The following is a 72,089-nucleotide window of genomic DNA, read 5'->3' as shown; positions in this document are numbered from 1 at the left end:
ACAAATTTTGGGGCTATAAAAGAGATCCATACCCAATTGTTTCAACAATTCTAAGATTTTGATCTTTCTTAGAAGTTTTTCTCATTTGAGAGTCCCTGGTGCTGCATTAATTATACCATGTACTAGTCTAAGATTTGCTATTACTTTTAATTATCACCTAGCATAATACTAGGTGAGAGTTTGACCCATCAATGAAGAAATAGGCCAGCCAGAACTAGGTGCCTTGTTTGTCGTCATAAGTCAACTACCGCAGTGGGATGGTAGGCTGCAAAGGAAGATGAACCCCCACAATAACAACCAGTGAGGTGACTTAAAAACTAAAGAGGGGGTCGAAACACAAGATAGGGATTCTGCTTCACCCTCTCCATCTCCTGGCCCTTGGGGAATTGCTAGCCCAGATTAGAATGATTCTATCTTCCTCTTAATCTATTCACTTTTGCTGTTTCTATATCTCCTCATTCAATCCATCACTCACTCCATTGTCATCTTCATCCTCATTCATCAAATTACTTAGAACCAACTGAGAATCATCCCATATCAATACACAAGCAAGTTGCTCATTAATAGTGTAACATCAGTTCAGTAGCCCACCAGTACAAAACACGGATGAGTAAAAATGTTCTGAGCATGATCATAGGATGATAAACTAACCCATTCATAAAGATCTCTAATGGACTCTTGATCTTACACCACAGTGGAATAGAAAACATTAAAGTTGCTCTACTAGGATTGGTTATGCATCTAAATTCTCATAAAGCACCTATTAGAATGACTTGCAATTCTATTTGTCCAGTAAAATAACAAAGATGGCATCCTTGTCATGTAGAAAGGAGATCTTTTCTCTTTCCCTTAGTGCACAATGAGAAAAGACACTTGTAGGCACACACACAAAAAATGTGAATATAAATTAACTAATAAATCTTCCTAGTAGCCTTAATCACGAGGAGCAAAAGAGGAAAACTCCCCAAGCATGGAAATAGGGAAAGAAACATGTACAAATATCATCTCAAATCCCTCTGCATGATGGGCTCAAGTAAGTGACAACATGGAAGATAAACCAATAACGCTCTGCAACTTACAGTGTCTAGGGAAAATTCCAGATTTACCTCGTTACCCTCTACATGCATAAAGGTTCTAGCTGGTTGAACCAAAGGCCAAGGTTGCAATTGAGAAAACAGCTTCAAAATTGCTCTTGGCAAGGAACTCCAAAAATGAATAATATGTACCAGACGCTTCTAAAATCTTGCATGATCAACTTCTAGATCTGATATAAAAGATGGACCCAGTCAAGGCATCAACTATAAACTTCTAAACCCATTTGTTATGCTTTATCAGATAGTTATTTGTATAAAAAATCACAGTTAAAAATTTGTAATCTAGTCATGATAGTTCCACAGTAATTCAAAAACAACACTATCAATATATGTTTACACACATGCACACATATACAAATACACATAATAGAAGCACAGATATATACATACCCATACATATATAACATTATAATGTCCAAACAACCAAACAATTACCAAGTTTAAAATAGACCTAGGTTGTTAAAAAGTGCTTCAAACATGATAAGATAGCAAAATTTATAAATCAGCTCAAAACGCAGTCCACCATACTCGCTGTTGTGTAATATCATGCCTCTATTAACTAAAACATAACAGTAGATGTACATGAAATCACAACATTAACCTGCTCATTCAATTAATTCATAGATCTAGAAGCAAATTGTGAAAGAACAAGCCTAGCTTAGAAGACACCCACCAAAACAAGATCTAGGAAGGAACTATTTTTGCAGTGCCTTCCAAACCAATTGCAAAGTTTCGTGATTCGAATCATCTACACATCCAAATTCACATAACTTACTATCAATTATTAAATCAAGGTTAGCCCGTTCATTAGTATCAATACTCTTGCTAGTATTTACAAGATCTTAAGGTGTATGCAGGTGATATGCAATTGTTTCACTCCATACCACATGGAATGTAAACGCACATTTGGTGCATCCGCATTTCATATTCTTTTTTAAAAGACGTAGCATTAATTATACTGAATAGTATTATATCAAGCATTGAAAAAAACATGAGCTTGCATTATACTATATAATATATCAAATTAAGCAACTATCAAATAATTAATGTAAACAAGATTTGCATATATCAGTAAATAATTAAATTAATCATCATAAACAATCCATTTTTTTCATATAGATAATTTGCATGAGAATTTAAATAATACATATAACCCAAGACACGTAACATCTAACAATGCATACAAATCAATAATCACAATGTGTATATACTAAAAGAAATTATGATGACCTAAGCAATACAATGAATATGCTTTCTGTTTGTATTTTGGCAAAATTGATTTAATTAACTCAATAACAACTTGGGTATGATTCAGCTATGTCAAGTTACGATTGTTTATTATGTCACAGTATGCGACTGGAATGCAATTGCTCCAGTAAATGGTGTAGCCAAAAAAGCATCAGCATCTTGTTGAAACAGATAGTGTCTTGTGTCTTCATGTCAAATTGCCAATCTTTCCTTAGTCAAAAGTCATCGGCAACAATTGTTTTGATCAATCAACTTCCAACCAAAGTATTCAACAATACAGCACGTGTATGGCTATCTCCAAATTATCAATTGTTGCCTACATTCAGATGGGAGTATTTTGTGCTCATTCACGACTGCCAACACATATAACCTGAAGCCATTTCAAACTGGTGTGTAATTCTTAGCTTCTCTTTGACACAAAAAAAAAGGTGACCATTGTTATTCTTGCAAAGACGAATGATAATTTTTAGAAATATTATTTTCTTTAGAGATACTACTAATTTCTCTTAATACTCCAGTGGTTAAATATTCTCCTCTACCTTTTCTTCACCAAACTCAGATCTCTCAGATTTTTCACCATGCATTCTTCAATCACCATCACCTCTTTGTAGATCCATTTGTTTGATAAAACCACAAAAACTATTTGTCCTTGTTGACCAAAATAGCCCTAGCAGACCTGACCACATCCAGATTCAAAATACACAGTACAGAAATGCATATATCTGCAAGTAATACAAGAAAAGACACGGAGGACGTTTTAAAATGTCTATAATGAAAACTACTAAAAAAAAATCAAATAACAATTGCTGAAGCCCAATACTAAGCACTAAATGCTGTGCACTATAATAAAATGCAATTTTTTCCTCATAGAATCAGCTATATTGTAGCCTTCAAATTCACTTAGCAGGGATAACTGATATAACATGCTTTATAGTACCAAAAGCAGCGACAGAGATAATCAAAGATATAGTTGCGATAAGAAAGAAGCAGAAATGACTCAAGCATTAACAATTTACCTGAACCAGCAATTTACAAGCGATAGATCCAAAGAACCGTCAGTTATTGATTTATTTGGGCTATTGTAATTTGTTTCAAGTTGCTCCATATTGTCTATGAGACTATGGGGAAGAAAATGGTTATCCCTATCAGCACCTAATGACTGTGTTGATAACTTCTGAATGCATTGATTGTTGTCATCCATTCCAGTAGCATGTTGATTATAGAATCCTTCATCCAGCTGATTAGTCTCATAAACATTCTGACAAGCCTGAAAATCTGAAAAGGTAGGGATAACACCTGCATTTTTTGACACCATAAGGTCATGAGAGATGGGATCTAAATCATCTCCTCGCTTAAAGTCTTTCTGTGCTATGGGTAAAGACCAGCTGGAAGATCCACCTAAAATTCCCAAATCAAACTGAACTGATGGAGTTCCCCACATCTGCCATGTACCCTGTGACTCATCCAAATTTGAAGCATTTGAATCCAGTGATGCAGATGGAATTTTGCCAAAACAAGCATGCTTCTCTTCTAAAACACGCACTTTGGAGAGAGGAGACTCAATTGGAGAAGGCTTGGCTATGTTTCCAGGAGCACATGAATTCTTTAAGACTAGTGTCTTATCATTAGAAAGAAAGTTGTCTCCTAGATCCAATGAAAAGTTATCAAGTGCCTTAGAAACTGGCCCGAGTAAGGATATTGGATCCGGAACATAACATGAATCTTCATCTTTGGATTCTTCCCCTATTGATTTTATCCCAGGGTTTCTAGAAGTATAAAAAGATTCATCTAACAATGATGAGACTGAACTGCTACTAAAGGATTCAGAGGCTGCAGTACATGTATTAGAAGATTTGTCATTCAAAGTAAGTAAGGTTTGGGCAACTAAGTGTGAACTCTGCGCTTCTAGTTGGCCAACCCCATTGTGAAAGCTAGATATAGTTTCACCAGGTCTAGGATCAGAAGTGACAGGCGCTGAACTGGTGAATAATTGCTGCCATGATTTTGTTGGATTCATTTGTTGTTTCTGGGTAAATGAAGATAGCTGAAAAATGTGGAGAAAAAAAACAAGGGGTAACATCATTTTCTGTTAAAAAAAATGGACAAAGTAAGTAAAGAACAATAAAAGAAAAATATTAAATGCATCACAACTCACAGGATGGTGAATATTGGCCCGCTGACCACCATCATCCCAATTTGAAGAAGCCTTCACCAATTTATCTCCTGCTACTTGACAAACTCTTTGATTTTCAGAAACATGATCAGTTGTAATTGGATCCTGAGGATTTCTTCCAAAAAATGAAGCACCTCTAAAACCTCGATATGACGATAAAAGATTGCCTGTCATATAAGCAAAGTATCTAGGCTTATTTGTGGACTTGTTTCCATGAGAAGTTCCCATAGTATATGATTTGGGAACCTCTATTGTACTTTTTGCTGTATCAACTCTTTCGTTATCATTTTTGTTGTCTGATTCAAGCTTACTCACACTTTTCCTACTAATCTTTTCAATATCCTCCATGTTAGAAGAATTATTTTTGTTAGAATCCTTATCTCTATCCTTCCTTCTCTCTTTCCTTCCTTTCTCTGTTGTTTTCCCTTCGAAACTTTCGCCCTCTCTATCAGAGCTGTTGTCATGCCCTCTCTCAATTTTAAGCATCTCATCACGTATTCTTCTCCTTTCTTCCACTAATCTTGTAACCTCCTCCCTTTGCTTTCTCTCTTCCTCTTCCAACATCTCTTTTTCCAACTTTGCCCGCCGTTTCTCTTCAGTTTTCCTCTTTGCTTTCTCCCTTTTCTCCTGCAGGTTTCCTTCATTGTCCTCATTCTTACATGAACCTCTGCAATCAGAATTGAAATCATCTTCCCTAGAACTATCTCTTAAAATTCTTCTGCAGATCCACCTCAAGCTAGGCAAAAAACAAAAAAGTAGTTTGCGAGCTAAACACACCAAACCTGAACAAGATATCTCCAGGGAACAACGATCATGATTTACCCAGCAGGATGGAATAGGGTTAAGACAGCTCTTCTTTCCCTCCGCTGACAAATTCTGACTATGCAGCCATCCAGTCTTTCCTGCTAACTCATTTATCACCGAGCTCCCAACTGACTCAGGAAGGTCCAAAGCAGGCCTCTTAGAAACAAGGCCACAATAGGAGCACATGAAACGTCCTCCACCAGGGTTCTGCTCTCTGTATGGCATGCGACAATTGCGGCAGCAGCGGGTGGCAATCTTCCGGAGCTTCTCCATTTCAATAGCACGCGTCCGCTGGTGCTCCTGAAGGCGAGCCGAGCGGCACAACCGCCATCGCGACAACCAGGGCATCAAGACCTCATACCAGAAGAGTGTCACGAAGAGGACCAGCACGCAAGCGACCTGGGGTGAAGTGATTTCAAACTGCAACACCGGAGGTAGTAACGGCGACATGGCCCAGACTAGGAGGAGCGGAATCAACAACCAAGGCAGCAGGGTCGCAACCCTCCGCGAACACCTCTTGACCACACAAAGGATGCACATTATCCCAAAACCAAACGTAAACCACACAAGTCGATCACTCAAGCATCAAAACCAAATCCTCTCCACTAGGTCGCTTCCCCAGCTCGCACAAAACAATTCCTTCCAAAAAAACGCGCTTGCAAGAATCCAACAACAGCCGAAGTGAGAAGAAGAGAATAAAACAACCCTTAACCTCGGAATCGAGAATCACAGAGACGCGTAATCAGCACGGAACTTCAACCCAAAAAACGATCGAGTGGGAGCTTCAACGTTTGATCTACACCCTGAAATTACAAGAAGGAATCGGGGGCACTAAAGTTCGCCGGTGGAGGAAACCCTAATTTTGAGGCCGGCCCGTCGCGCATAATCGTGTGGAACCCTTACCCCACAACACACTGTTCGCTTTAAACGTTACCCGCCTTGGTAAGCACGGCGATCCGTGGGTCCCACAACAATTGAATTCACAGACTGGGTCGGAGAATGGGTGCGAAGCAATTAACATTAAAAAAAAACAGGAGAAACGCCGTGAGAACAACCGCATACACCACGCAATGAGAAGGAACTAACTCGTGCAATTTCGGATCGATGCCATGGTACCAACATAATTAAAATGTACAATTCGCATCTCGCACGGCGATGAATCGAGACGTGGAGCGGAGATCAACAGATGTCCGGGATATCGGATTGGACGGTGGATATTGATTAGCATTTGGATCCGTTAGGCAAGAGTTGAAATTTAAGATCACTAAAGACTTTAATATTGGACTTTTAATTTTTATTTATTTATTTAAAATGAAAACTACCAATCGAACCGTTCGTCAATAACTGATAATCTTGACTAAATCTCATTCCACTATTAATTGTTTTATCTTGACATTAGAAGTGAAAATGAAAGACGAGAAATTGAGAGAAAATGTATTTAAAAAATTAGTTTAGTGCGTGTGAAAATTTTATTTTTTTGTATTTTAAAAAAATAGCATAATCTTAATTTAACCAAACTATTTTATTTTTACCCTATTATCTATTTTTTTTATTTTTTTATAATTTAGATATTTAATTATTTAAACCAATCAATCAATATAATGTATGATCGATCTAATCCTTTAAAATTTTTTATTGATTATCAAAATAAAAAAATTGTAATCACATTGTGCACTACTATTACACAGTGTCTTAGGGAGAGGTAATTTTTTATTAAGAGGCATACTATAAAATTTTCTCTTTATTCATGTCAATCTAATTAGTTGTTCTAATCGTTATGATCAATAAGGTCAGAGCCAAAGGAGGGCGATGGCGACGGTCATTCTCCTTTAATTTATAAGTATAAGAAGTGTATAAAAATAAGAGGTCAAAGAGAGGTGAATGAGAAGTAACAATATGATCACCTCCCCTCAATATAAACATATACATTTCGTCTCTTTAATATAAAATTCTTGGCTCTGTCCTTGATGATCAACATTAATTCAAACATCCAATATTTTCACTGAATCAAAATCTAAAGCATATATAGTCAATAACAACAACATCCATCTTTTTTTAAGGAAAAAATGAAGCATAGTGAAAACAACAACATCGATCCATAAAGATAGTTCAAACAACAACATTGATTAATTCAAACATTTAATTTTAAAAAAAATAAAAAATAAAGCATAGTCGAAAACAACAACAATAATTACTACTACTATAACAATAATAATAACAACATATAAAGATATTAGATACAATAGAGATGGATGGAGCCCGTGTGGGTCTCATACGACCTCCCATCATTATCCAATACATTAGGCTAGATGAGATCTCAATCTGAAACTGAGTTGAGTCGGATCCATTAAGTCACCCTATAAAACCAAATTCATGAACATGTCACGATGCACTACTTAAATAGGTAGGACTAACATGATTCCATGATCGACGATTGATGATCGATGAATTTGGAGCAATCGGTGGAGGTGCTGATGGGGTACAAAATATTGGTTCCTTTTGATATGATCAATAAGAGGGGATGAATTATCATGAAAATAAAATTAAATTTTTCTTGTCCTTTTCAAACTAAATTAAAGAAACATTTACTTGTAAAAGAAATAATTAAAATTAATTAATTAATAAAAGAAAGAGACACAAAATTTATTTAGTGTACAATCAGAAGATTACTAATCTAAAACTATGAAAAATTCATTAGAATTCTTTTTCGGGAGCAGTAGTCTTTTACAATGTTGACAGCTCACAATCAAAGTAGTAAAACATAAAAGTAATTCGAGTACAAGTGTTGTTCTCTACTACTGAGACCAGAGCTCTATTTATAGCATATTGGTCATATATGACCGTTTGGTGACGTAGCAGCTCCGGGTGCCTAAGCATGGATAAAACTTTATCCACATCACAATGATTTTTAACGGCTCGCAATGGATCAACCTTATCTGATATGGGCGCCCGAACCGCTCCGAGCGCCCGGACCGTGTCGATGCGGCCCGTTCAAAGTCCCGTCAAGGGAGGCGCCCCCAAGCTACCCCAGGGGGTCCGGGCGCTCGGAGCATCCTGGCACCTAGAGCAATCAACCTCTATTGACTACTTGTTTCTCCTCCGTTTCGGGTCTGTTTGCTTGGGTGATTTCGTCCATCTAGAATATGGCTCACCCGAATATATTTCCCGGCCTTCTCCTCGAGCAATCTTCTGATCTGACTTCTCGTCCCTCAGAAATTCCTTGTTGTCCGCTAACGTACTCTTCCGTAGCATCCCGTCCCTTGGATGCACCGAGCTCGTTGACTCTCTTCCGTGTCATCCTTCTTGCTAGCTGTGGCTTTTGCTTGACTTCTTGTGCTCTTAAGTTTCTACACATTTAGACATAAGGCATCAAACATATATGATCCGGTGATGAAGAAGAGGGTCCGGCCGTATAGTGGTCAACAACACGTGGAAATCAGAGTCAAGAGGGGCAGCCCAATGTTCTTACCGAGCGGGGGAAGTCACCTCGCCGATCGGCCGTGATAGCGCCCTGCCGGTGCGAAGACAGCTCGATCGCAGGGCAGATTTCCGATGCTCAGGGGTTCCCATATGAAAGAGTCGATTCGCCGAGCGGCATGCCCGCTCGACCGAGCTACTTAACAACTAAGGCTGTATGCCCGTCCGAGTATGCGACCGAGCAGCTCACCCGCTCGGCCTAGTAACAGACGAGAGAGAAGAGGACAAAATGGACAGCTGGTGATATCCTTCTCGAGACATGCGCCGCCGACAGACAGCATGGTCGGCGATCAGACCGGACAGAAGATCGTATGGTGGAAGTTTTCACAGTCATGTCGGAGATATGCTCGGATGGTTGCGGTATGACGTCAGACACACTTTTCTGACATGTCCATTTTGAGGTATGCTTTGAGGAGCGTGCACGCCTCGGGAAGCGTGCACGCCCCCCCGGATCCTATATAAGGATCCCTAGACTTCAACGGAGGTATGCGCGATTCTCCACTGTAGCTACAGTCTCGTTACTCTGCTTCCACTTTATTCCGTCGGTGCCTGACTTGAGCATCGGAGGGTCGTCGCTGGGAACCCCTTCCCGGCTCGGCTTTGTTGTAGGTTCACCGGAGGTCCACGTCATCTGGGAGGTCATCTGAAGATAGCAGCGAGTGCCACGTCCCCAGCGCCCGTCGACTCGACTCTCGGACAGGATCAATTTGGCGCCGTTTGTGGGAACACACCTGAATCCGAGCCGAAAAGATGGAGGAAGCTGGACGTTCACACACCGTGACGCTCTCTCCCGAAGAACTCGACGCGCTCATCCAGGCGTGAGCGGCAAAGATAGTGGAGTAGCAGCAAAAAGCGTTAGCCGAATGGATGGCGCAGCAGGCGACCTCGGCATCGGGCGGCCGAGCGGCCCAAGAAGATCGACCTGAGCAATACTCCACTTGGGCACAGAATAAAGGTCAGACTGGCATACCAGGAGACGTGCCACCCGCCCCTATTCTGTTCCATCGAGCCCTGTTCTAGACACCGTCCGAATTAGCTCAAGCCAACCAAGGGTCATCTGATGAAGCCCCCGCCCGGGATGTTAAGAAGGGCAAGGCACCTCAGGCTGAGTCATCTCCCGAGCGGATTAACCACCAATTTTCCGAAGCAATCTTGCAGGACCCGCTCCCGAGGCACTACGCCCCACTCGCGATCGGGGAGTACAGCGGCGCAACCGACCCGGACGACTATCTCGATAAGTTCGACAATGCCGCTACTCTCCACCAATACACCGACGGAGTTAAATGCAGGGTCTTCCTCACCACCCCTGTCCGGCTCCGCACAACACTGGTTCCAAAGGATGCCGGACGGATCAATTCGGAGTTTCAAGGAATTCTGAGTGGCATTCCTCCACCACTTTGCCAGCAGCCGACGCTACCAGAAGACCAACGTCAGCTTATTTTCTATGAAACAAGGGCCGAGAGAGAGCCTTCGAGCCTACATCCAACGTTTCAACCAGGTGGCCATGAATATCCCTACGGTTTCATCCGAGACAATGATGCATGCCTTCACTCAGGGCTTAGTCGATGGGGATTTCTTCCGCTCGCTCATCCGAAAGCCGCCCTGCGACTACGACCACATGCTGAAGAAGGCAAACGAATATATCAACGTGGAAGAAGCTCAGGCGGCCAGGAGGAAAGAAGCCCTTCTCGAGCTTTCAGCCCTGGCCGAGTGGAGGCCGCTGGCCAGCCATCAACCGCCAAAAGGACCCCGCGTTGAGGGAATGCGCCCTCAGCAGGAAACGAGACCACACGCTGTCCAACATGTGGCAGCCGATCGGCCCAAGCAAAAAGGAAAGGTATAGACTCCCATGTTTTATTCACTTCACCAGTCGGCAACCCACAACACCCGCGATTGTTGTAGTCTCGACCTGATTGCTCACCTAGCACCGAGAAGCTATCGACGCCGATCACCTTCGCCTGATCGATGTCGTCGACATAGAGTACCGGGCGGCGGGTGGCTAGGGAGTCCCCCGAACGGCAACATCAGCATCAGCCTAGGGTCAATCCCCGAGTCTCACAGGAGCGAGTGAGACCGTCCGTCCGGGAGGAAGAAAATAGGGGCAACACTGCTCGGGGTGAGATTAGCATCATTGCTGGTGGACCAACAAGTGATGACTTAAACCGGGCTAGAAAGTCACACGCTCGGCAGCTAAGGATCCATGCAGCAGGCTGCGGTCAGGAGCAAGCACAGGGCCTTGAGATCAGCTTCAGGCCCAGAGACGTTGAAGGAGTTGAAGTACCACATGACAACGCACTCATCATCTGGGTGGTAATAGCAAACTATGTTATTCACCGCATATTCATTGATACAGATAGCTCGGTCAATATTATTTTTAAGAAGACATTCGATCAACTGCAAATTTACCGAGCCGAGTTGCTGCCTATGACAACCCCACTATACAGATTTACTAGCAATGAGGTTCTGCTGGTCGGGCAAACCAGGTTGGCTATCTCACTCAGAGAGGAGCCGCTGCGGAGGACGTGGACCACAAACTTTATTGTGGTCGATGCCCCCTCCGCCTACAATGTGATACTGGGGTGACCGGCTCTCAACGAGTTCCGGGCAGTCGTCTCAACCTTCTGTCAAAAGATCAAATTTCCTATCGAGGACAATGTGGGAGAAGTCTGCGGCGATCAGCTAGCCGCCCGACGATGTTATGTGGAGATGATTCAAGCTGAATCGAGGTCCGCTCGGAAAGCGCCGCGCCTTGAGGTAAACTCCATAACTGAAAAGCCTCCGTCCTTAGTTTATGAAGAAAAGGAAGAGGTGCAGATCCAGGATGGCAGACCGGGAGCCACCACGTTCATCGCTACTGCATCCGACGACTATTCCGAGGACTTTCGATACGGCTGGTAGACCGATAATGACACATGAACACTCCCATTTTGATCCTTAAGTGTTGGTAACGAATTTTGTTTGTGTACTTAATTTCTGCAAATGGACAAGTGCAGTGTGTTGCACTTATTCTAATCTTTTTATACTCGATTCCCTTTTCTGGAGGTACCAGAAAAGGTTTTTAGTGAATTACCCATCGGTAGGTCTGTGAGACCAGGGTCTTGGAATAGGAGTCGCCGAAGGCTCTGAACCAAGTAAATCGGCTGTGTTTTCTTGTGGTTTTTGTTTTCATTTTCTTATCTATTTTTCACTGCATTCACACTCATAATTTTAAAAATGAGAAAACAAGTTTTTGAAAATCACGTGATTCACCCCTCCCCCTCTCACGTGTGTATCGATCCAGCACGCAGCAGAAAACTAAGAAAGAAAACGAACACAATAAAACACGGTCGGTTTTACTTGGTTTGGAGCCTTCGGCGACTCCTACTCTAAGACCCAAGTCCCGTGGACCTGTTGATGGGTAATTGATAACCATAATTTTGTTATATTGTTTTAATTCATAATGGATATTTTTCATGATCTTTTCATAGTTTAATTTCACATTTTACCTCATATTTTATAATTGCATATGATTTTGGACCTAATTGCCAATTATCCTATTTTCATGGTATTTGATGCTAATATTTTATTCTTATTTTGTAGGCATTAAAAAGGGTCATGGACCCGATCAAATCAGACCACATTTGGGCTCAAATCAAGGGCTAAATGAGGCGATCAAACCTTGGAGCATTATGGACCGTCCATTGATGATTGGAGAGATCTGAGTCATCCGTCAAGCATCTAGTCCATCCGACTTAATGAGGACCATATTTCGTCCGTTGATGAAGATCCAGAGGTTTTGATCCAGATCTGAAGACATCACAGTCGTTGATCAAGCCCGAGCAATCTAGACCGTCTAATTTAATCTGAGGAGATTTAAATCTGTTGAGAAGCTACAGTGTTGCTCGGGCTCGGCTTCCTCGCGATTTTATGCTACAGTTCATCTTCTTCATTTCCGCGACGCCGAGTTCCCGTTCTCCATTCCAGATCCGAGAGTTAGCAGTCTTCATCGGCGGCGGTTCCTGAGCTCCGACGATCATCGTCCGAGGTCACAGAAGCGGCAGGGGCGTTCTCCAGTCTGCGAAGTTGGGGTTCTGTTCATTTTGCAATCCGGATGCTGGGGTGTTCTCCGATCCACGATTTCCATCATCACCAGAGCTAGATGGGTGTTCTCTGAGGCTTCGATCACACTCGCGTTCTCCATTCCATCAGCAACTCCGGGATCGATCTGATCAATCGATTGAAGTTTGCAAATCTCCATATTCCAGCTCTGTTTCTTCGTGCAATGTGGATTCCACTCGGGTGTGAGCTGTATGAGCGTTCTCTGAAGCTTTGATCATCTAGTTGGATTAGTTGATAGCTCAAGATTCAAAGCCATTTGCCGAAGGGCGTTCTCAACGGCAAATCTGTAGTGACAGTAGGTTGAAGAAGGTTTGCGGCAAGGATCTGTTGTTTGTGGAACGTTTAGGGGTTTACTTGTCTTGCAATTAGTTTGAATTCTTATGAACATGCTCAGATCACCAAATATGATTTATTAGCGTGGCAATTTCATCTTTGTTTCGGTTTAGTTTGCAATTCAGTACTGTTCTCTGTTTGTTTGCTTGAATCTCTGATTTCTTTCTAAATTTTGCAATCTGGAACTTGTTTAGCTACTAACAAAGTTTGCAATCTGATTTTGATACTTAGCATTTGTCATCTAATTTCTTTGAACCATAGCAATCTGAGTTTAGTCTAACTTCTGGATTAGTTATTTAACCAGTTTGTGTTTTGAATTAGATGTTCTTATTATCAAGAGTTTGTTTTGTGTTAGTTACTTATCCGTAGCATAAGTCATGACTGTGATTTAGTTTGCATGATGGATGTTTAATTTGCACTCTTGAATGTTGCCTCTGTTCAACTTTATTTTGTTGGAGCTCTTGAGTTTGGTTACTTCTATGAGTGTGGATTGAAGATGTGGAAATTGACTCATTTGATTCAATGAAGCATTATAATCAGAATTTAATTGTAATAAGCTTAATGAGATGCAAGAGAATGATGTTTAGATGATATTTACCTTCTTTCAATTCTATTCTTGATTTTAACGGATGAATTCAAATTGTTATGTGAATCAAATGGAATTGATATACGAATCTTGTTGATGTAATAATTTGATTGGAACTAATTCTAGAATACTCACACATTCACTAGTATACTTTGGAAAAATACGACTTGGGACTCCATACTACATCTTTTATATTTACTTTTGAAATGTTCCAATTTTAATTAATTTGATGCACCACGTGACATGCAATATGGATGACACCAAATTTTGGCGCCGTTACCAGGGAATTAACGAGTAATGTGTGCTTATTTTTAGATTGAACATTGATTGGTTTATTTTGTTAGCATGTTGATTGATTTGATTGCTTATTTCTCTTTTGTATTTTCATGTTGATTTAATTCTGAATTTTTGAGTGCTTTAAATGTTCATATTTTCATGTGTTTGAAACTTTTAATGCTCCTGAATCTTCTAACATTGATTTTTAGTGTTGTAGTGAAGAACAGGAGATTTCTTTAGTATGGATCCATATTTTCAGAATTTTAGAGGTGGAATGGAGAGTTATCAGTGTTTTCAACCTGAGTATCAGTTTTACCCAAACATGGATCAACAAAATAGGTATGAGTCATTTTCAAATGGTTTTAATGCTAATTGGGTGGATAGTTCATGTTTCAGGTATGAAGGTGCACAAGGATCATTTATTGAGCCATATCCAGCTTACCAGAGTTCATATGGGTTCCAAGAAGTTTCAACAAATTTTATGCCACAACCTTTTCAACAAAATGAACTTCAGATGGATGAGTCAACATGGAAACTCAGAGAGATTATACAACAAATGAGTGAGCATCAAGAGTAGCAAATCTCAAGGATACAGAACCTACAGTTACAGTTAGACCAAATTGCATCATCCATCAGTCAGCTGCAAGCACAAAACTCCAGTGGAGAGATGGAAAGTAGCGATTCTGTCAGGCCTGACCCTACTCCCATTACTTCACATGATTTTTCTAGTATTTTTTGTGATAATGATGTAATTATGCAAATTTCTGATCCTAATGATTTTATTGTTGAAGATGTTGTTAGTGAATCAGGTTCTGAATATGTTGTTGAAGATGATTTAAGTGTAGGGAGGAATGCTTACTGGAAGCATTACCTCAAGAATCACCAAGGATTGAAGATGTAAGTGTAAGGACTTGTGCTATAGAGCCAAGCACCCAAGAATCACTACATGAGGATGTACAGTCACTAGAACCAGAGCTTGAGCATTCATGTGATGAAAAGGAGGTAACAATCACCACTCCAGGTACCTATCAAGATGACAAGGTGAGTATTGTTTGTGATTTTTCAGAAAATTTCATAGAGGTATCATTCATTGATTTCATTAGGTGTGATTCATTTCTTGATAAATTTTATACCCACACTAATATTCTCCTATTTTCTTTTTACCCCACATGCGTGTGGGAGTTGTTTTCCTTTATTGATGTTGTATGAGAGTACAAGCTTCCGGAGTGGATGCTTGAACTGAACCGCCTCCATCCTCCAGAAAAGGTTTTCAAAGGAAAAATGAAGAATAAAAAGAATTTTAGTAGAACAACAATTACTCCATTTTCGGCGTGGATTCTTTTGCTAAATCTTCTTCGACCGCCGGAATTAAAGGGGAGTTGGTTCTAATTTTGTTCTTTTGCATTTTAATTCATGCTTTGTTAATAAATTCTTTATACGTTTCTTAGCTTCATACTTTGCATTTTGTTTTCACATTTGCTTCCATACTTTGCATTTAGTTGGTATACATAGCGTGCCATTTTTAATAAAATTCTCCATGGAAGTTTCTAGTAATATTTTTAAGATGGTAAAAGCTTCTTAAATTTTATCATCAATTTTAGGTCATTTAACATGATTGGATGTTTTTCTTGCATGATATCGGTTAGTTTGGTGGTGGATGCCAATTTGATCAATTGAGCATGATTACATAAAAATACCTAGAGAGGACCACTTTAAGCCTAAACGCTATTATATTTTTGTGTGATATGCACTCATAGCAATTGAAACTCTAGAACTTGCTTAGTTTCTTTTCAAAGTCATAATAGCATATGGATGCATGGAAAGGAAGAATAATTTTCATTGAACTCTTTTCTTTTGTCTATTTCAAATTCCAATTCATTTTCCCCATAATTTTCTCAAAACATTTTTCCTCTAGCATTTTAACCTTTGATTACCTTTGCTTGGTCCATTTCATTGAGGGTTTTGGTTGACTATCTTGATGAGTTAGATTATTTGATGATGGCCAATATTTTAAGTGTGGGGGAGGATTGGATACATTTGAAGATGTTGAAGGTTTTGGATGGCTTCATGAGAATTGACTTTTGATTTTCGAGCATGACATGGAGTGAGTCTGTCTTGCAAATTTCTAATTCTGAAACTTAATTTCTGAAATGTACAAGAAATTTGCAAATGCCACAGCATGTTGCAATTCAAAGGTTGCTAATTGGTATGGTTATTAAACCTTGTTCTGGTTCATTATTTATGCAATATGATTGCAAGCATTAAAGATGGTCAAATAACCAATGCTTACTGCAGAGAATTCAATCAGATTTCTATATTACTGTAGAGAAAAAAAAAAGAATCAGTAAATGCATTGATTAGAGAGGAAGTTCAGTGGTAAGAAGAATGTATGTCTTGTGCCAATAATTGATACATTTGTTGTGTGAGTAGAAATGTTATCAACAGCTTTGGAATTCTGCAGAAATTGAAGTGCAGGGCTGAAAAGTTTGTATCAGTTTTGTATTAAAAATTAGAATACAATTTCCAATGAGTGGAAACTTAGTTGGATTTAAGAATTTGCTAAATATAAATGGTATGCTTGTCTTTCATGACATTTGCAGAACAAGAAAGGATGATTTCAGAATTCATTCTCGACACAAGTAAATGCTAGAACAATGAGTTTTTATAGCCACTGGAATGTCGTTTAAATGGGTTAGAATTTGGAATTCAATTGGTGGTAATTATTTCATCAACGAGGCACTTGAATGGAGAATCGTTTACTTTGAAAAGTTGAAGAAAAGGGCAGCTATTGGTACTTTAAAGCAGTGAGGTAAAATGCTAGAAACAGAATTCAGAATGGAGAATTGTATCAAGTTTGTATCAATTTTCTATCACCACTTCCCAAAATAGTGAGGAAACATAGAGAGGCTCTTGCTTTCACAGTGACAAATGGTGCTTAAATGCTTATCATGTTTTTACAAACTGTGTTAAACAGCATGTTGAAATTATCAAAATGTTGAAAGAGAGATCTAGGAAATTGAAATGTTTGAGGCTGTAAGGAATTAAAATGTTGTTATTACACTTGGAAAACATCTTGATGAAATCAAAATGTTGGGTATTTGTGGAGCTGGAAACTGAATATTCAGTTTCTGAGTTTTCAGAAACTAATTCTAAATTCTTATTGCAACCCTCAAGCAAAGCTGAAAAGAGTGCTAGCTGCCAAAACTAAAGAGACCAAAAGAGTAATCTATTGAAAAACACAAGGGAAGGGACTGTTGGATTGTTCAGCAGTGAAGAACTTGCAATGATGAAATTGTTCTCCATGACACAAGCTGAATTATCACCTTGTACAGATTCTGAAATTTAAGCCAGGGAGTGTGATTTCAGAAACCGTTTGAGTTTCTAAATTCAATGCTTTGTTATCATGTGCTAAATATTATATACATCTTCTTAGTTGGTGAAAGGGTTTGAGTAAGTTTTTATTTGATCAGTGTCAAGTGAGGTGTGGCAGCTGAAATAACAGAAACTGATAGAGAAACAGAAACTCCAGAAATGCAGATTTTGCAGAATAATGAGGAAATTCTGTGCAAAATTGGGAAGAGGTTTGAGATGAGCAAAAGCTGCTGGAATACTGGAGAATCTTCAAATATGCATTGTAAAGGGTCTATAGAGACAAGATGAAGAAATATTGAAATTTCTTATGGTTAGGCAGAGACATGTTGATACAAAGTCCAAAATTGAAGCAGAAACTAAAATCTGTATTTTTATGCACAAAGTGGAGTTCAAAGTTATTTGTCTATGAATAATTCAAAATCTAGCTGTTATTTGAGTAGTGATTAATGAACATCTCCAGAGATAGAAGATTTTTAGACAAGAAATTTGATACCAAACAGGGTAACAAAACTGGAAACTGAAGATTGAATTAAATCTGCAGTTTTGGTATTGGACTGTAATTGAAGCAGAAGAAAGTTTAAGTTCAAGCTGAATTTTTGTGTCATTGCAGTAGAAGAGGTTAAGTCTTACTGCAGGTCAAGTTCAGAAGAGGATGTTAAGAGGAAAGAAGTGTGCATTTGCAAAAGGAGCTGAATTCTGGTTTAAATGCAGATCAGTTTTGTGCCAAATGGTAGTTTGCTTATTTGAGCCAAGCTTTCTTGCTATTCAAATTTGAAATGAATGAAATTAAAGCCATCTTGGTTCAATATTAAATGTGTTATCTTCCAAGGTTTACTAGCTAGGAAATTTGGCTAAAAAGTATTGAAATAGAATCTGCAAACTAAAGACAGAATCATGTTACCACTATGTGGATGTGAACTGAATTGTTGCTGTGATAATTAGGAAGTCTGTTGTGATGGCAATCGAAAATGTTGTTTGGATTTGAAATCACACAAAATGATTATTTTTAGCTAACTTAAGGAGGAGTGTTAATTGCAAATGAAGAAAAGATAATGAACTCCATTCGAAGCTGAAAGTTGTATAAACAGAAATGCTTCATGAAAATTTGTTGAAATCTGTTCACTTACAGAATCTATGCTACTCTTTTGAATTGATCTCTGATCCAAATAAATTAAATAGTCTTGTATGATGCAGGAAAATTTAGTATTTCAGCCTTCTATAGCCTTGTTCAATGATACTCATTCAAGTTACAAAATTGTTGCTAGGATTTGTTTCTTCAATATGTCATGTGAAAAATTCTGTTGCAAGTTCTGAACAGCAAGAGTTCAATTGTACCATTGAAATTGAATGCATCATTTCACCTACATATGGCAGATTCGAGTTTCTAATGTTGACTGAATTAAATTCCAAAAACTAGTGATTGGATCAATGACCCAACTGGACTTCTACCCGTTGTCCGGTCCCGCAGACCCAACCGGTCTTCCTGCCAGATATCTTATCGGCCCATTGACCTATCTGGACTTAGCACCAACTATCCGGTTATGCGGACGTAGTTGAAGTTCTGCCTGATGTCGGGTCCTTCAGACCATCAATTCCTGCACACTTGGTAAAGTAATCAGATCACAAAAACATCTAACTTAAGTCACTTGTCATTCATCAAAACTTGGGTTAGGCTATTAGTACAAACTGCACCAACAACTTCTTACTTCTTCCATGTAGACACCTCTTGATAAACTTGAAAGTGCAGCAACACTTCTCTCTAAGTCTCCAAGAATCTAGTGTGAAGTCATGTGAGCTCAGTGAAGAGAGTCAAGGAAGCGATATCTAAAATAGCATGCAAGAACCCTTTTATCAGGTTCACAACAACTAGTTTTTCAAATATAATCGATTACACATGCCTAATAGACTAGCCTAATTGATTAGGCATGTTTCTATTTGCGCGAGAACGTCACATAATCGATTAAGCTTCAGAGCTTAATCACTTACCAAATATCCTGTTTCTCATAGAATGAAGCTTAATCGATTACAATAATCGATTAAGCCCTGCTGAATCGCTTATGGTAAGTGATTCAACTCCCTTCTGTTTCTCACGTCAAACACCTTAATCAATTGACGTAATTGATTAAGAATATCATAATCGATTACCTTAATAGATTACGACCCTTTGTTTTTTAAACAGAGAGTTCCTTAAACGATTAAGCAAACTGCTTGATCACTTAACACACTGTGTAATCGATTAACCTAATCAATTACCAAACCCTAACTTCCAAACCTAAGTCTAGGGTTCCTAGCTTGCCCAACATCTGATCAATCGTGACCTATTGGGGCTTCACATTGCCTAACATCCCGTCACTCTTGACCTGCTAGGACTTCTTCACCAAGTGTCCAGTCAATCCTTTGACCTACTTATACTTTTCTTCTCGTGTCAAATGTTCGGTCAATCCTTTGATTCACTTGGACTTTCAAACACCAGGTGTTAGGTCAACCTTGACCGACCTAGATTTTTATCTGCTTGTCTTCACTTACCAAGACTTCCTCACTATCTAGCTTCACTCACTAGGGCTTTTCACCTGGCTTCACTCACCAGGATTTTCATCAGCCTAGCTTCACTCACTAGGGCTTTCACCTGGCTTCACTCATCAGGATTTTCCAACTGCCTAGCTTCACTCACTAGGACTTTCCAGACCAAGTGTCTGATCAACACTGATCCACATAGATTTTCTTCTTCTGCAAAACTTCCCATTGGTTTTACCCTTGCCTAACCTCCAGTTAGGACTTCTCAATCAAGCATCAGTTAACCTTAGCATACTAGACTTTTCTTCACATCAAATTAGTCAAACCTTGAATAGAAGAGAATTACACTAACAATCTCCCCAAATGGATAATTGCACATACAATCTTCATACATTGTCAACATCAAAACTTAAACATCACCACTCAAGCTTGAGCCAACTCAAGCTTAGTCAAATCGGTCAACCTTGACCTATGAAAATTGCACCAACAAACTCCTCCTTTTTGATGTTTGACAATACGTTTAAGTTAGGCTAATCCTATAGGCACAACTTCTTCATGTCAAAGCATGAATGGGGGTTTCTTTCATTCTCCCCCTTAAACCAAGGGTTTCACAGTTTTCCCCTGTGAATATGGAGAATTTCCTAACTTAAATCCTACATTCTCTCCCTTTTGTCACACATTAAAAACTCTTCTCCTTAAAAGTTATCTCCATGTTGTTCACAACCTTGGTTGTTGCTCATAACACCATAATGAAGGTCTCATACCCTTCATTGTACCCAAATGCTCAACCGAAAGCATACATAACAATGAAGGTTTACAACCTTCTATTATTTCGAAAAACATCTAAGTCGTATCTTTAAAGAGTAGCTCCCCCTCAAAATATGCTCTAAACTTCTGTCATTGCACCAACAATGACTTGGAGATTCTAAACCTTTTAAGAAACCCAAAATTTAAAGTTTTGAGGTCCAAAATTTAAAGTTTTGAGGTTCAAAATTTAACTTTGAAACTAAATTTCATCCTAAACTTTAACTTAGTCTTTTTTAACCAATCCTTTCTTATTTCAATAAGGAAACTACCCTTAAATGTTCAAAAGTGAATTTCTTAGAATTAAAGATGGTTAACATGACTAATATGGCTTGATCAACTTAAATAAACTTATTTTAGTTGAAATCAGGGTATTAAGCGCTTAAACAAAGCTCTTAATCACATAAGACCAGCCGTAATCGATTAAAGTTGGGATTTAATTGATTATCGAGTGGTAATCAATTGATGTAATCGATTAAGATCTTCAATCGATTACATTAATCGATTCTGTGAGCCACTGTGCTCACAGAAATTCACTGAATTGATTACCTAATCGATTCATATGGGGTAATTGATTGCTCTAATCGATTACCATTTCTGATTTATGAAAGTCAATTCTATCTAAATTTCAAAAATACCCCCAAAATTTTTATAAAATTTTAAAAATAATGAAAATTCATGTAGACATTATATAAGACATAATTTATCAAGGAAAATAGTTTTCTAAGAAAATACATCTTATTTTTAAAAATTGACACAAAGTTAGAAACTTTTGAAAACTTCAATGTTTCTTCCAAGTTTGTGTCTAACTATACAATGGTAATTTCTATCAAAAGATAGCCTTCACTAAGATTTTCCAAAGTATATTTAAAATCTTTTTCAAAACCAAATTTCCAGCCACGACCTTTGGGCTAAATGCACAAGACTTGTACATTTACTTTACTCATGATTGGATGGCACATAACTGTGTTTTGATGAAACCAAAACTCAAAAAGATGCACTAAATCAACATCTTGAGTTTTGTTCATCCTTCTAACATCTCACTTACATCTAATATGCACTAAAACACATACACGTCAACTTATAATCTTTGTGAGATGTATATCTTGGTTTTGCCTTAAACTAAGGGATCATGCATTTCTATCTAGATATTTTAAATTTGATTACCCAACTAGGATGTCACTTGTTGATTAATACCATTGTCCTTAATTACAAGGAATTAAAATAATGCATGATGATTTATGATATACATCAAAATGAGTATTTTCAAAAGAAAATTTACTATAGCAACATGATGTATGTATGACATTGCATGGTATTTTTGTTTTTCATAACAAATATGAATGTAAAATATGATGTCATGGCATATTAAGAGTAAACAAAGCATGTCACTTTAGCATAAATAATATACCTAGATTATCCATCTAAATATTCCTAATTAATTACTAATCAAAAAATAATCCTAAGTTACCCTTTTTCTTCCAAGAAAATGTCAAAATCCAACTTGACTTATCTTTGACTTTTTTTATTTGTGCTAATTTTAATTAAGTCTAATTCCTAAAATTTTGGCACATTTTACTCTTCCAAAGAGTAAACATAAAATCCTTCTCATTTTCAAGGAGTACAACTACCTTGAAAATATCCTCCAAGTGTCAGCTTCTTCAAGGTTATGCTAACTATCCTTCCAACTGGAGTTGACACTCTCTAGACTCATCTAAGATGTAGAGAACACATTCTTAGGAACTCAAATCCTATTGGTACTCCTTGGGTGTGCTAGGTACTCACTAGGGATAACTTCCCTAGTAACCTTCCTAATGACCTTCCTAGGCTTTTTAGAAGGCTTGGTCATACTTGACTCCTCCAAGTCAACTCTGGATATCTTTCCTTATGACCTTTTTAGTGATTTTCTTGGACTTCTTAGAAGTCTTAGTCACATTGGTCTTCTCAAGGTTGCTTCTATGAATGGCCTCCCTTGAAACCTTGACTTGACTCTTGGACATAGGGTTAGTTTCATAGTTATATGAAACTTTATGATAAGAAGAGACATCCTTCTTGACTTTAGGTTTGTACCCCAAATATCTTCTACCATTGGATGATTCTTGCCTATTTTGACCTAGGTTTTGTCCATTTGACCCGTTTAAAACATTCTTCATTCTTTTAGGGGTCTTTTCTAATTTATCAAGTCTTGACATCAAAACTTGATTTTCTTTCCATAAGTCCTCAAATTTTTATTTTTCCTTAAACCCCTGAGTTTTCTTTTTCTTAAGCTATCTAAAGTCATTAGAGTTATTGCCTAATTTATCATCTACCTTCCTAGCCTTAGGTACGGTAGTTTTAGCATGATACACTATATGGTTTTCTTTAACTCTATCATGCTTCCTATTTTCATGATAAATAATATTAAGATGATATAAATTTGAACTAGCTTTTTATCATGAGTTAAAGGAATTGCTTCAATAAATGATACCTTGGGTTTGCTCTTGAGAGTTCTCTCTTGATTTGAGCTTCCTCCTTTAAGCTCGATCGATTTCTTTCCTTTTGGACATTGACTCTAATAATATCCTCTTTAATTGCAAAAGAAGCACACAATGTGCTCTTTGCCTTTGCGTACCACCGGACCAACCTTATTTGGCTTCTCCTTAGCCTTGCGTGCCACTTGACCCTTCCTCTTGGTCAACTTAGGACACTTACTCTTATAATGCCCATGTTCCCTACACTCAAAGCCAATAATATAACTTTTATTATTACCAATTGAATTTGCTATATCTTTGCTTGTAGGGGTGACACATGATTCTTCATTTGATTTTTCTTGAATTTTGGAGGTGGCATCATCTGCCCCTTCATTTGACCCGGAGGTAGAAGCCTCTTCTTGATTCGATGTCAACAAATGACACTCCCCCTCAATCTTAAAGGTGGAGGCCTCTTCATCCTCATGCACATGAAATAAAGAGTATACTCTTTTCTTGCCTTTATCGTTGCACTCCATTGAGGATGGACTTTCTTCTTCTTCTTCCGATGTTGAGTACCTCTTAACTTCAAAGTCCTATTCTTCTTGATCCAATGAGTTGCCCTCTTTGGATTCTTCTTGATTTGGTGTAGTGGAAGGTTCTTTATGAATCTTTGCCAATTTACTCTAAAGTTCCTTGGCATCTTTGTAATCCCCAATCTTGCATATAATTTTACTTGGAAATAAATTAACTAAAATTTTGGTTACCTTATCATTTGTCTCGCATCTTTGCATTTGCTCCTTGTTCCAATTACTTTTCTTGAAAATTTTACCTTTGCAATCCTTTGGAGCTTCAAATCCCTCCATTAGAGTAAGCCATTACTCTACCTCCATCATGAAGAAATTCTCGATCCTTGATTTCCAAAGATCGAAGCTTGACGGTATAAATGGTGGAGGTGCCCTTATGTCATATCTGAGTTCATCTCAAAAATCCATCTTAAAGTTGAGCTCTTTAGATGAAGTCTTTAACTTTGTTCACTTTAGGGCTTCAACTTCTTCTTTTTCCTCTAGCAAGTTGCCCTTTTCGGCGATGAGTCCGATGAAGAGCAGCCTCGCTCTGATACCACTTGTTGGGTCACTTTGGAGCTAGAGGGGGTGAATATCTTCTCACGCTTTGTCAATGACGATGTGCAACGGATAAACTAAACGCAAAGCTCCCCAATGATAACAATATAGATTTACTTGGTATCCACCTCAAACGAGGTGACTAATCTAAGGATCCAACCCTCTCATACATCTACTATGTAAACCCTCCTCGGAAATAATCTGGAGGTGGAGAAGCCTCATACATGTTGTGCCCAAAGGAAGTTGATGTGCGTATATCTTATGATCAATTATACATTCACTTACTTTATTCACGTATATTCTATGCATGTTCACCTCTCTTAGCATATATTCAACATAAATACTCTTTTGTTCGGAGATATGCTCTTTGTGTGTTTTCTTGTTGACAGGACGTGATTTGGAGTAAAAATGGAGCTTAAATGAAATCTAGAGCTTCCAAAGTATCACGGGCATGCGAAAACTAAGTTTCTTCTAAGTTCTGGTCGTGTGGAGACCATGCACGGCTGTGTGAAGGCCGTGTTAATGTCACACGGCCGTGTGAAGGCTGTGTAGAATTTTTAGCACTATAGACCAAAAGTAAAATGACCATAACTATCTGCTCAGTTGGAGTTATGAGTCGTTCCAGATATCAAAATGTAGATAACTTCAAGATTTACAACTCTTATGAAGACTTCAACCAGATAAAACCAATTCTTGAAGGTCTAAAGTTCGTTTCTATGAGACACGGCCTTGGCACACGGCCGTGTCAAATCCTGCACTGCACATGAAGAGTAAAACAGGCATAACTTTGTCGTCCATTGGGCTATTATTTATACCAAATTGTAGCTAACTTCAAGACCTACAACTTTGATGAAGAGCCCAACTCAAGAATACCACGTTAAGATATGATAAAATGGCCTACAAATTCACACACCCTTGATACACGGCCATGCGGTGTATCCAGAGCAGAAGGAAGACACAACCGTGTGGATTCGCACAGTCGTGCCACTTATCCAAAAGGGAGGAAAGGCATGACTTTGTCAACTCGCACGGTCGTGCCACTTGACCAGTGCAGAAGATAGACATGGTCGTGCCACTTAACCAGTGCAGAAGATAGACATGGTCGTGTCAACTCGCACGCTCATGCCACTTAACCAGTGCAGAAGATAGGCATGGCCGTGCGGATCTCACACGGCCGTGACACGGGCCGTGTGGCGCCCGTACCTTTCCCTATAAATGTTAGAGTGTATACTAAAAGCCTAGATTTTGTAAACATTTATTTTGAAATAAAGAATCACATTGGTCAAAAATGTCTACATTTATATGATAAGTGTATTTATTCAATTAATTTATATTGTAGATAACATTGTGTGTGATGTCACACACAGAAGCTCATGTTATCGGTTCTTTATAGATTATAAACAATAGCTCATGACTAAGATAGATAGGAACAAACCATTGGAATAGTCATAATGTAATTTGGTATTAGTTTATCTTAACTATAAAATTACACTAGTACACTCTGAGTGTATTGAGCAGGACCATTTAAGGTAAGTTCTTTTTATGCTGACTTAATAAAAGAACAAGACCTTAGTTATTATGGAAGTGTGTGCTCTTAATCCTAATATAATAACAAGCACATATATTTAGTATTCATTTCTTTAACTTATCAAAGGGTGAGATTTAGCCTGATAAATCAATAGGCCCGATAAGTTGAGAAATGATATTGCTTCTAGTGTGTGTTATTAATTATAGAAGGAAACTGTGTCCTAGGAATCTAGGTTGATAATGTCCCCAAGAGGAGCTCATAAGGATTGTCATGTTAAACCCTGCAGGTGGACTTAGTCCGACATGACGATAAGGATGAGTGATACTACTCTTGGACTAAGATATTAATTAAAAAGAGTTGTCAGTAACTCATTTAATTAGTGAACATTCGACATTTTAAACACAAGGAGGCTAACACACTCATAATAAGAAGGAACCCAAAATGTAATTTGGGATTGGTGCAGTAGTTCAATAATAATTTTTTAATGGTATGAATTATTATTGATGAAATTTAGTTGGGTGTTCGGGGTGAACACGGGAAGTTTAATTTCATCGGAAGACCAAAACCAATTCCTCCTCTTGGTCCCTATCGTAACCTCTTGTATATAGAGAATTATATCCACCGCATATTCACTTCTTACCCACCCTTAAGTGGCCGACCAAGCTAGCTTGGAGCCCAAGCTAGGGCCGACTAAAGCCAAGAGTCGAGCTAATTTAAGGTGGCCAGCCAAAGCTTGGATCCCAAGCTTAGGTGGTCGGCCACTAGAAAATAAAAGGGAATTTATTTAAAATCTTTTCTTATGTGGATATCATGGCTTTAAAAGAGAGAGTTTAAAATTTAAATCTTTCCTTTTGTAGCTTTCTACAAAAGATTAAGTGAAAGATTTGATATCTTTCCTTATTTGTAGTTAAAAGGAAGATTTTAATTATTAATAAAACTTTCTTTTTTTTGTAACCATGTTCATGATTTAAAAGAGAGTTTTAAAATTAAATATTTCCTTTTATAAGTTTTTACAAAAGATTAAGAAAAGATTTGATATCTTTCCTTATTTGTAGATTAAAATGATGATTTTAATTTTAGAGAACACTCTCCTTTTTTGAAATCATCCACATGTTTTAATAGAGAGATTTTAATTTATAAAATTTCCTTTTATAACCAACCATGAAGGGAAAAATTATTAGAGAAATTTTATTAAAAATTTCCGGAAACAAATTAGGAAGTTTTAATTCTTATGTTAAAACTTTCCTTGCTTGGAGCTATGAGGTGGCCGACCATGTGGATTTAAGAAAAGAAAATTGGTTTTAATTAATTAAATTTTCCTTTTCATGGCAAAGAAAATAAGGAAGTTTTTATTTAAATTTTCCTTATTTGCCAAGACCAAGGATTATAAAAGAGAGGGTAGGGATGTAACAACTCTATTCTATTTTTCCTCCCTCTCTTCCTTGGTGGTGGTCGACCCTAGACCTTGCTCTTCTCCTCTTCTCTTCTTCTTTAGTGGCCGGTTTCATCCCTCTCTTGGAGCTCTTGTTGGTGGCCGGTTCTAGCTTGGAGAAGAAGGAGAGAAAGGAGGCTTTATTTCTAGCATCCCTTGTGCTTGGTGGTGGTGGCCGAAACTCTTCATCTCAAGGAGGAGTGCTTGGCCGAAACTTGCAAGGAGGAAGAAGAAGGGTTTGGGAGGTTCTCATCTCGGTAGATCGTTGCCCACACAACGTCCGAGATAAGAAGAGAAATATGGTAGAAGATTAAGAGGTTGTTGCTTACAAAGAAAGGTATAACTAGTAATTGTTTTCCGCATCATACTAGTTTTTTCTTTGTATGAATTCCAAACACAAGAGACATATAATTCTAGGTTTCGAATTTGTTATTCGAGTTTGTGTTTTTTTGTTTTTCGAATTTGTGATTCGATTGTTCCTTTTGGTTAAACCTAGGGTTATATAAGGAAATTAATATTAGATTTCATTGAAAGGCTTTGTCTAGGAAATGGTGGTTGCTCCCATATCCAAGAAGGCCTAGTGCCTCGCCATGTTTAACCTAGAAGGCGATTTCTGAAATTAATATTTAATTAAATTTATAACATAGGTGGATTTGGATTAATAATGTTAAGCATCGTTTGCGATCCAAGTTTAAACCATTAAGAATAGATAAGTTAAATTTGGAATCAATAATGTTAAGTTCCATTTGCGATTCCGAATTTAATTTCTAAAGAACACAATAGGTTATTAGGATAGGTTCGACACTTATACAAAATTTTTATACGGTGGAACCAGTACGATCTTCCTAGGACTAACCAACAGTAAAAGGGTCAAGAACCCTATTCATTGGGGGATCTTTGGTTCGGGACTTCGGCCCTCTCATCGGGAAAAGGTTCTCCCCTTTGGGGGAAACCCTAGAGCTTCATCCACCGCCGTCCCTTGATGTTCTGTCCATCTCCAGAGCAAGGAGGCATCTCCAAGATATCGGAAACCCCAGCAAGCATCTCTTCTTCCCCTTCTCCTCACATCAAGGGTTGTAAGTATCCTTTACTTCATGTTTTGGGGTTGTTCTTCCCTCGCAATTGAGTAGATCTCCTCTTCCGGGATTAGGGAGTATTTGTAATGTGATGGAGATGCTATGTAGATTTGCCACATTTCTATTTAATAACATGTTATTGCCTTGTTCATGCATTGTGTGCGTGACGTATTTATATTTCTTTGCATGCTTTGTTGATTGATGTGGAGGATTGTTAATCACGTAAAGGGGATACCCTAGAGTGTATTGACCAAGGTACCCTAATGACAAGGGTAACCTTGGACATCTAGGACGTTCCCTTAAAAGGAGAAACAATCCCTTAGGATTTGCCACTCTCGTAGAGAGAGTGCTCTAGATCGTACACCCAAGAAACCCTAGTGACAAGGGTAACCCGTTCACGGACGTTTAGGACATTCTCTTGAAAGGAGAGGCAATTCCTCCATAAGGAAGTAGGAAATCGTACCAAATCTCTACCTTTATCCTTATTGTTATTTACTAGACATGTACCCCTGTGATCTATCGAGGCGCCCTCGTGACAGAGGTTAACCGTTACAGGATTTCACAGGAATCATCTCTATTCGATACTTAGGGGTATTGACCAATTCAACTTCCTACAAGAGCATGGACATAGAGGGTAGAAACTAAACAATCTATGTAATATCTCCTAGCATTATAATGAAACCAAAATCCTAGATTTCATCTCACGAAGCTCATTCCCTCCAAGATCTATTCTCTCTCTTCCCTCTTCTCTTTCCTTTACTTTTACGTTCGTCTAGATAATTCGTTGTGTGAAGTTAACTAGTGCTTAATCAACAGTCCCTATGGATACGATAATCTTATATATTACTGACGACGAATCCGTACACTTGCGGAATCGTAACAGAAGTTCACATATCTCTACAATGGTATGATATTATCCACTTTAGGCCTAGGCCCTCATGGGTTTGCTCTTGGGCTCTACCCAAAAGGTCTCATACCAATGGAGATATCCTGCATCCTTTTAAACTCATGATATTTACCAAATCTTTCCAATGTGAGAATTTTATTGAATTCCAACGATCCTCCTCTAAAACGAAGGACCTTAATTACTCTCATGGTTCGGACTTCCCCGCGAGCATTCGGTCACCCTGACCTACTCTTGTAACGACCCAATTTTCCCTATTTCGAGTCCTAAATGTCCTTAAAAATATTTGGAAATGCTTTTAAAATATTTTAGAGATTTTTAGAAATTTTTAGAGTATTTTTACATAATTTTTGGAAGTCGTTTGGTATTTTTACTAGACGAAAGAAATTTTGATAAAAAAATTATCCAAGCCGAGATTCGAACCGTGGACCTCGGACCTGAACCGAGCCTTAACTGAATCCAGCCAGCCAACTGGTCCATGACCCTTTTTGTGAATATATATGGAACGAAATATATATAAGCAGTAGTTAGGAACGTTTAAAATAGATTGAAATAAAAAGTGCGCGGCTGAGGGATCGAAGCCAAGGCCTTTGACCCGAGCAAAACCCAGCTGACCAGCTGTACCAGCGAGCGGTGTTAATTAAGGAAAGAGTGAATAATATTTAAGGTATAGTAATTAATAAAAAACCCTAGTTATAAGAAAAGGGTTTAGGTTTTTCTCCCGACCCGAAACCCTGTTCTCCTCCTCTCTCGCTCCCGACGCTGCGATTTCCTCTTCTCGGGCGGAAACGAAGCCACACCTAGGGCACGTCTCCCGCGCCGGCGAGAGGCTTTTTCCGGCCGGTCTTCACCCGTGCGTGATCCTCTCGACGAGAAGAGCTCGTGAGCACGAAAGAGAAGCCGAGATCTTCATCTCTCCGAAACCCTAGCAGCCTTTCCTTCGGTTGTAAGTCCAAGAACAAGTGGTAAGTTGCTACTCACCTGCAGTAGGAGTAGTTCCGAGCTTCGATTTGTTTTCTTTGCTTCGGATTTTGTAGTTGGGAATTCAGGATTTGGTTTTCTTCAGATTGTGGAATATGCCATGAGATTTCCTGTTTCTGAATTTTTGCTGTGAGTTCGGTGGGTCTCTGAAGTTTGCTGCCATATTCAGAATTTATTAGATTTGGGTGTGAACAGGTTTCAGTTTGGGAATTTCGTGTAGCAAGTTGGTTTAAATAGCTTTGTGTAGCATGAAGTATGGTTATTATATCAGTTCAATCTATAGTTTTGTTATGCTAAGCATTGGAGTTGAAATAAGCCTTATAGGGGGTTAAAAATTTCCAACAGGTTCTATATGTTTCACCTGCCAAACCTTTGAGACAAACCTGCTGGCTGAATCTTATGATGATTTAAGCTTATATTGGTAGTGTTTTACTACTTCTAATGTTTCCGTGGATATTGAACAGAATTAGAATGGGGAAGGCTTAGATTTTGATGCAATTACTCCTCTTCGTGGTGCTAAGTGTTCTGGATTTGTATGTTGGTTGTAGCTTAGGATAAGTTTAAAGAATTCAGATTTGCTCCTATGTTTTAATTATGTTAGTACCTTGGTTTAGTTTATATACTATGCATGGTTTCGGATTCTTGGAAGCTTGAAGGGATTTAGGCTTGTTTTCCTTGTTAAGATAGCATGTTTCAGTTTTATATGAATGACGCATATTTACAACCATGTTAATACTCAAAGTAGGTGATAGACTTTGCATAATTCGAACATGATAAGAGGAGGTTTATATTCTGTTTTAAAGAGTTATGTATGTGAATGTTGCATTACAATTTGGGTTATGTCTCTAGTTGTTTTCCCTTAGAAGATTAGAAGCTTATTCATGTTTAACTCAACCTCCAAAGCTAGTAAATATGGTATGCAGAATTTTATTAGAATAGTATGTAGGATTTTGTTAAGTTAGTATGCAGATTTAAGTTTCTTTGATACATATGCATGTATGTGTTCCTTTGCTTTTAATAGCTCTTTAAGTTGAAGCATACAGTTAGTTTTCTTTACTATTTTAACATACATGAGTAGTCATGTATTTCAGTGGAATGATTATGTCCTATTAAATCCTTTAGAAGATATGAGTATCTATAAGTGAGAAAAGACCAAGGTCTAGAGAAGAAAAGATAACAAGTAAATCTTTTAAAGAGGTTAGTACCCGACTTCCAAGGTTGTCGTTAAACAAATCCAGATGACTAATTCCAAGGTCTTGGCCATGGTAAGACCAAGGTCTTTACCCTCATAGGATTGGAGGTTCGCTATCTCAGTCTCTATTAGAAAGCGCACATTTGGTACTAAGCCTGGGCCCAAGAAAAGACAAGAGAAAGAGAAATTAAATTAAATAATAATTTCTAAGTGTAAGACTATAAGTATAAGACCATAAGTATTTGGGACAAATGAAACAAGCTTCATATATGTTTAGGATTAGCAAGTGTAACTCTTTTAATTCTAAACACACAGTATCAGTTTTCATTTGTTTTCCTTATGAGTTTATTGAGCATGATTAGTCTTATTTCTAGATGATTCCATCTTTATTCTTGTATAACATGAGTAGCTTTACATGTTAGCATTTCAGTTAATTTGATTTATTGCTAATAGATGAGCATGAGTAGTTTTCTTCTTAAGCATTCAGTTTTAGCATGTTTCTTTTTGTTATATACATGCTTATCGAGTTTTTGTGAGTTAGATAGCGCTTACTAAGCAATTCGCTTATAGTTTGCATTTCCTCCTACTGCAGATAAAGGTAAAGGAAAGCTATAGTCAGAAGAAAGTCGACAAGGAGATGTGTGGTGGATGTGTGATGCCTGGACTATGGAAGCCTTGGGACTAGAAAGAAGTTTCTTTTAGTTTTCTTTTCCTTTTGCTATGTTAGAAGTATTCAGGATGGTATATGTTATCTTGATGTTATTAGGACATAATAGATGAATTGTGATCTTGTGTGATGATTTCTGGTATAGTTCTCTTTTATTTTGGATTATTTACTGCGTGAGTTGTTTGATATATGTTCCAGCCATCTGTGGTTGATGTATATAGTGTTTGTATTTAAGATATTGTCACCTGTACAGGGGAGATGTTGCCGAAATTTTTCGGTAGAGACTCCTCACGGGGCAGTTAAGTAGGGTTAGTAGTTAAGTAGCGTCCACCTTTAGAGAGTAATAGTAGTGTAGAAGGTGGGTCTTTACAGTTGGTATCAGAGCAGTTCCCATTCTCCAGCATCACACACACATCATCATCATCCTTGCCGTCTTCAAGTAAGAAAGTATTTAAGTTTTTCCTTTTATGCTTTCTTTATTATTTGCAGTAGAGAGTAATTGCTTATATATATGCGCTTTAGTAAGATAGACGTTTTGTTTCTCTTTTATTCATATACATAAGTATGTTTGGAAAGAATAGAGAAGATATCAAGTCTTTGTCTCTGCATAACTAGATGTCAAGAAGAGGACATCCCCGTACCGTTCGTACTGAGAACCAAGATCAAGAGAACGAAGAGCTTAGATCAACTGAGCCCAATCTCTCTGAAGTTGTTGCCCAACTCCAGAGACAAGTAGTAGAGCAGCAACAAGTGATTTCCAACTTGATGACCAATCAACAGCCAGTTCCTTCCACTCCCCCAACCATCAATGTGGAGACCCCAGTGGTGACTGAAGTCCCATCAGCTGCCCTGGAAGTCGCCACAGCACCTAGGAGACAAGAAGCATACCTGATACAGTGGCTGAAGCTGAAGCCAGAAAGTTTCTCAAGCACGACTGAGCTCTGGGATGCCCAGGCTTGGTTCAAGACACTTGAGAGCACAATGAAGCTTCTTGACTGGCCAAAAGTCGAGAAGGTTAAGTGTGCCTCTTTCTGCCTATCTGGAGATGCTTGTATGTGGTGGGAGCGAGTTAAGAGTAAGAGAGAAGTCAACCAGATGAGCTAGGTTGACTTCGAGATAGAGTTTTACGAAGAATTCTTCCGTCAACGGATCACTAATAAACATTATGAAGAGCTTATAGAATTCAAACAAGGTGACCTACCAGCAGAAGAAGCGGTCAAAAGATTCAACAGGCTAGCTCGCCTTTGTCTAGAGTTAGTAAGTACAGTGAAAGAACGAGTCAAACTGATGCTCCGAATGCTGAGACCAGAAATAACACTTAATGTGAGTAGTGAAACTCACCGACCACAGATTGGTGAAGAGTTGGTCAGCAGGCCATTAGTGAGCACTATCTGAACAGCATTAAGGCACAACAAACGCAACATAAGCCAGTCAAGATAGAAGACAAGACAGTGGGGAAACAGAGACCTCGGTCAAGTAATCAGAACTGGAAGGAAAGTGATCTTTAGTCGAGAGGGTGAACCAACCTTTGAATTCACAGGAGTGCCAAGGAAGAGGACCCAGAAGCTTCTCAATTCTCTGACAGCTCACCAGATGTTAGCTAAAGGGTGTGCTGGCTTTCTTGCATTCATTGTGAATACAGAAGAACAGAAGGGACTCAAGTAGGAGGATGTTCGGGTAGTATGCGAGTATCCAGAAGTATTTCCAGAAGAGCTATCTGGACTGCCTCCCAATAGAGAAGTGGAGTTTGAAATTGACTTGGTTCCTGGCACCAGTCCAATTTCAAAAGCTCCATACCGAATGTCTCCAGCAGAGCTGGAAGAATTACAAGAACAACTCCAGGAGCTGCTTGACAAAGGCTTCATCCGCTCTAGTCATTCACCATGGGGAGCTCCTGTGCTGTTTGTCAAGAAGAAGGATGGATCTATGCGAATGTGTATATATTACAGAACGCTGAACAAAGAAACAGTTAAGGACAAGTACCCCCTTCCTAGGATCGACGACTTATTTGATTAGATGAGAGGGGCAACAGTATTCTCAAAGATAGACCTGTGCTCTGGGTACCATCAGCTGAAAGTGAAAGAAAGGGATATACCCAGAACGACATTCAGGACCAGATACGGACACTACGAGTTTGTAGTCATGCCTTTTGGTGTGATTAATGCACCTACAGTCTTCATGGACTTGATGAACAGAGTGTTCAGAGAATACCTTGACAAATTTGTCATTATATTCATCGATGACATTTTAGTCTATTCCAGAACCTCAGAGGAGCATGACGCGCACTTGAGGATAGTATTACAGACCCTTCAGCAAAAGCAGTTGTATGCTAAATTCTCAAAGTGCGAGTTCTGGTTAGATCAGGTGGCGTTTCTAGGTCACATAATTTCTAAGAAGGTTTCCAAGTAGATCCAGCCAAATAGAAGCGGTCAACAACTGGAGTAGACCCAAGAACGCTAGGGAGATCAGAAGCTTCCTTGGTTTAGCTGGGTACTACAGAAAATTTGTGAAGGACTTTTCCAGGATAGCCTCTCCACTTACAGCCCTGACCAGAAAGAATAAAAAGTTTGAGTGGTCAGATAAATGTGAGCAGAGTTTCCAAGAGCTGAAGAAGAGACTGACCAGTGCTCCCATTTTGACTGTTCCAGCTAGTGACAAGAGTTTTAACATCTACAGTGATGCCTCCAAGATGGGCCTAGGAGTTGTTCTCATGCAAGTAGGAAACGTTATAGCTTATGCTTCCAAGCAACTCAAAGACTACGAGAAGAACTACCCCACTCATGATCTTGAGCTGGTAGCTGTGGTCTTTGCGCTGAAACTCTGGCGACACCACTTGTATGGAGTTCAGTGCAGAATATTCACAGACCATCAAAGTCTTAAGTACTTCTTCACTCAGAAGGACTTAAACATGAGACAGCGCAGGTGGCTAGAGTTGGTTAATGATTATGACTGTGAAATCCTCTACCACCCAAGCAAAACTAATAAAGTGGCAGATGCACTAAGCAGAAAATCCAGTGCATCCCTGATGTCTTTGTCATCATTAGCCCTACCACCGCAGAAGGAGTTGTCAGACTTTGGAATGGAAATTATTTATGGGCAATTCTCTGCATTGACCTTAGAGTCAACCCTGCTTGAGGATATACAGAGAAAGAAAAGTGAAGATCCAGATATCCAGAAGATCAAGCAAGGGACACAGAAAGAAGAAAATTCAGAGTTTCGAGTATCAGACAGCGGAGTTCTTTATCAGGGGAATCGTCTTTGTGTCCCCAATGATGAGGAATTAAGAAGGAAGATTTTAGAGGAAGCTCATAGTACACCATACTCCATGCATCCTGGTTCTACTAAGATGTACCAAGATGTGAAACAGAGGTTCTGGTGGTCTGGACTCAAAAGAGACGTTGCTAAATATATCAGTACTTGCCTGACATGCCAGAGAGTCAAAGCAGAACACCAGAGACCAGGAAGAATGTTACAACCTCTTCCAATACCAGAGTGGAAGTGGGAAGACATATCCATGGACTTCATAACAGGTCTCCCAAGAACCACAAATGGATATGATGCGGTATGGGTGATAGTGGACAGATTGACCAAGTCTGCTCATTTTCTAGCCATCAAGGTGTCCCACTCTATAGAGCAGTTGGCACAACTGTACGTCAAGGAAGTGATCAGACTTCATGAAGTTCCTAAATCTATTGTTTCTGATACAGATGGGCGCTTCACCTCTCACTTTTGGGAGTGTGTTCAGACTGCACTAGACACCAAACTCAAGTTCAGCACAGCCTTCCATCCTCAGACTGATGGACTGACAGAGCGAGTAAATCAGATTTTAGAAGACATGCTCAGGGCTTGTGCACTAGATTTCAAGGGAAGTTGGTGCAAGTATCTGTGCTTAGCTGAGTTTGTCTACAACAATAGCTATCAGGCCACCATCAAGATGGTACCTTATGAGGCGCTGTATGGCAGGAAGTGCAGATCACCCATTTGCTGGCAAGAAGCAGGTGAAAGAAGAGAAATGGAAGTAGAGTTGGGCATCCGGACAGAGATGATAGAAGAAACCACTCACGCTATCCAGAAGATCAGACAGAGGATCGAGACTGCCCAGAGTAGACAAAAGAGTTATACTGACACACGCCGTAGGCCACTCGAATTCCAAGTAGGGGATTCAGTCTTTCTCAAAGTTGCTCCTATGAAGGGAGTGAAGAGATTTGGCAAGAAGGGCAAATTAAGTCCTCGCTATATAGGACCTTACCTGATTACAGAAAGGATTGGGAAGGTAGCACACAAGCTGGACTTACCACAAGACATGCCAGCAATACATAATGTATTTCATGTCTCTATGCTAAAGAAGTGTATTCACGACCCTATCCAAGTGATTCAGCCTCAGTCAGTTCAGATCCAAGAGGATCTTAGTTATGAGAGCAGACCTACACAGATAGTGGACAGAGCAGTCAAGAGACTAGGAAACAAAGAAGTGTCGCTAGTGAAGGTTATTTGGCAGAACCAGAAACACGAGGAAGTCACTTGGGAGCGTGAGGACAATATGAGACAGAAATATCCAGAATTATTCTAAGTTCGAGGACGAACTTTTTATAAGGTATGGGGGATTGTAATGACCCAATTTTCCCTATTTCGAGTCCTAAATGTCCTTAAAAATATTTGGAAATGCTTTTAAAATATTCTAGAGATTTTTAGAGTATTTTTACACAATTTTTGGAAGTCGTTTGGTATTTTTACTAGATGAAAGAAATTTTGACAAAAAAATTGTCCAAGCCGAGATTCGAACCGTGGACCTCGGACCTGAACCGAGCCTTAACCGAATCCAGCCAGCCAACTAGTCCGCGACCCTTTTTGTGAATATATATGGAACGAAATATATATAAGCAGTAGTTAAGAACGTTTAAAATAGATTGAAATAAAAAGTGTGCGGCTGAGGGATCGAAGCCGAGGCCTTTGATCCGAGCAAAACCCAGCTGACCAGCTGTACCTGCGGGCGGTGTTAATTAAGGAAAGAGTGAATAATATTTAAGGTATAGTAATTAATAAAAAACCCTAGTTATAAGAAAAGGGTTTAGGTTTTTCTCCCGACCCGAAACTGTTTTCTCCTCCTCTCTCGCTCCCGACGCCGCGATTTCCTCTTCTCGGGCGGAAACGAAGCCACACCTAGGGCACGTCTCCGACGCCGGCGAGAGGCTTTTTTCGGCCGGTCTTCACCCGTGCGTGATCCTCTCGATGAGAAGAGCTCGTGAGCACGAAGGAGAAGCCGAGATCTTCATCTCTCCGAAACCCTAGCAGCCTTTCCTTCGGTTGTAAGTCCAAGAACAAGTGGTAAGTTGCTACTCACCTGCAGTAGGAGTAGTTCCGAGCTTCAATTTGTTTTCTTTGCTTCGGATTTTGTAGTTGGGAATTTAGGATTTGGTTTTCTTCAGATTGTGGAATATGCCATGAGATTTCCTGTTTCTGAATTTTTGCTGTGAGTTTGGTGGGTCTCTGAAGTTTGCTGCCATATTCAGAATTTATTAGATTTGGGTGTGAACAGGTTTCAGTTTGGGAATTTCGTGTAGCACTTTGGTTTAAATAGCTTTGCGTAGCATGAAGTATGGTTATTATATCAGTTCAATCTATAGTTTTGTTATGCTAAGCATTGGAGTTGAAATAAGCCTTATAGGGGGTTAAAAATTTCCAACAGGTTCTATATGTTTCACCTGCCAAACCTTTGAGACAAGCCTGCTGGCTGAATCTTATGATGATTTAAGCTTAGATTGGTAGTGTTTTACTACTTCTAATGTTTTTGTGGATATTGAACAGAATTAGAATGGGGAAGGCTTAGATTTTGATGCAATTACTCCTCTTCGTGGTGCTAAGTGTTTTGGATTTGTATGTTGGTTGTAGCTTAGGATAAGTTTAAAGAATTCAGATTTGCTCCTATGTTTTAATTATGTTAGTACCTTGGTTTAGTTTATATACTATGCATGGTTTCGGATTCTTGGAAGCTTGAAGGGATTTAGGCTTGTTTTCCTTGTTAAGATAGCATGTTTCAGTTTTATATGAATGGCGCATATTTTCAACCATGTTAATACTCAAAGTAGGTGATAGACTTTGCATAATTCGAACATGATAAGAGGAGGTTTATATTCTGTTTTAAAGAGTTACGTATGTGAATGTTGCATTACAATTTGGATTATGTCTCTAGTTGTTTTCCCTTAGAAGATTAGAAGCTTATTCATGTTTAACTCAACCTCCAAAGCTAGTAAATATGGTATGCAGAATTTTATTAGAATAGTATGTAGGATTTTGTTAAGTTAGTATGCAGATTTAAGTTTCTTTGATACATATGCATGTATGTGTTCCTTTGCTTTTAATAGCTCTTTAAGTTGAAGCATACAGTTAGTTTTCTTTACTATTTTAACATACATGAGTAGTCATGTATTTCAGTGGAATGATTATGTCCTATTAAATCCTTTAGAAGATATGAGTATCTATAAGTGAGAAAAGACCAAGGTCTAGAGAAGAAAAGATAACAAGTAAATCTTTTAAAGAGGCTAGTACCCGACTTCCAAGGTTGTCGTTAAACAAATCCAGATGACCAATTCCAAGGTCTTGGCCCTGGTAAGACCAAGGTCTTTACCCTCATAGGACTGGAGGTTTGCTACCTCAGTCTCTATTAGAAAGCGTACATTTGGTACTAAGCCTGGGCCCAAGAAAAGACAAGAGAAAGAGAAATTAAATTAAATAATAATTTCTAAGTGTAAGACTATAAGTATAAGACCATAAGTATTTGGGACAAATGAAACAAGCTTCATATATGTTTAGGATTAGCAAGTGTAGCTCTTTTAATTCTAAACACACAGTATCAGTTTTCATTTGTTTTCCTTATGAGTTTATTGAGCATGATTAGTCTTATTTCTAGATGATTTCCATCTTTATTCTTGTATAGCATGAGTAGCTTTACATGTTAGCATTTCAGTTAATTTGATTTATTGCTAATAGATGAGCATGAGTAGTTTTCTTCTTAAGCATTCAGTTTTAGCATGTTTCTTTTTGTTATATACATGCTTATCGAGTTTTTGTGAGTTAGATAGCGCTTACTAAGCAATTCGCTTATAGTTTGCATTTCCTCCTACTGCAGATAAAGGTAAAGGGAAACTATAGTCAGAAGAAAGGCGACAAGGAGATGTGTGGTGGATGTGTGATGCCTGGACTATGGAAGCCTTGGGACTAGAAAGAAGTTTCTTTTAGTTTTCTTTTCCTTTTGCTATGTTAGAAGTATTCGGGATAGTATATGTTATCTTGATGTTATTAGGACATAGTAGATGAATTGTGATCTTATGTGATGATTTCTGGTATAGTTCTCTTTTGTTTTGGATTATTTACTACGTGAGTTGTTTGATATATGTTCCAGCCACCTGTGGCTGATGTATATAGTGTTTGTATTTAAGATATTGTCACCTGTACGGGGGGGATGTTGCCGAAATTTTTCGGTAGAGACTCCTCACGGGGCAGTTAAGTAGGGTTAGTAGTTAAGTAGCGTCCACCTTTATAGAGTAGTAGTAGTGTAGAAGGTGGGTCTTTACAACTCTAGGCCTCCCCATGAGCATCCGCATCCGGTCACCCTGACCTGATCTATGCCTCCCTGCAAGCATCCGGTCACACTGACTTGCTTCGAGCCTCCCCACGCGTATATGTCACTCATGACCTGCTTCAAGCCTCCTCGTGAGCACCCGATCACCCTAATTTACTCGCCCCCCTACAAGTATCTGGTCACTCTGACTTGCTCCAAGCCCCCCACAAGAATCCGGTCATCTTGACCAGCTCCAGGCCTCCCCACGAGCATCTGGTCACTCATGACCAGCTCCGGGCCTACCCTCAACTTCGTTGAAGGCACCCCACATTGCATCTAGTCTGGACCTTCACTCTGATACCATTTGTTGTGTCTAAAGGAAGTTCACATATCTCCATAATTGCATGATATTGTCCACTTTGGGTCTAGGCTCTCATGGTTTGCTCTTGGGCTCTACCCAAAAGGCCTCATACTAATGGAGATATCCTACATCCTTTTAAACTCATGATCTTTACCAAATATTTTCAATGTAGGACTTTGATTGAACTCCAACAGTACAAACTCACACAAAGAAGAACAAGAAGAAGCTAATACAATATGAAACCTTACAAGATTTACAATAAATGAAACCCTAGCTTCTTACTTCTTCCTTGTAGACCCCTCTTGATCAACTTGGAAGTGCAGCAACACTTCTCTCTAAGTCTCCAAGAATATAGTGTGATGTCGTGTGAGCTAGGTGAAGAGAGTCGGGGAAGCGATATCTGAAACAACGTGCGATAACCCTTTTATCGGGCTCACAACGGCTAGTTTTTCAAATGTAATTGATTACTCTAATCGATTGCACATGCCAAATCGACTAGTCTAATCGATTAGGCATGTTTCTGTTTACGCGAGAATGACCCATAAGCGATTAAACTTCAGAGTTTAATCGCTTACCAAACATTCTGTTTCTCACAGAATGAAGCTTAATCGATTAGACTAATCGATTAAGCCCTGCTGAATTGCTTATGGTAAGTGATTCAGCTCCCTTCTGTTTCTCGCGTCAAATACCTTAATCGATTGTTGTAATCGATTACGAATATCATAATCAATTACCTTAATAGATTACGACCCTTTGTATTTTAAACAGAGAGTTCCTTAAGCGATTAAGTAAACTGCTTGATCACTTAACACATTGTGTAATCGATTATCAAACTCTAACTTCCAAACCTAAGTCTAGGGTTCCTTGCCCAACATCTGATCAGCTGTGACCTGTTAGGATTTCACATTGCCTAGCATCTAGTCATCGTTGACCTGCTAAGACTTCTTCATCAAGTGTCCAGTCAATCGTTTGACCCACTTAGACTTTTCTTCTCGTGCCAAGTGTCCGGTCAATTCTTTGATCCACTTGGACTTCCAAACACCAAGTGTTAGGTCAACCTTGATCCACCTGAATTTTCATCTGCCTGTCTTCACTCGCCAGGACTTTCCACACCAAGTGTCTGGTCAACACTGATCCACTTGGATTTTCTTCTTCTGTCAACTTTCTCGTTGTTGCCCTTGCCTAACCTCCAGTTAGGACTTTCTAGTCAAGCATCCAGTCAACCTTGACCTACTTGACTTTTCTTCACATCAAACTGGTCAAACATTAACCAGAGGGGAATTGCACCAATAGTCTCCCCAAATGGATAATTGTATCTACAATTTTCATATATTGTCAAACATCAAAACTTAAATATCATGACTCAAGCTTAAGTCAACTCAAGTTTAGTCAAATCGGTCAACCTTGACCTAGGAAAATTGCACCAACATCAGACCCATGAAAGTTTTTCCATCGGTTACCAAAGTAAATCAGGAAGTACTTGTGATGAGCGGCCTAGAAGCCCAACATCTTTTAGTTATAAGTCTCATTTAAAAAAAAAATTGTAAATATATTGCAGCTCTAAATCGAATCATGAATATCTGGAGATAATAATTTTTTTTTTACCGTCGTAATTCGAGAGCGATTTAATTGTATTAGGAATAGGTGGTTGATACGGTGCATGGATGTAGGGTCTGTGAGATGATGTGACACAGAGTCAAAGCCATAGAAGGGTCAAAAGTTATGCCAGTCTAGAGGTCAGAAGTCTAGCCCTCGTGGCTAGTCAAAAGTTATGCCAGCCTGGAGGTCAGAATTCTAGCCCTCGTGGCTAGTCAAAAGTTAGGCCAGCCTGGAGGTCAGCAGTCTAGCCCTAGTGGCAAAATTACACCATCTTGGAGGTCAAAAGTCTTGCCTCCGTGGCAATGTCACCATGGGGATCAAAAGTCAGAATTACAAGAAGGTCAAGGTTCCGGTACACGTGGCTAAAGTCAAAACTTCAAGTGAGGTACTGGTCAAACGACTAATTCGCAAGTTGGACCGGGTCCGGGGACGGATCCGGTCTCTAAAGGGAATCAGAAAAGGACCTGACCCCCCAGGACCAAATTCAATGGAGGACCGCTCACAAGGGTCAGGTGCCACCAGAGATTGAGGGCGACTCGGGACCAGCTTATTGATCGGACGGATACACCGAATACGATTTACCTTGAACGGATGCAGGTCGGGGAGCCGACCCAGCATGTAGGTCGGGACGTTCATACCATGGATAATAGCCAAACGATGCAGGTCGGGGAGCCGACCCAGCGTGCAGGTCGGGACGTTCTTACCATGGATAATATCCCACAGATGCAGGTCGGGGAGCCGACCCAGCGTGCAGGTCGGGACGTTCATACCATGGATAATAGCCAAATGATGCAGGTCGGGGAGCCGACCCAGCGCGCAGGTCGGGACATTCTTACCATGGATAATAGCCCACAGATGCAGGTTGGGGAGTCGACCCAGCGTGCAGGTCGGGATGTTCATACCATGGATAATAGCCAAACGATGCAGGTCGGGGAGCCGACCCCGCGTGCAGGAGGTCAGACACTACATGACAAATAGGCCTGCAGGGAATCATAACTACATGTCAGAGAACAATTATCACATGTCAGGGAATATTCTAACGGTGGGAGGCTCATACTCCTCTTGGTTCCTCCGCCAGCCTATGAGAGAAGGTCATGTGTCGACCACCGCTAGACAGAGCCTGACACCCGACATTCCCTGACATTCGCCAGATTCCAGAAACCTCAGCCGCAGTATAAAAAGGGATGCTTTGTCCCTTATGCAGGTACGCTCACTCGTCATTTCTTACCAGTTTTTACTTTTCGTGCTTTCTCTGTGATTTCTGGGGAAAAAGTACCTGACTTGAGCGTCGGAGGGCCTGACCCGGGGACTTTTTCCCTGGTTTCTGGTCTCTAACGACCGTGTGGCTCGTCTGAGTGTGTGTAGAGCAATAACGCCGTCATCCTGAGTTTTCCTTCCAGTACAACCACCCTTGTGCACCTGTCCACGAGAGACCTCGCTGATTCAGCATCTCAACGACTTTCCGTCAACATTTAGCACAGCAAGGCCCGCCCCCATCCGACTCAGCTTCCGGACGGGATCAAATTTGGCGTCGTCTGTGGGAAACACAACAACCTGATCCGGAACGTGATGATGGAGGAGTCTGGCCCCATTCACGTTACTATGATCGCTGGGGAGTATGAACTCTTTAAGGAGGACAAAAGATTGGTAGCCTCGGAGAGACAGGCAACTGTCTCGCGACCACGACAAGCCCCTGTGGAGGCTTCCAAGGAGCCCCTCCCTGTTTCAGATCGAGGTTCCAAAAGAAAGCAGCCTGAGGTATTTCCTCAACATCCTTATCGCGAGCCGGGTATAGGATATTATCAGCCCGAGCCCCAAGCATCTGTGGCTGAGAGTTCACAGCCACGGGAATCGAAGAAGGGAAAGGTCGTTGTTATACCTGAGGCATTCCCCGAAGATCCAGACGAGAAAGTACCTTTCTCGGTCAGGATTCTAAATGAAAGACTGCCTAAGGGTTATAGAGCTCCATCGATCAGAGAATATGATGGGAGTAAGGATCCAGAAGATCATCTGCGAAAATTTAAAAACGCAGCCCTACTGCACCAATATAGCGATGCTGTTAAATGTAGAGCTTTCCTGAATACTTTATCTGGTTCAGCCTTAAAGTGGTTCGATGGGTTGCCTCAAGGGTCCATCACCTGTTTTCTGGACTTCAAAACGGCTTTTTTGCACCGATTTGCCAGCAGTAAGAAAAATCATAAGATAGATCATTGTCTTTTTGCTCTAAAGTAGGGGCCGACTGAGCCCTTGAGAAGTTATATCAACCGCTTTAATCAAGTGGCTCAAGATGTCCCTACCGCCACCTCGGAGATTCTGATGAGCGCTTTCTCTCATGGATTGGGAGAGGGAGAGTTCTTCAGAGATCTCATCAAAAATCCCGCTCGGAATTTTGATGAGATGGTGGAAAAAGTTGCTTCCTACATCAAGGTGGAAGAAGCACAAGCAGCTCAAAGGAAGGCCGAAAGACCACTTCCTTCCAATAATAAGCAAGAAAGAAGAGTGCCTCAACCAGCCCCTCAACCTCTATCGCGAGTCCGGGAAGCCAGACCTGCCTTTCATCCCGGGCCGGAAATTCGACCTGCTCCTCGAGTTGCTGCTGTACATATCCCCCGACCAGGACCAGGGAGTAATCGGTACTGCACCTATCATAGATCCCGTACACATGATACTAATCGTTGTTTTCAGTTTGCTCGAGACTCTAAACGAGCCGCAGAGATGGGTTTGCCCCCGCCTGAGTTAGCGCCTCAGTTGATCAAAATGATGGAAGAACAAAGGATGGCAGGGCAGGCTGGATCATCTCGTCTCGACCTAGCGGGACCTAGCACTCAGCAACCTGGTCGGGGAAAGGAACCGGAAGGATCACGAGAGGTCGAAAACAGAGGTAATGCAGTTGTTAGAGAGATAGGCATGATCTCTGGAGGGCCGACCGACGGAGACTCAGGGAGAGCACGTAAGTCTCACGTTCGGCGATTGGAGGTTCATGCTGTCGGATGCAGTCAGGAGCAAGCTGCTGGCCCTGCTCTTAGCTTCGGGCCTGCAGACCTGGAGGGTCTGGAGTTGCCTCATGACGATGCGCTCATCATCAAAGCCATCATCGCCAATAGTCGAGTTGCTCGGGTTTTAGTCGATACCGGGAGCTCGGTTAACATTCTATTCAGGACTGCATTTGAAGAAATGCAGATTGATGCCGTCGAACTTCAGCCAGTGGCTACATCTCTGTATGGATTTACCGGCAATGAAGTGAAGCCTATTGGCCAGATTAAGCTGGCAATATCTTTGGGCACCGAGCCACTGGTACGCACAAGGATGAGCACATTTATAGTAGTAGACTCCTCTTCTTCCTATAATGTTATTCTAGGGAGGCCCGCGTTGCACGAATTTAGGGCTACCGTCTCAACCTTTCACCAAAAAATCAAGTTTCTTGTGGGCGAGCAGGTCGGGGAAGTTAGAGGAGAACAGAAGGTTTCTCGGCGGTGCTATATCGACATGATCCGAGTAGAAGCTCGGAAATATCAAAGGATTCAGGATGGAGGCGTTCATGTTGTTCAAGAGGAACCTCTTCCTATAGCTGAGGAGCCCCTCCCTTGGGAAGAAGTACAACTACATGCCGATCGGCCTGAAAGTCTGACCCGGGTGGTGAGTGACCTTCCTCCTCCCCTCAAAGAAGAATTGATTCAGTGTTTAATTCACAATCGGGATGTCTTTGCCTGGTCTACTGAGGAGTTGCCCGGGGTCAAGCCAGAGGTGGCTGAGCATAAGTTGCATCTACTACCTGACTCTCGACCCGTGAAGCAAAAGAAAAGAAATTTCTCAGCTGACCAGAATAAAATAATAAGAGCCGAGGTAGATCAACTCAAGAAAGCAGGACATGTCTGGGAGGTTCAGTTTCCATCCTGGCTCTCCAATGTAGTCTTGGTAAAGAAGCCCAACAATAAGTGGAGAGTATATATCGACTTCCGGGACCTCAACCGGGCCAGCCCCAAAGATTGCTATCTTCTGCCCCGGATCGATCAAATGGTAGATTCCACGGCCGGATGTGAAAGAATATGTATGCTGGACGCCTACCAGGGGTATCATCAGATACCTCTAGCTCGGGAAGACCAAGAGAAGGTTAGTTTAATTACGGCTGACGGTACTTTCTGTTATACTGTCATGCCCTTTGGCCTCAGGAATGCCGGAGCCACATACCAGCGAATGATGGATAAAATCTTCCGGGAGCAGATCGGGCGAAATGTGGAAGTCTATGTAGACGATATACTCATCAAATCCCCGTTGGCCGAAAATTTGATCAAGGATGTGGAAGAAACATGCAGGACTCTCCGACAATATGGGCTGAAACTCAATCCCCTGAAATGTTTATTCGGGGCTAAAGGAGGAAAATTCTTGGGTTACCTGGTGACTGAGCGAGGGATAGAGGCCAATCCTGAAAAAGTTCAAGTGCTCAAAGATATGCAGCCTCCTCAGAATTTAAAAGAAACCCAGAAGCTGGTCGGCAGAATAACAGCCCTGTCAAGATTCATTTCTAGATCTGCGGATCGGGCCGCTCCTTTTTTCAAGGTGCTAAGGAAGGCCTCCAAATTCCAGTGGGATGAGGAATGCACTAAAGCTTTTGAAGAGCTGAAGAAGTATCTGGAAACCCTGCCCACTCTTTTTAAGCCAGTTGTAGGAGAACCTTTATAGGTTACTTGTCAGCCACCCCTAAGGTTGTAGGGGCAGTGCTCGTTAAAGAACATGACAATGTACAATGACCAGTGTATTTCTTCAGCCATTTATTGAAATGAGCTGAGTCCCGATACACGGCACTCGAGAAGTTGGTTTACGGATTGGTTCTTATGGCTCGGCGGTTACGACTTTACTTTTTATCGCATCCAATCACCATCTTAACTAACAGCACCATGGGAAGAGCATTGACCAACATAGAAGTTGCAGGTCGACTTATCAAATGGGCCACAGAATTGGGAGAATATGATATCCAGTACCAGCCGCACACTGCTATTAAGGCACAAGCCCTGGCAGATTTCTTAACAGAAGTACATCAAATCAGCCCTGAAGAAACATGGAAGATCTATGTGGATGGGTCTGCTAATCATCATGGAAGCGGGGTCGGGGTCTTAGTAATATCTCCTCAAGGGGATATACTTTAGGTGGCAGTGCGGTTGAATTTCTGAGCCACGAACAATGAAGCAGAGTACGAGGCTTTATTGGCTGGATTGCAAGTAGCCCGGCACGTTGGGGCAGCTCGGGTAATCATCTATTCAGATTCCCAGTTGGTGACTCAGCAGGTCACCGACAACTTTATTATAAATTGTGACAAATTGCAAATGTATCGAGAGGCGTATGAGAAGACGAAGGCAGAATTTACAGAAGTCACTGTTACAAAGATACCCAGGTCAGAGAATGAGCGGGCAGATGAATTAGCAAAGATGGCCAGTTCCTTAACTACTTGGGTGCTGGATCGGTCAACAGCACAAGCCTTTCTAATAGCCCAGATAGATTTGCAAAACAATGCAGAAGCAACTATTGATTGATGGGCACTTGTGATCAGGTATCTCAGGCAAGGTATCTTACCGAACGACCCGGAAGAAGCTCGATTGATGAGGAGAGATGCTCATGCTTATGTCATGATCGGAGACCAGCTCTACAAAAGGTCCTTCTCTCGACCCTTACTTAAATGCTTAAGTATGGAGGAAGCCGACCAGGCCTTGCGAGAAATATATTTGGGATGTTGTGGCAATCATGTAGGAGGGCGAACATTATCTCGCAAGGTGCTCCTGGCCCGGTATTTCTGGCCTACTCTACAGAGGGATGCTCACAAGTTGGTGAATACATGCTTGTCCTGCCAAAGGCATCAAAACCTGACACATCGACCTACGACCCTATTGAGAACATCCATAGTGTCCTGCCCTTTTGATCAATGGGGCATGGATATCGTGGGACCATTTCCGATGGCACCAGGTCAAAGACGCTTTTTATTGGTGGTCGTGGACTATTTTCCCAAATGGGTAGAAGCAGAAGCCCTGGCACGGATCACAGAAGATGATGTCATTCAATTCTTATGGAAGAACATCCTTTGCAGATTTGGTATTCCTCACAAGCTGGTGTCCGACAATGGAAGGCAATTTCAAGGACAAAGAATACAGGCTTGGTGCAAGGGATTTGACATAACACAAGCATTCACTTCGGTAGCTTATCCTCAAAGCAATGGTCAGACCGAGGTAACTAATAGAGAAATAGTTAGGGGTTTGAAGGTCAAGCTAGATCATGTCGGAGGTAATTGGGTGGAAGAGCTGCCAAGCATTCTGTGGGCCTATTGTACAACACCCCGGGAAAGCACAGGTTTGACACCGTTTCACTTGGTTTATGGCAATAAGGCAGTGGCACCCATAGAAATTGGGGTACCGTCGGTCAGAAGGACATTATACGATGAAGGAAATGCAGAACGGCGATTAGCTGAGCTGGATCTTATTAGCGAGACCCGCGACCGAACGGTGGCTCGGCTGGAGGCTTATCGACAAAGAATGAGACAGAATTATAACAGAAGAGTAATTCCTCGATTCTTTGGAGAAGGAGATTTGGTCTGGAAGCAAATCAAGCCAGTGGGGGACGTGACCAAGCTAGCACCACAATGGGACGGACCTTATAAGGTCATTAAAAAGCTAGCCACTGGAGCTTATTATTTACAAGATAAATGAGGCAAGAAGCTAGATCGGCCCTGGAGCGCTAATTATCTGCGACCTTATCGAGTTTGAAGAGACAGGCCGAGAAGCGTAGATCGAGGGATAAGCTGAGCTGTGATTTATCTTACGGGTTGGGAGACCAAAGAAAGGTAGATCGGAAAAAACAAGAAATGTGAAAGCAGATTATATGTAAAATGTTGGGGCAAAAGCTAAACAATTTAAAGCAAGCATTGGAAGGTGAACAGCAAAGTAGTTTACAAGCAGTTTTTGAATCATTATGTACAAAAAGTCAAAAAATGTCAGTCGAAAGGGGCAAATATTGTTGGTTGCTACTCGGTAAACCTAATGGTTCCACTGTACAAAAATTTCGTACAAAGATCTGAACCTTTACCTAGCTACCATGTGTTCTTTTAAATTAAACTTGGATTGCCTGCAGAACTTAACACGTTTGATCCAAAGTTTAATCTATTTGTTCTTTTAGGTTTAGACTCGGATCTCCTGCGGAACTTAACACGTTCAATCCAAATCACCTAGGTTATTAATTTCATTAAATATTAGTTTCCAAAATTGGCTCCCAGTACTGACGTGGCGAGACACATGGCCTTCTTGGATATGGGAACAACCACCACCGACTAGACAAAGCCTTTTAAGGAAAGTTAATATTTAATTTCCTTAAATAACTTTAGGTCAACCGAAAAGAACAATCAAATCACAAGGAAAAGAAAAAAAAATAAAAGAACACAACATCGAAAACAAATTCGAAATACTAGAATCGTATGTCTCTTGTATTTGGTATTATTTCCAAAAATAACTAGTATGATGCGGAAAGGAAAAATACTAGTTATACCTTTTAGAAAAACCTCTTGATCTTCTACCGTATTCCTCTTCTAACCTCGGACGTTGTGTGGGCAACGATCTTCCAAGATGAGGACCACCAATACACCTTCTTCTCCCCCTTGCAAGGTTCGGCCAAGTCAATAGCTCCTCCAAGGATAAAGAGAAAACACCACCAATGCTCCAAGGGATAAAGCTTTCTCTCCTTCTTCTCCAAGCTTGAATCCGGCCACCACTTGATCTCCTAGAGGAAGAGAAGGTTTGGCCACAACAAGGAGAAGAGAGAACTTGAAGGGGCCGGCCACACCAAGGAAGAAGAGAGGAAGAAGAATAATAAAAGTTGTGTGTCATAAAAGCACCCCAACCCCCTCTTTTATATTCCTTATCTTTGGTAAATAAGGAAATTTAATTATAATAAAATTTCCTTAACTTTCCTTGACATGAATTACTTGAGAAAAATAAAATTTCCCAATTAACCTTGTAATGGCCGGCCACCTCATGGAGATCAAACAAGACAACTTTTAATCAGCAATTAAAAATTCCTTATTTGTCTTCGAAAATTTTAAAAAATAAAATTTCCCTTTAAAATCCCTTCATGGTTGATAAAAAGAAATTTCTATAATTTTAATTTTTCAACATGTGAATAATTTACAAAGAGAAAAAATAAAATATCTTTCCTATCTACAAATAAGGAAAAAGATCTAATCTCTTTTCTTAATCTTTTGTAGAAGAGATATTTTAATTTTAATTCTCTCCAATAAATTATATTTTCCACATAAGAAAAATTTAAAATTAAAATTCTTTTAAATTTAATGGGGGCCGACCACCTAAGCTTGGGTTCAAGCTAGGGCCGGCCACCCATGAACCAAGGCTTGGCCGACCCTAGCTTGAACCACAAGCTAGCTTGGCCGACCCCTACATCATGGGTACGAAGGTGGGTATAGGTGGGTATAGTACTCTATAAATAAGAGGCTACGATAGGGACCGAGAGGAGGAATTGGTTTTGGTCTCCCGATGAAATTAAGCATCCCGTGTTCGCCCCGAACACACAACTTAACTTCATCAATAATAATTCATTCCACTAAAGAATTATTATTGAACTACCGCACCAATCCCAAATTATATTTTTGGGCTCCTTCTTATTATGAGTGTGTTAGTCTCCCTGTGTTTAAGATGTCGAATGTCCACTAATTAAGTGAGTTACTGACAACTCATTTAATTAATATCTTAGTCCAAGAGTAGTACCACTCAACCTCATCGTCATGTCGGACTAAGTCCACCTGCAGGGTTTAACATGACAATCCTTATGAGCTCCTCTTGGGGACATTCTCAACCTAGATTACTAGGAAACAGTTTCCTTCTATAATCAACAACACACACTATAAGTGATATCATTTCCCAACTTATCGGGCTTATTGATTTATCGAACTAAATCTCACCCATTGATAAATTAAAGAAATAAATATCAAATATATGTGCTTGTTATTATATTAGGATTAAGAGCACACACTTCCATAATAACTGAGGTCTTTGTTTCTTTATAAAGTCAGTATAAAAGAAACGACCTCTAATGATCCTACTCAATACACTCTAAGTGTACTAGTGTAACTATATAGTTAAGATAAACTAATTCCTAATTACACTACGACCTTCCAATGGTTTGTTCCTTTCCATTTTGGTCGTGAGCTGCTGTTTATAATTTATAAGGTACTGATAACATCATCTTCTGTATGTGACACCACATACTATGTTATCTACAATATAAATTAATTGAACAACTACAAACAAATATAGATAATTTGACCAAATGTGATTCTTTATTCAAAATAAATATTTACAAAAGATTAGGCTTTCAGTATACACTCTAACAAATATCTCATCTGGAATCTCTTTGATGATCCGATCGTGGTCTAAGAATTCAGGAGGCGTAATGGACTTTAAATAATCCTGCTCATGAAGTTGTCACAAAGCCCCGCCCGCCCCGTAGATAGCAGATGTGGAAAAGCGATGTCCCACCTGTGCACAAAATTCTGGAGAACGCAGATACTCTGCTCGGTGTCGCAGGCAGCGATCGTTTTCCCCTTCTCTGTAAAGGGCAAGAGTTGTTGACACACCCTCTGTGGTGGCCCTAGCTTGAGCCATCTCACTTCTGGCAGTGGCTAATTCTATTGCTTGGGAAGCCAATTGGGTCTCTTGAGATTTCAAAAGGGCCTCCTGTGATTGCAACTTTTGATCTTGATCCTGAACTAAAGCCTCAGTAGTGCGTAACTTTTGAGCTAACTGGTCCATAGCTCTTTGATGCTCTGAAGCCTGCTGATTCATATTTTGTTGGTGTACATCATCAGCCCGACTTTGCTTTTCCTGGAGATCCTTAAATTCGTGATTGGTGCGGGCCAAGGATACTTCCAGGCTATTCTTCTTTTTGGTTAAGTCTTTTATCTCGGCCCTTAGAGCATGGCTAGCCTGAGCAGGATCATTCAGCTGTAATTCTAGTTCAGCAACCTGGTCGCGCAGCATTTTATTTTGATAATGAATAGCATGGAAGGAATGGTTCACTATCAGAGATTCTGCACAGGCCTGGAACATACAAGAAATATATGATAAGAGCCGAAAAATAATAGTTGGGAAGTTTTTAAAGGTTACCTTGATATATAATTCTGCAAAGTGGTCCATTTGAGCCGGGGAGGACAAGGAATTCATATGCTGCAAGCTTTCTTCCCATAAAGTGGCCAGACAACCTTTCATCTTGAGAGAGCTGGTGGGAACATCTGATTGAGACCATAATTGCTCCTCAGAAGGAAGGGTAGTACAATAATTATGATAAATAAGCGGAGGAGGTCCTGAGGGACCTGCAGCTGAGCTGGGAGGAGCTGAAGGTTCGGCGGCTGCATCGGAAGGAGTTGAAGATCTTTGAGGAGATACTGCAGACGGAGTGGTAGAAGGTCGTTCTGAGGGGCCAGCTTCAGTTTCCGGAGTATTCTGTGAGATGGTCGGGTGAGTAACTGGGGGCTCGGCCTGATTATTGGATGACGCAGGAGGATCAGCCACATTGCCTGGAATTGAAAGTGGAGTCTCCTGGAGGGATGTAGGAGAGGCAGCCGCATTTAGAGGAGGAGAAGGAATAGATGACGGGGCGGAGTCGGACATCGGGCGAGGGGTTCGACGCCGACGTCTTTGAGATAGTGGCTGATCGTCAGAGTCAGAATCATCGGAGGACGACAGAGCTCTGCGTCTAGAGGGAAGTGGGGCGTTTTGGCTCGTGCGTTCATTTGAGGCGCGTGCCCTGCGAGCCGCTTGAGAAGCCTCCCTGAAAGCAGGACTGGCAAGGGGAATGTTGCCCGTTCTTCCGCCAAGGCCCATAAGCCTTTCATTAAGGCCCTGACCAGGGATATAAGTGGATCTAGGAGCACTAACAGGGGGCAGTGGTGTTGGTGGAGCAGGTCGGGTCGTACGTGGGGCCCGAGGGCGAGCAGGAGCCCTAGGACGAACGGGAGTAGCCGGCCGAGGTGGATAAGTAGCCCGGGGGCGAGAGGGAGTGGCCGATCGAGGGGCTTGATGTTGGTTGCTACTCGGAAAACCTAATGGTTCCACTGTACAAAAATTTTATACAAAGGTCCGAACCTTTTCCTAGCTACCATGTGTTCTTTTAAATTAAACTTGGATCGCCTGCGGAACTTAACACGTTTGATTCAAAATTTAATCTATTTGTTCTTTTAGGTTTTGACTTGGATCTCCTGCGGAACTTAACACGTTCGATCCAAATCACCTAAGTTATTAATTCCATTAAATATTAATTTCCATAATTAGTTCCCAGTATTGACGTGGCGAGGCACATGGCCTTCTTAGATATGGGAGCAAACACCACCGACTAGACAAAACCTTTTAAGGAAAGCTAATATTTAATTTCCTAAAATAACTTTAGGTCAACCGAAAAGAACAATCAAATCACAAGGAAAAGAACAAACAAAAGAACACTACATCGAAAGCAAATTCGAAACACTAAAATCGTATGCCTCTTGTATTTGATATTATTTCCTAAAATAACTAGTATGATGCGGAAAGGAAAAATACTAGTTATACCTTTTAGAAAAACCTCTTGATCTTCTATCGTATTCATCTTCTAACCTCAGACGTTGTGTGGGCAACGATCTTCCGAGATGAGAAACCACCAAAGCACCTTCTTCTCCTCCTTGTAAGATTCGGCCAACTCAAATGCACCTACAAGGATGAAGAGAAAACACCACCAATGCTTCAAGGGATATAAGCTTTCTCTCCTTCTTCTCCAAGCTTGTATCCAACAACAACTTGATCTCCAAAAGGAAGAAGAGGTTCGGCCACAACAAGAAGAAGAGAAAGCTTGTAGGGGCCGGCCACACCAAGGAAGAAAAGAGGGAGAAGAATAATAGAAGTTGTTCCCTATGAAGCCTTCTCTACCCCCTCTTTTATAATCCTTGGTCTTAGCAAATAAGGAAAATTTAATAAAAATTTCCTTAATTCTTTTGCCATTGAAAAGGAAAATTTATTTAATTAAAAACAAATTTTCTTTTCAATTTACAATGGTCGACCACACCATAAAATTTTCAAGCAAATAAAATTTTAAACACAAATTAAAACTTTCTTATTTGCTTCCGGAAATTATAAAAAATTTCCCCAATAATTTTTCCCTTCATGATTGGTTAATAAAAAGGAAATTTTATAAATTAAAATCTTTCTTTTAACATGTGGATAAAAAGAAAGTTATCTCTAAAAATTAAAATCTCTTTTAATCTACAAATAAGGAAAGATATTAAATCTTTTCTTAATCTTTTGTAGAAACTAATAAAAGAGAATTTTTAATTTTTAAACTTTCTTTTAAATAATAAACATGATTAATAGGAAAGTTTTTACCAAAATTAAAATCAACCTTTTAATCTACAAATAAGGAAAGAGATTTAGCTCTTCTCTTAATCTTTTGTAGAATTTTATAAAAGGAAAGATTTAAATTTTTAAACTCTCTTTTAAATCATGTTATCGACATAAGAAAAATTTTTAAAATTAAAATTCCTTTTTATTTTAATAGGGTCGGCCACCTAAGCTTGAGTTCAAGCTAGGGTCGGCCACATGAATTCACCCATGAACCAAACCATGGCCGGCCCTAGCTTGGTCTCCAAGCTAGCTTGGCCGGCCCCTATAGGATGGGTAAGAAGGTGGGTATGTGGTGGGTATAAATCTCTATATACAAGAGGCTACGATAGGGACCGAGAGGAGGAATTGGTTTTGGTCTCCCGATGAAATTAAGCATCCCGTGTTCGCCCCGAACACACAACTTAACTTCATCAATAATAATTCATTCCACTAAAGAATTATTATTGAACTACCGCACCAATCCCAAATTATATTTTGGGCTCCTTCTTATTATGAGTGTGTTAGTCTCCCTGTGTTTAAGATGTCGAATGTCCACTAATTAAGTGAGTTACTGACAACTCATTTAATTAATATCTTAGTCCAAGAGTAGTACCACTCAACCTCATCATGTCGGACTAAGTCCACCTGCAGGTTTAACATGACAATCCTTATGAGCTCCTCTTGGGGACATTCTCAACCTAGATTACTAGGAAATAGTTTCCTTCTATAATCAACAACACACACTATAAGTGATATCATTTCCCAACTTATCGGGCTTATTGATTTATCGAACTAAATCTCACCCATTGATAAATTAAAGAAATAAATATCAAATATATGTGCTTGTTATTATATTAGGATTAAGAGCACACACTTCCATAATAACTGAGGTCTTTGTTTCTTTATAAAGTCAGTATAAAAGAAACGACCTCTAATGATCCTACTCAATACACTCTAAGTGTACTAGTGTAACTATATAGTTAAGATAAACTAATTCCTAATTACACTACGACCTTCCAATGGTTTGTTCCTTTCCATTTTGGTCGTGAGCTGCTGTTTATAATTTATAAGGTACTGATAACATCATCTTCTGTATGTGACACCACATACTATGTTATCTACAATATAAATTAATTGAATAACTACAAACAAATATAGATAATTTGACCAAATGTGATTCTTTATTCAAAATAAATATTTACAAAAGATTAGGCTTTCAGTATACACTCTAACAAATATCTCATCTGGAATCTCTTTGATGATCCGATCGTGGTCTAAGAATTCAGGAGGCGTAATGGACTTTAAATAATCCTGCTCATGAAGTTGTCACAAAGCCCCGCCCGCCCCGTAGATAGCAGATGTGGAAAAGCGATATCCCACCTGTGCACAAAATTCTGGAGAACGCAGATACTCTGCTCGGTGTCGCAGGCAGCGATCGTTTTCCCCTTCTCTGTAAAGGGCAAGAGCTGTTGACACACCCTCTGTGGTGGCCCTAGCTTGAGCCATCTCACTTCTGGCAGTGGCTAATTATATTGCTTGGGAAGCCAATTGGGTCTCTTGAGATTTCAAAAGGGCCTCCTGTGATTGCAACTTTTGATCTTGATCTTGCACTAAAGCCTCAGTAGCGCGTAACTTTTGAGCTAACTGGTCCATAGCTCTTTGATGCTCTGAAGCCTGCTGATTCATATTTTGTTGGTGTACATCATCAGCCCGACTTTGCTTTTCCTGGAGATCCTTAAATTCGTGATTGGTGCGGGCCAAGGATACTTCCAGGCTATTCTTCTTTTTGGTTAAGTCTTTTATCTCGGCCCTTAGAGCATGGCTAGCCTGAGCAGGATCATTCAGCTGTAATTCTAGTTCAGCAACCTGGTCGCGTAGCATTTTATTTTGATAATGAATAGCATGGAAGGAATGGTTCACTATCAGAGATTCTGCGCAGGCCTGGAACATACAAGAAATATATGATAAGAGCCGAAAAATAATAGTTGGGAAGTTTTTAAAGGTTACCTTGATATATAATTCTGCAAAGTGGTCCATTTGAGCCGGGGAGGACAAGGAATTCATATGCTGCAAACTTTCTTCCCATAAAGTGGCCAGAAAACCTTTCATCTTGAGAGAGCTGGTGGGAACATCTGATTGAGACCATAATTGCTCCTCAGAAGGAAGGGTAGTACAATAATTATGATAAATAAGCGGAGGAGGTCCTGAGGGACCTGCAGCTGAGCTGGGAGGAGCTGAAGGTTCGGCGGCTGCATCGGAAGGAGTTGAAGATCTTTGAGGAGATACTGCAGACGGAGTGGTAGAAGGTCGTTCTGAGGGGCCAGCTTCAGTTTCCGGAGTATTCTGTGAGATGGTCGGGTGAGTAACTGGGGGCTCGGCCTGATTATTGGATGACGCAGGAGGATCAGCCACATTGCCTGGAATTGAAAGTGGAGTCTCCTGGAGGGATGTAGGAGAGGCAGCCGCATTTAGAGGAGGAGAAGGAATAGATGACGGGGCGGAGTCGGACATCGGGCGAGGGGTTCGACGCCGACGTCTTTGAGATAGTGGCTGATCGTCAGAGTCAGAATCATCGGAGGACGACAGAGCTCTGCGTCTAGAGGGAAGTGGGGCGTTTTGGCTCGTGCGTTCATTTGAGGCGCGTGCCCTGCGAGCCGCTTGAGAAGCCTCCCTGAAAGCAGGACTGGCAAGGGGAATGTTGCCCGTTCTTCCGCCAAGGCCCATAAGCCTTTCATTAAGGCCCTGACCAGGGATATAAGTGGATCTAGGAGCACTAACAGGGGGCAGTGGTGTTGGTGGAGCAGGTCGGGTCGTACGTGGGGCCCGAGGGCGAGCAGGAGCCCTAGGACGAACGGGAGTAGCCGGCCGAGGTGGATAAGTAGCCCGGGGGCGAGATGGAGTGGCCGATCGAGGGGCTTGATGTTGGTTGCTACTCGGAAAACCTAATGGTTCCACTGTACAAAAATTTTATACAAAGGTCCGAACATTTTCCTGGCTACCATATGTTCTTTTAAATTAAACTTGGATCGCCTGCGGAACTTAACACGTTTGATCCAAAATTTAATCTATTTGTTCTTTTAGGTTTTGACTTGGATCTCCTGCGGAACTTAACACGTTCGATCCAAATCACCTAAGTTATTAATTCCATTAAATATTAATTTCCGTAATTGGTTCCCAGTACTGACGTGGCGAGGCACATGGCCTTCTTAGATATGGGAGCAACCACCACCGACTAGACAAAACCTTTTAAGGAAAGCTAATATTTAATTTCCTAAAATAACTTTAGGTCAACCGAAAAGAACAATCAAATCACAAGGAAAAGAACAAACAAAAGAACACTACATCGAAAGCAAATTTGAAACACTAAAATCGTATGCCTCTTGTATTTGATATTATTTCCTAAAATAACTAGTATGATGCGGAAAGGAAAAATACTAGTTATACCTTTTAGAAAAACCTCTTGATCTTCTACCGTATTCATCTTCTAACCTCAGACGTTGTGTGGGCAACGATCTTCCGAGATGAGAAACCACCAAAGCACCTTCTTCTCCTCCTTGTAAGATTCGGCCGACTCAAATGCACCTACAAGGATGAAGAGAAAACACCACCAATGCTTCAAGGGATATAAGCTTTCTCTCCTTCTTCTCCAAGCTTGTATCCAACCACAACTTGATCTCCAAAAGGAAGAAGAGGTTCGGCCACAACAAGAAGAAGAGAAAGCTTGTAGGGGCCGGCCACACCAAGGAAGAAAAGAGGGAGAAGAATAATAGAAGTTGTTCCCTATGAAGCCTTCTCTACCCCCTCTTTTATAATCCTTGGTCTTAGCAAATAAGGAAAATTTAATAAAAATTTCCTTAATTCTTTTGCCATTGAAAAGGAAAATTTATTTAATTAAAAACAAATTTTCTTTTCAATTTACAATGGTCGACCACACTATAAAATTTTCAAGCAAATAAAATTTTAAACATAAATTAAAACTTCCTTATTTGCTTCCGGAAATTTATAAAAAATTTCCCCAATAATTTTTCCCTTCATGATTGGTTAATAAAAAGGAAATTTTATAAATTAAAATCTTTCTTTTAACATGTGGATAAAAAGAAAGTTATCTCTAAAAATTAAAATCTCTTTTAATCTACAAATAAGGAAAGATATTAAATCTTTTCTTAATCTTTTGTAGAAACTAATAAAAGAGAATTTTTAATTTTTAAACTTTCTTTTAAATAATAAACATGATTAATAGGAAAGTTTTTACCAAAATTAAAATCAACCTTTTAATCTACAAATAAGGAAAGAGATTTAGCTCTTCTCTTAATCTTTTGTAGAATTTTATAAAAGGAAAAATTTAAATTTTTAAACTCTCTTTTAAATCATGTTATCGACATAAGAAAAATTTTTAAAATTAAAATTCCTTTTTATTTTAATAGGGTCGGCCACCTAAGCTTGAGTTCAAGCTAGGGTCGGCCACATGAATTCACCCATGAACCAAACCATGGCTGGCCCTAGCTTGGTCTCCAAGCTAGCTTGGCCGGCCCCTATAGGATGGGTAAGAAGGTGGGTATGTGGTGGGTATAAATCTCTATATACAAGAGGCTACGATAGGGACCGAGAGGAGGAATTGGTTTTGGTCTCCCGATGAAATTAAGCATCCCGTGTTCGCCCCGAACACACAACTTAACTTCATCAATAATAATTCATTCCACTAAAGAATTATTATTGAACTACCGCACCAATCCCAAATTATATTTTTGGGCTCCTTCTTATTATGAGTGTGTTAGTCTCCCTGTGTTTAAGATGTCGAATGTCCACTAATTAAGTGAGTTACTGACAACTCATTTAATTAATATCTTAGTCCAAGAGTAGTACCACTCAACCTCATCGTCATGTCGGACTAAGTCCACCTGCAGGGTTTAACATGACAATCCTTATGAGCTCCTCTTGGGGACATTCTCAACCTAGATTACTAGGAAACAGTTTCCTTCTATAATCAACAACACACACTATAAGTGATATCATTTCTCAACTTATCGGGCTTATTGATTTATCGAACTAAATCTCACCCATTGATAAATTAAAGAAATAAATATCAAATATATGTGCTTGTTATTATATTAGGATTAAGAGCACACACTTCCATAATAACTGAGGTCTTTGTTTCTTTATAAAGTCAGTATAAAAGAAACGACCTCTAATGATCCTACTCAATACACTCTAAGTGTACTAGTGTAACTATATAGTTAAGATAAACTAATTCCTAATTACACTACGACCTTCCAATGGTTTGTTCCTTTCCATTTTGGTCGTGAGCTGCTGTTTATAATTTATAAGGTACCGATAACATGATCCTCTGTGTGTGACACCACACACCATGTTATCTACAATATAAATTAATTGAACAACTACATTTATCATAAATGTAGACATTTGACCAATGTGATTCTTATTTCTAGATAAATGTTTATATCAAAAGCTAGGCTTTTAGTATACATTCTAACACTCGAGTCGTCCGAGAGCGAGTAGGAAGGGCCAGCAAAGAAGGTAGAGCAGCAGGAGACCCTCGTTGAATGGGTCTGCGCGGAGGAAGGGCTGAGGAAGCCCCACCGATTGAGGTTGAAGATGAGTGGGGAAATGCTCTTCTCTCCAGGATAATCCGCCCTCGCCTCATTATCTCCATGTCACTTAGAGGGAGGGGATGAACCTCCGAAGCATAGGTCAGGATTTCAGCTGCACCGGGTAAAGGGTGGAATTATTTTCCCTAGGCCCCCAGAAGAAATAAAATATTTATGCGGTGATAACAGAGCAGAAAGAAAAGCTTACCCAGGGTGCGGGGCGTCTCTTGGGTTAGATGACTCAGGCGAAAATAGGACAACAATTCCTCATATAGAAGATGCATTAAGTTGATGCGCCAGCCGGCCAGGCAAGACGAGGCTTCCAAATAAGAGGCGTCTAGATGGAATTCTCCCAGTTCAGGAGAAGACGGAGGTAATTATCGCCATCACAGGGGCCAGTTCACATCACGAGGAAAGGCAATGAAGAAAAATTGGCCTCTCCAACTTCGGTCAGAAGGCGGTAGAGACGAGAAAAAATTAGTTCGAAGACGGGGCTGGAAACGAAATGTGCCTTCTTCTTGGTGCTCTAAGGTGAAGAAACAATGAAATAAGTAGGCAGACCAGGATATTTCACACACTTCACACAGAATTACAAAGTCACAGAGGATTCTTATGGAATTGGGTGTCAGTTGCCCCAGAGGAATATGGAAATAGCGGCCTATGTCGGTAAAGAAAGGATGGATAGGAATACGGAGGCCAACCACAAATTGTTCTCTGAAAAAGGTGCTGGAACTAATAGGGGATCAGAGAATCGATGTATTCCAGTGGGGATGATCACTTGCACGTCATCTTCGACCCCATAGGTGTAACGTAAGTCATCTCGAGCACATTCATCGAAGGAGGAAGAGCCGGGGTAAAGTATAGACACCAAAGAAGAAAGAAAAGAAGGGGACGCCATGAGAAGCAGAAACGAAAAGAGGAAGGACTAAGCGAAAAAGGATCTGGGCTAAAACAACAGACGCGGGAAGGAAGGAAGCAAAAGGTAGAAGAAAAGAAGCGTCAAACGTTGTAAGTCGAAGGCGAGAAGAATATTTATAGACCCCTAGCAAAGGGGTAATTTCGTCAGATTATCATCCATCGGCGCAGAATAAGGGGCGGGAACAACGAGAATCGTAGGATCCGCCTAGGAAGTAACGCCCAGGGGCATATTTGGAAGAACACCAGTGTGATATACGAGGAGGATCTTGGGAAAAGGTATCTGTAGTGGTTAAGTGCTCAAGCTTTCCTAAACTGGGGATGATTATCAGATTTCTCGGTCTGCGTATTCAGACCTGGATGAAGAGATACCCCGGTCTGTGTGTGACCCCTACTTTTGACCCTCAATTGTCCAGATCTGGAGTAAGACGTAGGTCAGAGTAAACTGTGGCTGGTCGGTGGTTACTCAGGCCGGGGATGAAACACAGGTCGGGAGTAAGACTGAGGCCGAAGATTGGCCAAAGACAAGATGCGGGTTGTGGAATCAGGAAGATCCCCGGTCTAAGATGAATGGGATATAAAATAAGCGGCCAAGTTATAAGCAGAGCTTTGAGGTCAGTCCAGGAGGGAAGTATGCAAGGTTATCAACAAGCAAGGTTATCAGCAATGAAGCCACATTACAGGCAAAGCTAGGGAATCAATGAAAATCTGCGGGCATGGGTTATCACGAGGAAGATAAGAATGTTGGAATAACGAAAAAGCAGTAAGTTACCAAGAAAGTTGATTTGTACATCAAGAAGTACTTAAGCAAGTAATACATACAACCAAATTAAGGTTTTTTGTCAAGAGGGGGAGGATTATCTTCGGTGGGACCAGCCATATGCTCGATAGGGCCAGGAGCAGGGTCAACCGGAGGCTCGGGCAGGAGGAAGAGGTCGTCATCATCCTTAAAAGAGGGGAGGGAGCCATCAGGAATTTCATCCATGATGCAATCTATATCTATAAAATCTTCTGAAGGGACAGCAAGGATCATATTCTGTGCGAGCATCTGACGAGATCCTCCCCCCATGCCGCAACATACCAGGAAGTGCATGAGATCCCCCATTTTCTTCATGAAGAAAGAAGAGGTAACGTATGCTTGTCTGTAGGCCCTCAACCGACCCACTTCGCCTGCTTGATAATCGGCTAGCTGTGTCTTTGCTTTCTCCGTGTTGGCGCAGGCTTGAGTCAGGGCTTCATGACCTCAGGAGACCTCCTCTTGAACTTTCAGAAGATCGGCCTGCACAGCTTTGAGAGTCGCTTGGCTGGCCTCTCATTGGCTTTGAAGTGTCCTCTCCCGGTCTGTACTAGAAGACAGTTGTTCTTGGGCCTTGGCCAGGGTCTTTTGAAGATTCTCACGGGTTTATTGCAAGTTAGCCAATTGGGCGTCCCTCTTCTCTAGCTCAGCCTCTAGCTTTTGGCGCTTTTCTACCTCGGAGGTCAACTCCGACTCACTGGCCTGCAAAGCTAGCTCCAGGGCCTTGATCTTGCGAGCCGAGCTGGCAGACTCTCCGATTAAGCGAAGATAGTGAGCCAGATCCCCAGGAGTTGGGTTGAGTGGATCGCGAGGAGTTAGGGGCAGCTCTATTTCTTCCAGACAAGCTTTCAGCGCTTCATTGTCCCGCTGTAAGCTACAAGCGTACTGAAGAGCACTTAAGTTGGCAGAGCAGGTCTGGGTCAGGTGTCAGGTGTAAGAAGAAAGGTTATAAAAGATGGTAGCAAGGAAGTGGGGGTGTAAAAAGACTTACAACAACCATTTGACAAGCCGCATGATCTAGACCCCCTAATGGAGCATTCTTCCAAAATTTGCGATTGCCGGTGCGCCAGGAGGCCGCTAAATCGCCCTCTAAATCGATCAGAGCAGTAAGGGGAGGAGCCCCATCAGTAGTTTCTGCGCCTACCCCTGAGCCTGTGGAGGAAGGCACGCGCCAGAAATCAGTAAAGGAATATTTTTTGCAAGTTTTCCTCCGAGATCTAGAAGTAGACGTGGGAACACCCAAGGGAAGGGGGGCAGATGGAGTGGTAGAGCTCTGGGGTTGGTCCGCTGAGGGTAGACGCGACTGACCCGAAGAAGAAGCTGGTGCCTGAAAAGAGGCCGGTTCAGGATTTATATCCCGACCAGGAGCCATAACTGATACGTGGGGCGACGCGATGGGAACTTCAGGCCCCATGGCGCTCTCTCGGGCCGGAGTAGTCGCCTTGATTGTCAAGGAGCTGGGAGTAGCAGATGAGCGACGGCTAGGTGGGACAGGTGGAGGTGACGCTTGAATAGCGGGAGTCACTCTTTTCCGCTTGCGTTAAAGTTTCAAGCACTCAGCCGATCGGGGAATTGCCACTTGCATCTTCTCAACTTGCTCTACGGTGGCTTCCCCGACCTGTTCTCCAAAGGCTTCCTCAACTTGCCCTATCAGGGATAGCTCAGCCTGTTCTACAGCGACCGGGTCTTCAGCTGGGACTGCATCCAGGGGAGGCGCTGAAGAAGTTCCTTCCTGGGTCGCCGCTGGCAGAATGGGAGATGGAGCAGGAGCGAACTGCGAAGTAGGGCTAGACCGGGAAGAAGTTGCGACACCCCGCCTAAGCTTCTCGCCTAGATTTTTCAAATAAGAGGAGGACCGGTGCTTAACATCAGATGAGTAGGCTCGGTACATGGCAGCCTCTGCGATAAGGAAAAAAGATACCTCATTTAGTGAATAATGGATGAAAGGAAAACGGGGTCTTACCAAACGGAGCCCCGATGTCCTTCTGAACAGGGCTGAGCCCAAATAAATATAGAAAGCCTTCCAATAACAACACAGAAAAATTAACAAGTACGCCTTGGAGTGCTTCGGAGGCAGGAATACAAGCAGGCTGATGCTGGTGTGTAGGAAGGTTGTCAGGAAGGTCTGAGCGCCATTGTGTGGGCCCGACCAGTGGTTGAGGTAGTCTAACAAAGAAAAAATGAGATTTCCACCCCTTGTTTGAAGAAGGCATGTCATAGAAGAACTTGTAGCCGGGCCTAGCTTGTACCATGAATACGCCCGACTCTGAGCGTTTGAAGGAATAAAAGTGATGAAAAAGATGAACGGTCAAGGGAAGCTCATATACACGACAGAGGATGATGGTGCCACAAACTGCCCTAAGGAAGTTAGGAGCAAACTGAGAAATACAAACGCCGAAGTATTCGCTCAAGGAAGAGATAAATGGATGGATGGGAAAACGAAGACCTCCTAAAATTTGGTCTCTAAAAATGGTCACGAAACCTTCCGGAGGGCTAGTCGGATGCTCCTGCGGGGTGGGAACTCGGAGTTCGTAAGTATCATCAAGATGCAGGTCCGAGCTAATCACCGATAGGTCATGGTCATCCATATCGGAAATGAAGCAGGAATACCAAAGAGTGGTCTTACCATCAACCATTATCAGAGTAAGGGGGGTTGAGGGTGAGATTAGTCGAAGAGGAGAAGAACGCTACGCTAGACGGAGCGGCTTAGGAGAGGAAAGGAGCGGACGCCGGTGAAGTCGAAGCGACAGGAAGCGAACATTCAAAACGCGCAAGGCAATGGCTGCGGACGGCCTTTAGGGTTTATAAAGGGAGTGTTCCTAGGGAATATCGAAAAGAAGAGTATCTTTTTGGGTGAAGTGCTTAACCGTCCGATCATCAAAGAACATACTCTTATGAGAAAGCGTGCATAAAAAGGAGTAGTGTGGGCGGCATCACTCTGCATAAGCAATAAAGGCAGAGGACAGGTGTCGACCTTCAAGGAGTCATATTAATGATGGATGTGAGAAAGAAATCATGATATGAAGTAAGCGTACGGAAACGCTTACCCCATGCTTTATGGGGAATCGTGAAAGAAAAGTAGCGGGAAAGAAATTCAAACACAGCAGGGCCCAGGTTAAGTAAAGTGTTAATATGACTATCCCCTCAACACTACTAATAATGTTTTTTGATGACAGATGCTCTTCGAACGATTCCGGGTCGGGAGTTCGACTCCCAGATCGACAACTGTCTTTCGGATCAGAGAAATAGACCCCCAGGTCGGCTGCGTGTATCCTGGTTGATGGATCAGTCAGCAGGTTGTCAACGTTTTGCTAGACCAGGAAAGCAGCTGCTCGGTCGGCTGTCCTAGACTCTTGCCTCAGTGCAAGTTATAAGTGAGCTCTGCTCTCACGCCCAACGACCGAGCTGCTCGGTCGGTTGTCCCAGACTCTTGTCTCAGTGCAAGTTATAAGTGAGCTCTGCTCTCACGCCCAACGACCGAGCTGCTCGGTCGGCTGTCCCAGACTCTTGCCTCAGTGCAAGTTATAAGTGAGCTCTGCTCTCACACCCAACGACTGAGCTGCTCGGTCAGCTATTCCAGACTCTTGCCTTGGTGCAAGTTATAAGTGAGCCCTGCTCTCACGCCCAACAACCTTTCTGGTTGGTTCAATCATTTTCCCGGTCAGTATCTTTATCTTTTACATATAAAGCAAAGTGCCACATGCCTTACAGGTACTACGGCTCACTACTACTTTGGCCCGGGGTAAGAAGAAAGTGAGGTACGCGAAATGCTTTTGTTATATTTTCTAGTAAGGCTAAAAGAATGTAGATGTTTTATAGATAGAGATGCCAGCACAGACAGGAGAAAGGAACACAGTCATAAAGTAGAAAATTGACTTCATTTCATAAAGAGGAATTCTCAGAAAGAAACATTTAATAGCGCTCTCAATCGCTGTCTGATCCAGACACTTGAGGTCCTTCCTCTAAGCAAGCTCTGGCTCGAGCCAGCTCTACCTGGGCATGATCAAGAGTGGTCCGCAGTTGATTAATGGTGTCGTTTTACAGTCGACTCTCCTCTTTTAAAGATGTCACCTCATCCTCATGCTTCAACTTCAAATAGAGGATATGATGGAGTTGAGCGTAAAAGTCTGCTTGCGCTTTCATTTTCAGAGCCATTTCTGCCTGAGTCCTGCATTTGGCCGCCCGCCATAACTCTTCTAGTTCCCTGCAAAGAGAGGTATGTAGATCCCGGCTCAAGTTCATATCATGTAAAGCCTTCTCGGTAAGAGCCAGTCGTCGACGCAAAACAGACAATTCGGGGGATTCCATGAACACGTTCACAGGGATAAAGAGAATATGTTGATAGGAAGGGTGAAATACCCCCAAATCTTTTATACGGACGAGGAAGGTGAAAGGACTCTCTCGAAGCTGGAGAAGGCGCATGGGAACCGGTGTCACAATAAAGGCGGATTCGACTCGGAAGTCGAAGGGTTAATGTGATCATGAGGGGTGCGCGGTTGTCTCACAGACAGGCGGGCATGTCTCACGCTGACCGAAGCATCTTTAAGTGATCAGGTCAAGCAGCCAAGTGATTCTCACAACAGACTAAATGGGCAAAGGGAATCAAGCAGGATGGACTGCCCAGAAGGATGAGCCTCTCCAACTAATAAACATCAAAGTCACAGGCTAGTACAACAGCATAGTTCAGGGAGCGTACAAAATATTCATTACAAAACCAGCACTCACTACACAAGCTCAACAACTGAGTTATTATTTATGAATTACATAAGACAAGGGATACATGCACTGTTACAGGAATGAACGTCCTACAAGAAGGAACGCCCTACAAGTCAGGAGTTACTGAGACAACTAAAGCCCGGAAAGGAGCCACTGAGACAACTAAAGCCCGGAAAGGAGCCACTGAGACAACTAAAGTTCGGACAGGAGTCACTGAGACAATTAAAGTCTTAACGGGGGCTACAGGAGTTAGTTAAGGGATATGGGCACTGCCACTCGAAGGAACATCCTGAGAGTCAGAAGCCACTGGGATGGGTGAAGCGCGGGACAGCTCTGCTTGAAGGGATCTGATGACGGTTTGTTGCCGAGCGATGGTGTCTTGTTTATCATCAAGGCACGCACGTAGGAGGGATAGCTCGGCCTCATGTTTTAGCTGCAGATGCTCCTGGGCGCTAAGGTGGCATTGCAGGTCAAACTGGTATTTTTCTTTCATCGCCTTTTCGGCGTGAATACGAGATTTAGCAAGGCGATACAAGGCGTCTGCGTCTTGCCAGGAAGCAAGTTGACGGTCTCGCTCCACGGTCATGTTTTTCAGCTCGCGCTCCTTCTTTGCAAGCTGTTGGGTGAGTTGATGTATCCGCATTTGGGAGTTTGGCTGATCAACTTCATCGGAAGAGGGCGAATGGATTGTGTCAAGGGGAAGCTGAGAGAAAGCAGAGTAGAGAAAAGCAGGAAGAAAGCAGAAGAAAAGAAGGATAAGCAGGGGAAAAGAAGGATATGAGAAGTGATCATCTTGAGGTCTTTTTATAGAGGAAAGTGAATACTCAAGACAAAGCAATTACGCAAGCACTTCACCCCAGGCAACCACTAAAGCAATTGTGCAGGCGCCGTACCACAAGCAACCACTAAAGCAATTACGCAGGCGTCGTACCCTAGGCAGCCACTAAAGCCATAACGCAAATAAGGTATCCCAGGCGACAGGACATAAAGGTGGGTACGGTAGGTAAGGCAGGAGGCAGAGAGCACAAAGGTGTGTATGGGTCTAGTCAGTCAGACTTGCGTCTTCCTTCGACTAGACTTGAGGGGGAGGCTTGTGATACGGTGCATGGATGTAGGGTCTGTGAGATGATGTGGCACGGAGTCAAAGCCATAGAAGGGTCAAAAGTTATGCCAGCCTGGAGGTTAGAAGTCTAGCCCTCATGGCTAGTCAAAAGTTATGCCAGCCTGGAGGTCAGAAGTCTAGCCCTCATGGCTAATCAAAAGTTAGGCCAGCCTGGAGGTCAGCAGTCTAGCCCTAGTGGCAAAATTACACCATCCTGGAGGTCAAAAGTCTTACCTCCGTGGCAATGTCACCATGGGGATCAAAAGTCAGAATTACAAGAAGGTCAAGGTTCCAGTACACGTGGATAAAGTCAAAACTTCAAGTAAGGTACTGGTCAAACGACTAATTCGCAAGTTGGACCGGGTCCGGGGACGGATCCGGTCTCTAAAGGGAATCAGAAAAGGACCCGACCCCCCAGGACCAAATTCAATGGAGGACCGCTCACAAGGGTCAGGTGCCACCAGAGATTGAGGGCGACTCGGGACCAGCTTATTGATCGGACGGATACACCGAATACGATTTACCTTGAACGGATGCAGGTCGGGGAGCCGACCCAGCATGCAGGTCGGAACGTTCATACCATGGATAATAGCCAAACGATGCAGGTCGGGGAGCCGACCCAGCGTGCAGGTCGGGACGTTCTTACCATGGATAATAGCCCACAGATGCAGGTCGGGGAGCCGACCCAGCGTGCAGGTCGGGACGTTCTTACCATGGATAATAGCCCACAGATGCAGGTCGGGGAGCCGACCCAGCGTGCAGGTCGGGACGTTCATACCATGGATAATAGCCAAACGATGCAGGTCGGGGAGCCGACCCAGCGCGTAGGTCGGGACATTCTTACCATGGATAATAGCCCACAGATGCAGGTCGGGGAGTCGACCCAGCGTGCAGGTCGGGACGTTCATACCATGGATAATAGCCAAACGATGCAGGTCGGGGAGTCGACCCCGCGTGCAGGAGGCCAGACACTACATGACAAATAGGCCTGCAGGGAATCATAACTACATGTCAGACACTACAACAAAAACTGCAAACGACAACGGATAATATCCGTTGTCGTAGGGTCAAAAAACCGTTGTAACTGAGGGTGTTGTAGAATGTATTGCCCTACAACAACGATTTTGAATCCGTTGTCTTTGTAGACATTTGACAACGATTTTTATCCGTTGTTGTTTACATGCTCAAAATTTGTTTACGAAGGATACGACAATGTTTTAAAACCGTTGTGGTAGATAATTTCGACAACAGAAATAAACCGTTGTGGTAGACTCTTTTTACAACAGATTAATTTTAAAACCATTGTGATAGATAATTTTAATATGTTTTACAACAGATAAAATTGTTGTCTTTTATCACTTTTTATAAAAAAAAAAATCCGTTGTGGTTACGTACTTTTTACAATATTTCTAACCGTTGTCTTTAATATTCATGTTGTAACATGATAATAACAAACAACCAATCTTTATTTAATATAAACAAACCACCAATACAAAACTAAATATTTACTACATTCAATCCATGAAAATGTTATCTTCAAATTTCAAAAATTAACTACACACATCAAAATGAGAAAATAATAGCTGTGTGATCGAAATCCATAATATGCAAGCTAAAATCCTCTTCCCAATTGAATCTTTAAAGCCTTTTCCAGCAACTTACTGGCTGCATCTTCACGTGACCGAGTATACAAATTTCCCTTGGCAATCAAATATGTAGAATTAAGCAGTAGGATCTGATAAAAATAAACAAATTATAAAGACATTAAAAGATAAAATATACATGTAAGCGAATAAGAATTATCTTAACCTGCTGAAACACATATGGATTGATGATACAATTAAGCTTTGCACTACTGTTGTCTTATTTGTGCAGCATGTTATTGGAAATTAGCAACTGGTATAGAAGGAAATGAAATTACATAACATCCACAACTATTTGGCAATTTGCAACGATCTCAATCATATAAATCATATGGTTCTTCATTGAGTTCAATTTAGCCCAGTGGCATATTCAAATCAAAGCATGATACTTTAAGGTTGGCAATGCCATAAAACTTATCCAACAAACATTGAAAGGTCAAATGCAAAGTGCTAACATAACACATTCTAACACTGAGTAGAACTAATAAGATATTTTCACCCAGAACGCTAGTTATGCACTATATGTCAAATAAAAAGATAGAAGAGAACGCTTGTGTAATGGGGAAAAAAACTTCAATTGCCCAAGTAGAAAACAATTGGATAACATGTAACAATTAATGGAGCAAGCCAATGAAGCATCAAAGAGAATAGAAGAGTTACTCATGAAGTGCTTTGGAAAGTTACAAGGATTCCAACGATTGGAACTTCACCAGACAAGAAATTTGTTGATAAATTCCTACAGTTGTTAAAAAAAATCATAGTCAAACAGTTAACTCTGCAACAACAAACTGCCTAGCCACCAATAATCACATGAAGACTCACAGAAATCATAATGGGTTCAGAGAGCCAATAGATGGAGGAATTGTGCCCCTGCGCAAATTGCTTGACAAGTCCCTACATTTCAAAAGAAAACAAGGGGATGTAAAAACTACAAGATGGTAAGGTGCACAAGTTCTCCAATCTCGGATGGAATGTTCCCTTGAAGGTAATTAGCTCTCAGATACCTTGAAAAATAAGTAATGTGACAACTTCATGCAACAATATATAGTAAATTCTCATTGCCAATAACTATAATCGATAAAAAAAAATATGAATAGAAGAAAACGCATACAATGCTGTTAGCTCAGTGCAGTTCTTTATGGAATAGGACCGTGCAAGATCAACAATTTATTCAAGTGTACAGCAGAAAAGTATCCATCATTGTGCTTTAAACAAGGTTAAAGACATGCTCAAACTTAGCTCAATCATTATGATTTCTTATCACAATCATGCGAACAATGCACCGTTGTCCATTGTTAGACAGATATGTTCAACAAGTGAAATAACTATTAAAATGCCGTAACGTTCACCAAAGCCTCTGTGGTGCCGCAAGATCTACTAGCCTAAAATCCATTATAAGTTGGAAATCATTAGAAATGCTTAATCAAGGAGATGTTGTAATACCTCAGAAGCATCATCATGAAATGCTTCATCCACATTTGCAGGAGACAACAATTTTTTTCTTTCATTCAATATTATTTTCTCGCTTTCCTTGTTAGCGTCCATCAGAGCTACTTCTAGAAGAGCTCTTGCATCTGGATCAAGTTCACTGATGAACTTTAATGGAGAAGGCCAAACAAGAGGTTCTGCTGCTAATGGGTTTAGCAAAGCTGCACAAGCTCCATGATTGTGCTTTATAGCTACAGAATAAGGTATTCGCCTGTGGAATATGGATCAGCATATGTTTAATAACAGTGAAACAAAGACAGAACTTCCATGAACACAGAAATTTTAATTAGTTTGTTAGTAGAAAAGTAGAAAATTAAGAGAGAGAGACTCCTTAAATTGACTCTCCTAATGTATGGAAAATTTTGATTCATTATAATTCATCTCAACTAACAAAAGACAGCCAAAATATAAAAAGGCTAAATGCTGCCTAAAAAATTCCTAAAAAGAGATTTTATGGTTGTTGGAAGATAATCACCAAAAGGCCAACTAACAAAGAATCTACACTGTGTGTTTGTTCAAGATTTCAATTGTAAAGCTAGCAGTTCCAATTTCTCCAAGAGTATAGGCAATTTGAAAAGATGAAATATGCCCACCCAGATGAATCCCTCTGGAGCTGATCGGCTCCCCATGCAAGCAATGTGCGAACACAATCTAAACTTCCTCCGTGAGCTGCCAAATGTAGAGGAGTGCTCCCAGAATGACTGAAAAATATGGATTTCGATCTCAAAACAGAAAATTGACACATAAACATAATGGCAAATGATCGAGTATATAAATCAGTCAAAATACCCATATTCCCTAGTGGAAGAAGAAACAAGAGCCCCATGGTCTTGTTAGGACCAAAAGTAGCTAGAGGGGGGGTGAATAGCTCGTCGCTTTCGCTCGTTGCTCGGCGTTGCTTGTTTCTTCAAAGATGTGCAGCGGAAATACAAAGAAACAATCACACAACGCTAACACAGTTGGTTTACTTGGTATCCACCTCACAAGAGGTGACTAATCCAAGGATCCACACCAACACACACACCCTCCACTAAATAAAACTCTCCTTTATGGTAACTACCAAGGGCGGAGAAGCCCTACAAGACTCAATACAAGAAGAGAGGGAAAGGATACAAGAAATACAAGCTTACAAGCTTACAATGAGTATAAACCCTAACCCTAGCTTCTCTTCTTAGCTTTGATCCGCCTCTTGACTTGGAGAAACTTCCAAGATCCTTCAAGAACTGGCGATCTGAGCTTTATGAGTGCTGTAGAGGAGCTGGCGAGAGATCTGGAGTGAATCGGAGAAGAGATACCGAAGGAATCGTGCGCCTGCGGCCTTTATCGACACCAACGGTTGGATCCCGATCGATTCGAATGTTCCCAATCGATCGGGGAGGCTTTGGATCGATCCACGGATCGATCCAGAGCGCCTCTGTGCTCTGGAAAAAAATGTCTGGATCGATCCATGGATCGATCCAGCCCTTATCGCGCGAAGCAGCCGCGTTCCAATCGATCCACTAATCGATTGGGACATCTGGATCGATCCACAGATCGATCCAGAGGCTCTCTGTTCGCTAGGAAAGGCTTGGATCGATTCACTGATCGATCCAGCTCCTGGATCGATCCACTGATCGATCCAACACTTTGTTTTTGCCCAAAACCAAGTTCCAAGCCTCTCAAACCAACATCCGGTCAACCTTGACATGTTGGTACATCATGCCTAGCATCTGGTCACTCCTTTGACCTGCTAGGACTTCCCACCAAGTGTCTGGTCAATCCCTTTGACCCACTTGGACTT

The 72,089-nt window shown here is 41.1% G+C and overlaps 3 protein-coding genes across 4 annotated transcripts in view; 1 reads left to right on the top strand and 2 right to left on the bottom strand.

Moving 5' to 3' along the window:
- Positions 1-6,235, bottom strand: part of LOC121985060 — a 7,864-nt gene extending 1,629 nt beyond the window's left edge. Inside the window, exons 1-3 of one of the 2 annotated variants that reach the window (XR_006113054.1) lie at positions 4,498-6,235; positions 3,359-4,386; positions 1,107-1,264 (exon numbers count right to left, since the gene is read on the bottom strand). Coding sequence is in view for 1 of the 2 variants with exons in the window: in XM_042538312.1 (XP_042394246.1) it covers positions 3,359-4,386; positions 4,498-5,859 (2,390 nt within the window). In the remaining variant the exon portion in view is untranslated. The remainder of the gene's footprint in view (positions 1-1,106; positions 1,265-3,358; positions 4,387-4,497) is intronic. The other variant, XM_042538312.1, reaches the window with a different exon arrangement.
- Positions 6,236-44,363: 38,128 nt separating this feature from the next.
- Positions 44,364-45,853, top strand: LOC121986842. Its single transcript, XM_042540777.1, has 2 exons — positions 44,364-44,942; positions 45,818-45,853. The coding sequence occupies exons 1-2, from the start codon at positions 44,364-44,366 to the stop codon at positions 45,851-45,853; spliced, it is 615 nt and encodes a 204-aa protein (XP_042396711.1).
- Positions 45,854-55,570: 9,717 nt separating this feature from the next.
- LOC121986841 (protein SPT2 homolog) lies at positions 55,571-56,767 on the bottom strand. Its single transcript, XM_042540776.1, has 2 exons — positions 56,051-56,767; positions 55,571-55,984 (listed from the first exon to the last, which is right to left on the bottom strand). The coding sequence occupies exons 1-2, from the start codon at positions 56,765-56,767 to the stop codon at positions 55,571-55,573; spliced, it is 1,131 nt and encodes a 376-aa protein (XP_042396710.1).
- Between the last annotated feature and the right edge of the window lie 15,322 nt (positions 56,768-72,089).

Source organism: Zingiber officinale, chromosome 5B, assembly GCF_018446385.1.
Source record: "Zingiber officinale cultivar Zhangliang chromosome 5B, Zo_v1.1, whole genome shotgun sequence".
In the NCBI taxonomy this organism is placed as follows: domain Eukaryota; kingdom Viridiplantae; phylum Streptophyta; class Magnoliopsida; order Zingiberales; family Zingiberaceae; genus Zingiber; species Zingiber officinale.
This window is presented reverse-complemented; position numbering and strand designations above follow the sequence as displayed.

Bases quoted from the DNA above. Each gene is read 5' to 3' on its own strand.
- LOC121986841 (XM_042540776.1), bottom strand. From the start codon at position 56,767: ATGGGCCTTGGCGGAAGAACGGGCAACATTCCCCTTGCCAGTCCTGCT. The intron at 55,985-56,050 runs GTAACCTTTAAA...TGTATGTTCCAG, and splicing joins TTGCAGAATTATATATCAAG to GCCTGCGCAGAATCTCTGAT.
- LOC121986842 (XM_042540777.1), top strand. From the start codon at position 44,364: ATGGGTTTGCCCCCGCCTGAGTTAGCGCCTCAGTTGATCAAAATGATG. The intron at 44,943-45,817 runs GTACGCACAAGG...CTTTGGCCTCAG, and splicing joins CTTTGGGCACCGAGCCACTG to GAATGCCGGAGCCACATACC.